The 72,089-nt window shown below is 43.9% G+C and overlaps 1 protein-coding gene across 2 annotated transcripts; it reads left to right on the forward strand.

Moving 5' to 3' along the window:
* Window positions 1-714: 714 nt before the first annotated feature.
* Window positions 715-28,703, forward strand: LOC147630217 (serine/threonine-protein kinase D6PK-like). 2 transcript variants are annotated; one of them, XM_086811855.1, is made up of 4 exons: window positions 715-1,133; window positions 1,512-1,864; window positions 2,125-3,042; window positions 27,414-28,703. In XM_086811855.1, the coding sequence occupies exons 3-4, from the start codon at window positions 2,306-2,308 to the stop codon at window positions 28,342-28,344; spliced, it is 1,668 nt and encodes a 555-aa protein (XP_086667981.1). In that variant the 5' UTR covers window positions 715-1,133; window positions 1,512-1,864; window positions 2,125-2,305; the 3' UTR covers window positions 28,345-28,703. The 2 variants fall into 2 exon arrangements, with proteins under 2 accessions (XP_086667981.1, XP_086667982.1); XM_086811856.1 differs by lacking the exon at window positions 1,512-1,864 and having other exon boundaries at window positions 717-1,133.
* The last annotated feature ends 43,386 nt before the right edge of the window (window positions 28,704-72,089 follow it).

Genomic DNA, 72,089 nt, shown 5'->3' on the forward strand with positions numbered 1-72,089 from the left:
CACTCCCAATGTGATGGTCATGAGTATTATTTGGGAATAGTAGGCTCAACACTCTTGCACATATGTTTTGAGGGCACTTTGAGTTTGTGGTGAGATATGTGCTGCCAATATAAGGTGTGGGTAGCTCTATCCCCACACATAAGGATGTAATTTGATGGCTGCTCTTGACTTAAGGTAGATTAAACCTTAACTTAAAGGTGTGGGTGGATGTAAATTTGATGGGTGCTCTTAACTTAAGGTGGATTATTCCTTTGGTTTGAGGGTCTAGGGACTAGGTTACATCGCAAGATAGGAAGTGCACTATGTGATGAGCCTAAGATTTTTGTAGTATTGAACAAGATAATGACCCAAACACTTGCTTGAGGTGCATTCCCCCACAAGCAAGGTGAAAAATGAATGATTTTGGTTGCCGGCCATGCTCTCTCACACCCTTGGTCTTCTTCCATATATTTATATGTAGGCTTACCAATTTCCAAGAATGAGCTGTGTAAGCAAAGTACTTACCCACACACACACACACTCTCTCTCTCTCTCTCTCTCTCTCTCTATATCTATATATATATATATTTACCATATATTTTATGTTAGGCTTACCAATTGCCAAGTATGAACAGTTACACGTGTGAGGTAAAAAAAAGTATATGTGAATATTTGTAGCCCATATATGGCAAGGTGTATGGATGATTATTTATATGGCACGGTGGATGGATGATTATATCCTTCTCCTTTGTCTCGTTGACACACGATCGAAAACTCAATTCTCCGTTCTTTCCCAATTGTTAAGCTAGCCAGAGCTGGAGTACAGTTCAGGAAATGATAGCTTGGAAACTGAGCTTTGACGTTCCATATCATCTCAATTCATGCAATTTCTGGCATTTGAGTCCCATACTTTCTCACGATTTACTACAACATTCTCCTTCTCCCATTTTTCGGTCCTTCGGGTCCCATAATTTTATCAAAATTTCTGCTATTTCTAATAACGCAATCATTCGTCCACAAGCAGAAAAGGAGAAATCAATGCTTATTTGATTTGCCATTGCCCTTACAACGCAGAAGGCAATTTTGTGAATAACAAACTGGACTTCCAAAGCAAGGCGAGCTCTTTTCCTGCAAGCTTGAGTGTAAAACAGCAGGTGGGCTCTTGAAATTCTGCTGCATTTCAATAGTAAAGTAGGGTCTGAAAGCTTTCTTCCCCGCTTCTGTATAAAAAATCGGGTGCGTTTTGTTAGTAGGGTTTTGAAAGCTTCCTATGTGAGTAAAAAGGTGGGCGCTTCAAAATTTTCTGCATTTGAGGGTTAGGGTTTCTTCCGGGCGCACTACAGAGAGAGCACTTTTTATCAGACCATGTCCTCCTTTTCTCAAATCAGACTCTGATCCTTTGCCATTTTCTTCACATTCTTCCTTGTGTGGGTTTTTACTACACCATGCAATCTCTTTGACAAGAGGGGGACGAAGAAGAAGGGTTGTTTGTAAAGGCAGAAGATATACAGTGCTTTGTTGTTTGATTTCAGGTCAATTGCCTGAGAGATCAAGAGAAGATTTTGGAGTTTCTTCAGGTGTCCCTTGCTTTTCCAGACATTGATCTACTTTTTTGCTCCTGGATCTACGACACCTTCTTGTACAGTTGGATTTCTGTCTCTTTTAGCAAAAGACAGCCATGCTTCAGGGGTGCCTAAAATACCTCATTATACCTAATTAAGATGATTTACCTCTCTTTTTCAAACGCACGCTCATACACCTTCTCCACCTCTTTGCAAAAAGCCCTTCAATCTGTAGGGGTTGTCCCAACACCATATTCCCTGTTACAGATTTTGAAGGACTTTCATGGTTCAGGATATTCATGTTGCATAAGTTTAATCATTAGGTAAGATTTTACCATAATCGACAACATTTTGAAAGCTTGAGAAGGCTATGAATCCCGCATCTCTACATTCTTACACATTAACTATGAGTATGTACAATCATAAGAAACAAGAGAGAAAGGTCCATGGTTGTGAATGCTCAGAGTTTGGTATATGTAGGAGTGCATGCTTTTGCTTTATCATTTCGATGGGCTTAGCATCTTCTTGCATGATACGAGCCAGTTAATGCTAATGTTGATGCTCTCGTTTCTGTTGCATGCAGCTAGCTTGCTGTTTTTACATGGGAAATGTATGTTAGCTCTTTAAGTTTATGCTGAGCTGCAGAAGACCAGCTTCTGTCTCGCTCTATCAAGTAGTTGCAGATGATCAACTGGCAAAAATGCTTTATTGAAGGGAGGCAGTCAGATTCGGATGGATTTTCAGGCATACAATAGAACATAACAATGGCAGCATTTGATTCTCCAGGGACTAGTGCTGACAGCTCAAGGACTGTTAGTGTGGATTCTGTACAAAAGGTGTCTGTTCATCTAAGCAACATTTTAACCTTGGAAAGGATTGTTGAGAAAGGCAGTACAAGTGGAGCACTTCCCAGCATCATCAGTCCAAAGAGTAGTGTTAACATCAATACTAATGATGCAAAAAACAGTGACACTTATGCAAGTGAAGCGAAGTGCAGTGGTAGGGATGACTCGGCTGTGGAAAGCGTGAAGAGTAGCGGTAGTCGGGTTAGTATCAGTAGTTCGGCAAGCGATGAAAGTGTCAGCAGTAGCATCTTTGGTGCCCCCAGTAAGCCCCACAAGGCCAACGATGCAAGGTGGGACGCTATTCAATTGGTGCGCACACGGGATGGCACTCTTGGGTTGAGCCATTTCAGGTTGCTCAAAAGGCTTGGATGTGGAGATATTGGCAGTGTGTATCTTTCAGAGCTGAGCAGCAGCAAATGCCATTTTGCTATGAAAGTGATGGATAAAGGGTCACTGGCTAGTCGCAAGAAGCTCTTACGGGCTCAGACAGAGAGGGAGATTTTGGCATCTTTAGATCACCCCTTCTTGCCGACTTTGTATGCACATTTTGAGACCGACAAATTCTCTTGCCTGGTGATGGAGTTCTGTCCTGGTGGAGATCTGCATACTCTCAGGCAGCAACAACCAGGAAAGCATTTCTCTGAGCTAGCTGCTCGGTATGTACTACCTTCCTGCACTGAAGGTTGAACCTTTTACTGTTTACACTTTCCTTTGATGGCGTTTAAGTGCATGTAAGTTTTTTTCTGCTTTGTCTTGTATTGCCTGTTCTTTTTTGTTGCCTAGAAGATCTGGACGTTATCCCTTCGTTGTCATAAAATAGGACTTTGCACATTTTGCACCTGCACTCTTCCTGCCGGTAGTCATTGATATGCCAGCTATGTGGACTCTGCACATTCTGCACCTTCAGTGTCCCTGCCGGAAGTCAATGATATGCCAGCCTTGTGGAGAGTGATAGTGTCTGAGCCAAGTGGAAGAGATGCATGACCTGCTAAAAAGTAAAACCCTGTAGACTCTAGAATAGGGTTGCGAAACAAGGCGTTAGTCATATTGACAGCAGAAATGGCCTGATCTAGCTGCTTATAGTAGCTAGAAAACTACTCATGTAATTCCTTGCAGCAGTCAGTCTACAAGTTTGATCATGCTGACACGTAGTCTTTTCATGGTAGTCTTGTTGTGTTCCCCCAGAGCTCTCTGCCTTTAAGTTTACCAGTATGTGCCTCTAACAATGTTGTGTGCGCCCTGTCCTGCTTCCCCCCGTTTCCCCTTCTGTAGTCGCAATTTGGTACCCACCAGGAGGTGGCTTGGTCTTCCCACCTGAAACGGCCACAATACCAAGAGGGCCTGCGGGGTTTGAACTTGGCACCTCCCTTCGCCAAGTCACAAGCCCACACGGCTAGGCTATGCGCCTGTTGGCTGTTCCTGTCCTGCCTGAGCAGGCCGGGCCCAAAACAATAAAATGCCTGGCCTTCAATAATAAACTTGCCCACCCTCATAATAATGATGTGTACACGTGTATAAAATACTGATAAATACCCGTAAATTCCGAAAATAGTAGACATCAACCACTTTTTTGCTTACTCTATGTCATTATCCTCAAGTGAAATCTCTATTTTTTCCCCCGAGAAATAGATCCTTCTATCAGTTAATGAAAAACAGCCACAATGGGCTAAATACAACCTCGCCTCATGTAAAGGACGGGGATCAAATAATCAAAAGGGGTGGAGAAAGATGCACTTCCCCTCCGGCTGGCCGCTCTATGTGGAGATGCCTATAATAATAAATTTGGAAGAAGAAGAAAATAAATAAGTGGAGCTAGAATGCTCCTGCACAAAAGACCAATTGGCCCCAAAGCGTGGTGTCCCCCGCAGGTATTTATTTATAACTCAAGGTCGGTGTAGCCCTTGTTCAGTTCCCGAGAAGATGCCTCCTTGATTCACGAGGAGGAGATCTCCTTCTAGCTTTCACCCAAGATGTGTTGCGGGATACAAGAGCCTTGGCCCCTTATTTATACAAGTTTGGGGGAAAAAGCTATGCTTTTCCCCCTTAGAAAAATCTATTACAAAGGCTTTTTCCCAAAAACTATCGAATAGCTTTTCTCTTCTCTTTTTTTTAAAAATAAAAAAAATACATGGCGCTTAAGCGTTTTCGAAAAAAAGAAATCCCACGCTGATTTTATTTTTCGCGTTTGGGCTGCCCGCCGCTTTTTCCCTCGCGTTTGCTTTCCTTCGTTGCTTGTGCACCTGTCCGCTTGCATGGCAGCCAGCCGCCATCACTTCAGCCAGCCGCCATCGCTTTAGCCATGCGCCACGCTGCAACCATGCGCTTGCTGCACGGCGCTTCTCTTTCTTTCTCTCTTGTGCTTGGGTGCAGTACGGCTGAAGCGCCTGCCATGTCAGCACCCAGTGGCAGCGCTTGCAGTCTTGCAGCCTGTCTATCCAGCAGCCAGCTGCCACGTGTCAGCGCCACACGTGCAGTCCAGCCTGTGCAGCCAGCCGTACCTACACGTGTCAGCTGCCACATCAGCTGTGCCATGTGTCGGCTGCTGATTGGGCTGAATCACAAGGTGCCTTAGCTGCTGTTTCCTGCAACAAGGTAAGAGAGAGACCAAAAACATGCACACATGTACACACACACCAAACATGTATCTGCATCCACACACGTGTACAAACTTACACATCCATATACAGGTAAACATGATTAGTGAATGCTAAACAGGTTTAAAACATAATTACAATGCTTAAGAAAAAGAGGTAAAATACTCAGTCCTGTAACATACCCCCCTCTTAAAACAAAGCAATCGTCCTCGATTGTTCATTCAAAGGATCTGCCAACTGAAACAGAACCTAAAAGAGCAACGAGAAAGCTATGTTCTGCCAACTAAAACAGAACATCTGAATAACATAAATCAAGGGCATCCACCTCGTGAATAGTCATGTCCCCCTGGATGCTTTACCTGCTCCGCTCATGGCCATCCCATAGGACCCACGATCAGGAATACATCATGAACATGAGTAAACACTGATGCATATCAAACGAAAAGTCTAGAATAGGCGTCCCCATTCTCTGAAGAGATTAGTATATCCATGAATCAAACCATGTGACTAGTACACATATATCATAGAAATAGCAGATATACTGCTGTCAGTTCAGTATCTCGGGTGTGCTGATAAGAACACCAAGCGACTTCCAGATCTCATCCAAGTGAACTCTGTGACAAAAGAGCGGAGTCACCCCCCTCTTGAGTAACAGGTAGTACTCCAGAATCCACAGCTGAACCTGTTGAAGCACTTTCTAAGGTAGGCTTGAAACCAAAAGCCTCGAGGTAAAGTTGTAGAATCTTGGTGAATTTGCCAAGTCACCCTCCTCCATCCACTTCGAATCCATAGGTGAATAGTTCACAAACTTCACCAGATATCGACGTGAAACTTTTCCTCTGACTTTTCTTGGACATCAAGTGTGAAAGGAACATATAATATTTTGTACTTCTATATTATATGGATGTGGCACACATGCAAGGGTTGACTTGCATTTTGTGGATACCACACTTTTGGCTCTCTCTCTCTCTCTCTCTCTCTCTCTCTCTCTCTCTCTCTCTCATTTCTTTGTGTGAGCTTCTCTACCCTGCACCTAACCCTAATGTGCAGGTTTGTGTGTGTGAGTGTGTGAGTCCAACACCCAACATTTGGTATCAGAGCTGGGAGCTGGGAGCTGGCCCTGATATTCTGCTACTGGAAAAATTCCTGCGAGATTCCGTCCACAGGCTGCCAAATTCCGTCGCCTGTGTTTTTCCGTCCGTCAGGTTCCGTCGCCGCTGTGTTGCCCAGCCTCGCGGGTGGCACCGCTCCTCCAGCTGGCGTCCCAACTGCACCTCTCGCCCGTCCGTCGGCGCTTGGGAGCTCCGTCACCCGTACTACGTCCCGGCCCGGCCTGGGCCGTCAACGATCCGCACGTGCTCCCGTCCGGCCTTAGTCGCCGCCGTCATCGTCGCTCAGACCTCGCCGTCACCATCGCCCTGCGCTCGCCGTTCCGATCGACCAGCGTCGTCCCCACCGTCGACGTTTCTGCTCCAGCCGCCGTCCGTCCTCCACCGTCGACTCCAAGCACCTGCGCGCTCGCCCGTCTCGCTAGTCCAAGGCCACCGTCTGTGCTCCGTCGGCGGTCTATGCTCCGACTCGACCGGCACCCGTTGACTCCGAGACCCGCGCTGGCAAGGCCGTCGGCGCACCCTGTCCGACTCCAGCGCCGGGAGCCTGTGTCTGAAGCGCCTACCCGACTGATGACTCGCCCGACACCTGTAGCTGGGCCCGATACCTTCAGTGCCGTGCTGCTTCCGCCGTGCTTCTCGCCCGACACCTGCACGCCTAGACGACTTCTGCACGTCTGCCTGCTGCTCGCCTACGACTGGCCCATCGGCTGCCCACAGCCATCTGCCGTCCAGCTGCCTCCGTGTGCCTAGCAGGCCACTCGACTGTGTGCTCCCAGCCTACACTCTGCAAGTATGAGGTATTTCTAATACACATTTTTTTTAATCGAACCCAAATACAAAATTTGCAGCCATTCCAGTACAGGCCATATGCAGATTTTGCAGACACTGCTGTGCAAGTCAGATCGAAAGGAAAATTGCAGATGAAATTTGGGGGTTTTTGAAATTGAGGTCAAAATCAGCAAATTGAACCTCTCTTATTTGCAGAAATTTGGGGGTTTTCAAAATTGAGGTGAAAATCGACAAATTGAGCCTCTTTCATTTGCAGAAATTTGGGGCTTTTGTGAAAATTGGCCAATTAGATGCACATTGACGCAATTGGAGTGCATACAAATTGGGGATTTTCTGATTGGAGCATGTAATTGGGCATTACAGCTGCGATTTGTCGCGTATGTATACACATTGGGTGTAATTGGACAATTCGGTGCAGGTTTACACTTGCTTTGGTTTGCAGGCATACATTTGCACAGGATGCAAAAGAGAAAAAGAAAGAAGCAGGCAATGCAGTAGCAGACTCTTCGGATGACAAAGCACAGCAATCAGCTAATGTAATCCAGGAAGAGTACACTTTTTTGGTCACATGCACTAGTGACACACCAGGTGCTTCAGACACTGATATGTCTTGCATTGCATCTGGCAGACAGAATGCATCATGGTATTTTGATAGTGGTGCTTCGAGCCACATCACTTCATGCAAAGATGTATTTCAGCACTTGGTTTATGCTTCAAAAGGTCGCACTGTATCATGTGCAGATCATACCACATATCCAGTAAAGGGAATTGGTAATGTCATACTTATTGCAGCCAATGGTGCCAATATATGTATGAAAAATGTATTATATGTTCCAGGGATAAAGAAAAATCTGCTCTCCTTCTCAGCCATAAACGACCAAGGTTTAAAGGTTGAATTTGAAGACGGGAAGTGTTTGGTAAACACGATACAAAGGCTTGTATAAGCTGGACAGCTATGACAAGCGCACTTATGATGCAAATACAGTGGCTGCCCACACTCCTGCTATGCATGATGCAGAGCTATGGCATGCTCATTTTGGGCATGTAAATTTTCAGAGTTTGATGCTTTTGCAGAAGCATCATATGGTTGATAATATGCCGCCTCTTGAGTCTCCGCCAAGACATGTATGTGAGGGGTGTATTTTGGGAAAGATGCAATGGAAACCATTCCCCAAAGATGGAGCTGTTAGAGCTGAAAGTAAATTACAGCTCATACATAGTGATGTACGTGGTCCAATGCGGACACCATCCATAGGGGCATCTTTACTTTGTCACATTCATTGATGACTACTCCAGGTTTGCTTGGGCTTACCCTTTGAAAGCAAAAGCAGATGTGTTTACATGCTTTCGACACTTTGTAGCAATGGTTGAAAATATGTGTGCATGTAAAGTCCAAACACTCCGCTCAGATAGAGGTGGAGAATACATGTCAAATGCATTCAAAGATTATATGCTTCCAAAGGGCATCAAACACCAATGTACTGTGCCTTATACACCGCAACAGAATGGTGTAGCTGAAAGGAAAAATAGATCTCTCATGGAAATGGCAAGATGCATGGTAAAAGCACAAAAGTTGCCTCACAAATTTTGGATGGAAGCTATAATGTGTGCAACTCATGTGTTGAATAGGTGTCCAACAAAAGCTTTGAAAACCATAACACCATTTGAGGCTTGGTATAGCCGAAAGCCAACAGTGGATTATATGCGTACATTTGGGTGTTTGGCATATGCACATGTGCCAGAACAACTCCGAACAAAGCTTGATGACAAAGCAATTAAATGCATTTTTGTGGGCTACAGCAATGAAAGCAAAGGATACCGTCTTTATAATCCAACTACACGAAGGATTTTTGTGAGTAGAGATGTGGTATTTGCTGAAAATTCAGAACAGCCCATGGTCAGCTTGTATAAAAGCAATGATACAGGCTTATAGGACATGTTTGATGGACTTTTACCCATTGCAATTAGGGGGGATTCAGATCAGCCAGCCCCTACACAAGAAAATCCACATGTAGAACATGTGGACCAGCCAGCCATTCAGCCCCCTTCTTTGGAAGAAGTGGAAGATTTTGTCAGGGAAGAGCAAACAGCCATAGACACAGCCAAGTCAGTGCCAAGATGGTTGCTGAAAACTTTGCAAGAAAGCAAACTTGCAGCTCCACTCACAGGTAGAACAAGGGCTAGTTCCAGCCATGCTTTGAATGTACATCGTGGGGAGTCTGCATTCCCAATGGGTGGTCTCTTTGATTCAGAAGAGCCTTGTTCTTATGAAGAAGCACATGAGAATGAGCATTGGTTGCAAGCTATGCAAGCTGAAATTTCTTCTATCATGAAGAACAATACATGGGATCTTGTGGAATTGCCTAAAGGCAAGCATGTAATTGGCACAAAGTGGGTGTACAAAGTCAAAAGAAAGTCTGATGGTACTATTGACAGGTACAAAGCAAGACTTGTGGCTAAAGGCTACTCCCAGAAAAAGGGAATAGATTATGAAGAGACTTTTGCTCCTAGTTTTTTTCTTGGCAGCTCATGCATATCTTGGTTGAGTAAAAAGCAACCCACTGTTGCTACATCTACTTGTGAGGCTGAGTACAGGGCAGTCTTTACAGCTACAGTAGATTGTGTATGGTTGAGGAGACTATTGGGTGATCTTCGTGAGTGTCAGCAGACACCCACCACCATTCTCACTGATAGCCAGAGTGCTATGGCCGTGGCACGAAATCCAGTATTTCATGCACGTACCAAGCACATAGAGATTCATTATCACTATGTCAGAGAGAGGCTACATGCAGGGGAGATCAGTTTATCTTATTGCCCTACACAGGATAATGTTGCAGATCTATTCACAAAGGCTTTACCTCGAGAAAAGTTTGAAGCTTTCCGCAAAGCTTTGGGCTTACTCTCATACAGAGAGTGATCTGCTACCTTGTACAGGTTCACACTTCCACTACAGGGGGGATTTGTAGGCATATGCTCACTTATGGTAGTGCTATGTGTGAACAGGGCTTAACCAAGGGCACTTTTTCCCATGTGGTTTTTCCCTTTGGACATCAAGTGTGAAAGGACACTCTAACATATAATATTTTGTACTTCTATATTATATGGATGTGGCACACATGCAAGGGTTGACTTGCATTTTGTGGATACCACACTTTTGGCTCTCTCTCTCTCTCTCTCTCTCATTTCTTTGTGTGAGCTTCTCTACCCTGCACCTAACCCTAATGTACAGGTTTGTGTGTGTGAGTGTGTGAGTCCAACACCCAACAAGAATCTCATCAAGTTCTTCCACCTCTGGTTGCGGCTCATCAACCTGATTTGTAGGCACCGCACCTCTGGAAGGTCTAAGAAGACTCACATGGAATGCATTATGAATCTTCCAATGATCCGGTAACTGAAGACGATAGGAAACATCACTCATCTTCTCAATCACCTGAAAAGGCCCATTGTACCGCATACTCAATTTAGGATATAAGCTCTGTTTACCCTTCATTTTCCTGAGTCTAGCCTTCTCAAATCTCAAAAGGACCCAATCACCCAAATCAAAAACCAATGATTGACGGTGAAGGTTTGCTGCTTTCCTCTGTTTCTCTTGAGTCCTTTGAAGAGCCACCTTGACCTTCTTGTAAGCCTCATCCATATTCTCCACAAAACGATCTGCCTCGAAGATCTTATCTTTTGTATGCAGGATCGGAGGTACTTTTTTCCCGCTTCCACAATCTTGAAAGGTGTCTTACCTGTTGTCGAAGTGTGAATGGTGTTGTTGTAAGCAAACTCCACCAAAGGAAGATACTTTTCCCACTGTTCCTTATGATCCGAAACATAACTCTTTAGAAGATCCAATACAACTGAGTTGGCAATTTCCGATTGCCCATCTGTTTGTGGATGAAAAGACGATGAGAACTTCAACGAAGTCTTCATGTTCTCGAACAATGCTCTCCAAAATAAACTCGTCATTCGAGGATCTCGGTCACTGAATAGATGTGGGCATCCCATGGTATTTGAAGATATTCGTCAAAATTATCCTCACCATTTGCTCTGCATTAATCTTCTTCCTGACTGAAATGAAATGAGCCTGCTTGCTGAAACGATCCACGATAGTCTAGATGCCATCATTCCCACTCTTTGTCCTAGGAAGATCAAAGATAAAATCCATAGCAATACTCTCCTATGTGGAATAGGCAAAGGATGAAGTAACCCAGATGTCTTTTGACGGTCATACTTCACCTTCTGACAAATGATACAATCACGAACAACATCCCTACGCATAGTAAGCCAATAAAAGAATACCTCCAAAGCTTTCAATGTAGCCTCAATACCACGATGTCCTGCATAAGGCGGAGCATGGCATTCTGTCAACACCTTCTGCCTCAATTGAGATGTGACACATAGTTTGTCATGCATTATCAAAAATCCTTCCTTGAGAGAATAATGATCAACTCGCTCCCCTTCAGTCAAACGATCAAAAATCTGCTCAAAATCTGAGTCACGAGCATACTGTTCTCGCATATCATCAAGTTCATGATGAAAGATAATGGAGACGGCAACCACATGTGGTCTCCTAGACAAGGCATCTGCTACCACATTCTTTTTACCATCCACATGAACAATCTGAAAGTGAAACATGGACAAAAAGTTTGCCCATCTCATATGCTTCTTTGAAAGCTTCGTTTGGGTAAGGAAATAGCGAAGAGTCTGGTGATCACTCTGAACAATGAAATCAGCCCCAAGAAGGTAATGCTTCCAAGTAGAAAGAGCATGAATAATCGCAAGAAGCTCCTTCTCATATACTTGTAGATTCCTTTCTGCTGGTGACAAAGTTCTACTCTAATAAGCAATAACATGTCCATCCTGCAGCATAAGAACAGCTCCAATGCTATTCCTGCATGTATCACACTGTACCACAAAAGGTTTATGAAGATCCGGTAAAGCCAAAACTGGACCAGTGGTTAGCTTTTCCTTAAGCTTGTTGAAAGCTTCCACTTCCTTTTCTATCCATCGGAATTTTATATCCTTTTTGGTCAGGTGATGTAAAGGTGAAGCAATTTTTGCAAAGAATCGGATAAACCTCCTTTAATATGAACAAAGTCCTAAGAAACTTCTCACATCATGAATAGTTTGTAAATCCGGCCAATTCTTTATTGCTTCAATTTTTGCTGGATCCATCTTGATGCCATCCTTAGACACTCTGTGCCCAAGAAAGTGAATCTCCTGCATGAAGAATCCACTCTTCTTTCCATTGACAACCAACCTATGCTTTCTGAGTTCCTCAAAGACTTTGGTCAAATGCTCCCGATCCTTCTTCTCTGAATGAGAAAATACAATCATATCATCAAAGAAGGTGCCGACAAGCACAGTGGGGTCGAAAAATCCGATCCATCATCCTGGAGCATTCGTAAGACCAAAAGGCATGACCAAAAACTCATAAAGTCCAAAAGTTGTCTTGAAAGGTGTCTTGTGCACATCTTCTGGCCTGATGCGAATTTGATGATATCCACTGTTCAGATCAATGCGACTGAAGTAAGCTGCTTCCTATAACCGATCCAAAATATCATCGATTCGAGGTATAGGGAATCTGTTCTTGATGGTAATCTTATTCAGTGCCCTGTAATCAATGCCCATCTGCCAAGAATTATCTTTCTTTTGTACCAAAAGCATTGGTGAACAATAGGGTGAAGAGCTTGGCTGAATCAACCCTTTGTCCAACAGATCACGCACTTGGCTCATAATCTCTTCTTGTTGAGCTGCACTCACCCTATAGGGTGGCTTATTCGGTGGTGAACTTCCAGGAATCAAATCAATCCCATGATCCTCAGGCCTAGCAGGTGGCAATTCCCCTGGCAAAGCCTATGAAAAACAATCTTGAAAACTTTTGAGAAAGTCCAATCTTTCCTTATCCAACTCAGGTAGGTTAGAATCTGTGGTATCTTGATTCTCTTTAACAAACACTAAGTAAACAGAAAGATGTTTCTATATTAAACGAGAAATGGCTGAGGTTGATACAACAGGAATAGATTCCCCTTTAAGCTTTACATCAAGAGTGTGTTCCTTATTCTTATTAGTGAGAGATTTTCCTGTTGAAAGTATCTACTACCGCTTTAACCTTATGGCACCAAGGCATACCCAACAAAACATCACAACCCTCCAAAGGCATTATGAAGAAATTATCCTCTCTGTCTGTGTAAGTCTGCACACTGAGACGCAGTTTCCCAATGATCGGTGTGTAACCTCAACCGAATGTCCAGGACAAGCCAAAGTAGCCTCATGCAACACACCCATCTCCTCTGGTTTGATGCCCAACTTTACGGCAAGCTCGAGTGAAACCGATCCCGTCAAGTGGGAATAGACTCCGTTGGACACCCACATGCGTAATAGCACAACTTAGTATCACAATTTGAAATGGACAACTTAATAACAACTGAAAAATTGAAATGAAATGAAATGTTGATAGATGGACACCAGCACTGGGGCCGGAACGGGCCAACCCCCCCCTCAATATATGATATATTATTGGGAGTATTTAACAAATACAATGCTCCATGGGTTCAATGAACCAGATGATGTCCATGTACAACTGAGATGAATACAGTACCAAACAAGAGGCTCGAAGTAGATGTTCGAAGGAGAGCGATCACTTGAGTGGTCCAGTCTCTACGGTCCTGTGCCTTCATTGGAATCCGCGGAGAGTGCCCCACTGGTGTTCCGGGACCACGCACAAACAGGTGCTCCCGTACTAACGCTTGGCTCTCCCGATCTCGGCACCTTCGGACCGTGGTTCTCCAAAAGCTTGGACTACCCGGTACCTAACGGGTGTTAGCGGTAGAGAGAATCCTTTATCAGATTTACAACAAAGTTCTTTACTTAAATCTGAATTCACTTACTTGTAGCTAGCAAATGGAAGACAGATACCCGAGGTGTCTGTGTGCAGCTACTAGGGCGTAGCAGCTTGTCGAGGAGGAGGAGGAGGAGCTGCCTGTGTAGAAGGTGTAGCCACCTAGGAGGAGGGAGACGCTGCCTAGGAGGCGGCGGCTTAGCCGCCTATGGAGAGGATGAGGAGGCGCAGCTTGCTGTGGGAGGCGCTGCCACCTAGAGAGTGCAGAAGTCGCCCGCTGCAGCCACTTGTAGGGTGGCGCAGCTGCCGGTATGGGCAAGAGACATCCAATTGCAGCCGCCCGTGGGGAGGAGGCACAACCGCCTGCACAGTAGACAGGCACAGCCACCTGTGGATGCGAGTGGGAGAGAGGCGCAATCGCCTGAAGGAGGTGCAGCCGCCTGATGGATAGGAGACGCCTGGCTGCAGCCTGCGCCACTTGAGTGTAGAGGGGAGCTTGCTGGAGAACAGGCGCAGCCACGTGCAGAAGGCGCAGCCGGTAGCAGAGGAGGTACAGCCGCCTGTATGGGAGGAGGGGCAGCCGCCGATGGAAAAGTGGTACAACCGCGTGCTGCCTGGAGAAAACAACCGCTTGCAAGGGAGGAGGAGCAGCCGCCGTTTGCTTGTGGAGGTGGAGGTGGCGTAGCTTGAGAAGGAGGCGGCGCACAATCATCTGGGCGGAGAGCATAAGGGTGGTCGCCTCTTTGTAGGTGTTGGAGAGGAGTTAAATGACCACAACTGGCCGGCTCCCCACGTTTGCATGGGGGCGGCCAGCTTCATGGTGTGGTGTGGGTAGGTGGCCATGCACCCACCCCCACACACTTAAAGGGTTAAGCGTGGCTCCCCACCATGTCCCATATGTGGGGTGCCCACTTTTAAGTGAATGTAAACTTACAACCTTATAAAATGAAAGGTTAGAATTAAAACTATTACACCAACAAGTGCAATACACTTACCACCTGTTCACACGCAACAAAACTCGTCACAGAAGACAGAGCAAACTTCATGACTCACTGGCAGGCGTCCCCGCTCAGTAAGTGGCACGTCAAGCAGGCAAACACAAGAATACAAGTCATGCGAAAACAGTTTTAAACATGCAAAACATGAGTGCATGTGCAAATAGTATCATGGACATATCTCTCGTTCATGGAACAAGTACAAAACATCTGTCAAAATGGCACGACAGAAAACATAAATCCTGGTCTTCCTATGGAGTGACAGTCCCATAGGTAAAACACAGTTCCAGGCATGAGCCTCCCTATGGAGTGACACTCCCATAGGTAAGACATGGCACAAATACTGGCTCTTCCATGGCGTGACAATCCCATGGATAGAACACAGTCCATGTCATACACGGGTGGCACCAGTCTGGCTCTCGTCCATACGACACCATCCTGCTAACACACGGGTGGCACCAGTCTGGCTCCCGTCCATGTTAAGCAAAAATACTGGCCCCTTCACATGAGACATCAGCCTGGCCTCAAGTGAACGAGACACAAAATTGGAGATGGACCAAATGGTCGGCCAATTGGTGACATCCCCCCGGGCATCTAAAGAGTTGTCCTCAACTGAAAAGCCTCAAGATATGCCTGCAACAACTGTGGGTAGTCAACAAAATAATCCTCATTTACCCACTTTGCATCAATAGGCAAATAATTTTTGAACTTCACAAGGTATCTCCTGGAAAGCTTTCCTGCGCTCCTTGTGAAAGACAATCTGTTCTGGCTGGAGAATCTCCTCAAGCTTATCAATCTCTGGCGGATCTTCTGTGACAGGTTCGTCAGGATCTGGCTCCACATATTTCCGAAAAAGACTCACATGAAATGCATTGTGAATCTTCCAACGACTAGGTAAAGCAAGCCTGTATGACACTTCATTGATCTTTTGAATCACCTTGAAGGGTCCATAATAGCGAGGAGAAAGCTTAGGATATGATCCTTCTCGTCCTGGCCTCTTCCGAAGCCTAGCCTTCTCAAATTTCAGCAAAACCCAATCACCTTCTTTCACTTGCATGTCCCTTCTATGCTTGTAAGCAGCCATTTTATGCTTATCTTGTGACCTTGCAACGGCTGTCCGTACTTGGGCAAAGGCCACATCCAAGTCACGAACATATTCATCAGCTGCAAAAATCTCATCCTTTGTACGAAGGATGGGTGGCAATACCACTCTGCCATAAATAATCTCAAACGGAGCCTTTCCCGTGGAGGTATGGATCGTATTGTTGTAGGCAAACTCAACAAGTGGAAGATACTTCTCCCATGCAGTCTTTTGATCTGCCACATAACACTTCAACAAATCCAACACGGCTGAATTAGCAGCTTCACTTTGGCCATCCGTTTGGGGATGATAAGCTGACGAAAACTCAAGTTTAGTACCCATGTTATCAAATAAAGCTCTCCAAAAGAGGCTGGTAGTCCTTGGATCTCTATCCCCAACAATGGATTTAGGCATGCCATGATGCTTGAAAATATTAGCAAGAAAAAGCTTTACCATATGATCAACTTTAATAGTTTTCTTGACGAGCAAGAAATGAGCTTGCTTGCTAAACCTGTACACAATGGTCCAAATAGCATCATTCCCATGCTGGGATCTAGGCAAGTCCATAATGAAATCCATAGTAATACTTTCCCAAGGTTGCGAGGGAATAGGCAATGGCTGAAGCAAACCTGGAGGTTTTTGCCTGTCAAATTTCACCTTTTGGCAAGTAATACATGCACGTACATAAGTCTCAATGTCTTTACGCATGCTTGGCCAAAAGAAATCTCTCTCAATCATGCGTGTAGTGGGCATGATACCTCTATGACCAGCATAAGGTGGAGCGTGACATTCCTCCATAACCTTTGGACGCAAATCCTTCACGGCACATAGGCAGTTATCCTTCATAAGATAACCCTCATTGATAATATAAGAGGCATGTGAATGACCAGCCATCAAATCAGTCCATATATGGCAAAAATCAGCATCCAAATGATACAAATCTCGCATAGTAGATAAGTCCCCATGAGAGGCCACTGAGACTGCAGCCACAAAAGGCCTCCTGGATAATGTATCTGCCACCACATTTTTCTTTCCCGGAGTATGCACAATCTGAAAATGAAACATGGAAAGAAAGTTTGCCATTCTCATCTGCTTCTCCGAAAGCTTTGTTTGAGATAGAAAGTATCTCAAGCTTTGATGATCTGTCTTGACTACAAATTCAGCCCCAAGAAGATAATGTTTCCATATCTTTAAGGCATGAATTACAGCCAAGAGCTCCTTCTCATAGATATCCATATGAAGCTCAGCATCATGCAAACGACGGCTCTCGTATGCAACTGCATGCCCTTCTTGATTTAGGACAGTCCCTATACAATCGCCACAAGCATCACATTCTACTACGAATGATCTTTGCAAGTCAGGAACAATCAATACGGGTCCACATATGATAGCATGCTTGAGCCACAAGAAAGCATCCTGTTCTTTTGAAGTCCATTTGAAAGTGGTTTTCTTCTTTGTGAGATCATGTAGAGGGGTGGCTATCATAGCAAAATGCCTTATGAAACGCCTATAATATGAACATAATCCCAGAAAACTCGTACTTGATGTACATTTTGCAATTCTAGCCAATTCCGAATGGTCTCTATCTTTGCACGATCCATTGTTACTCCATCCTTGGATACAATGTGACCCAGATAATGTATCTCTGAAAGGAAGAACTCACTTTTCTTGGCATTAATGAAAAGTCTATGCTTCCGCAACTCTTCGAACACTGTGGCCAAATGAGTTTTATGTTCCTGCTCATTCTTGGAGAAAACCAAGATATCATCAAAGAATACTCCTGTGAATTTGCGATGGGATCGGAATATTCTATCCATCATACGATTAAACGTAGCAGGAGCATTGGTGAGATCAAAGGGCATCACCAAAATTCATATAATCCAAAGGCTATCCTGAATGCAGTTTTATGGACATCTTGTGGCACCACTCGTATTTGGTGATAACCGCTCTTCAAATCAAAGTTGGCTGAAACAAGCCGAACCATCAAGCTTATCCAAAATGTCATCAATACGCGGAATTGGGAATCTGTTCTTGATGGTAAGCTTGTTTAAAGCTCTATAGTCCACACACATGCGGAATGACCCGTCTTTCTTTTGGACAAGAAGTACAGGAGAGCAATAAGGTGAGGAACTAGGCTGAACCAAACCTTTCTCTAAAAGCTCATTTACGTGCTTCATGATCTCTTCTTGTTGTGCGGCACTCACACGGTATGCGGGTTTGTTAGGTGGGAAACTACCTGGCACAAGATCTATGCGATGATCCTCGGGCCTTTGGGGAGGTAATTCACCTGGCAGTGCATCAGCAAAACAGTCGTTGAATGCATGAAGAAAATTCAGCCTATCATAAGTCATAGCATCCACATTTTGATGACTTGGTATAATGCTATCATGAACAAAAACCAAGTACGCAGAAAGACTCTTTTTCATTGCTTTATTAATTTGGATGTGAGATACAAGTGGGATGGAATCCCCTTCTTTGCCAGCATCAATGAAATGCATGCGGCCTTTATGCATAAAAGAAATCATGTTGGTCTTGTACTCTTTGCGGGGCTCAAGCCTATGATGCCATGGCTTGCCCAACAATACATCACATCCATTTAGTGGTGCAACTAAGAAATGTTCATTATCAAGGTAGCCCTGGATATATATGTGCAACTTTCCTATCAATGGGGTAACGTGCACCTCTTTACCAACAAAGGCCGCTTCGGCTTCAATCTGAGGTCCCATGTTCTCAACCTCAACACCCAAGGCAGCTGCTGTTTGTATAGAGATGAAGTTATCGGTTGCACAGTCATCAAACATGAATAAGGCGGGCTGATCCTTGATTTGACCCCAAGCCTTGCATACCATCCGCTCTTTTGCATCATGTTTTGTGTTTCCCTGCACATCGGGAACTGCATGTACATTAGCCTTGGTCTGCTTGTCCTCGTGCTTAGGTTTGCGGTCAGGGCATTGTCGAAACATGTGCTTTTTGCTGCCACAAGAAAAACATTTTCCCTCCTTGGCATATTGCTCTCTTTGCTCCGGGTCAAGCCAAATTTGTTCTTCTTTGGGCCCTGATCTTTAGATGAGGTATTTTCAGCTTTACCTCCCTTGTGGGTCTCCCGGAAGTTCTTTTTAGGTGGCTGTCCACCATTTTGCAGATTTGGGACAGCCTTGTCTTTCCCCTTTGAACCGCCTTGATCTTGCTTAATTTTGAGCACCAATTGTTCCGTAGTAAGAGCAGAGGCTGTGAGCTGTTGCAAAGTACGTTTCGGGTTTAATTCAATGCCCGAATGATAAGCTGGTTGCAATCCGGAGCGAAACTTCCTCTTTCTTTCATTCTCAGTGATTTGCATAAAAGGAGTTACCTCAAGCAACACTTTCCAAAACTTGTTGACATACTGTTGCACATTTTCATTATCTCTTTGCTCAAGTCTATCCCACTTTTGGGTGAGAGTTTGCTCCGCATTTGGTGGCAAAAACTGAGCATAGGATCTGTCCTTAAAACTCCTTCCAGGTGCAAATGGGGTCCTTGGTGATCTTTTCAGTGATCCACCAATGAGCAGCGGTCCCTTTCAAAAACATGCTAGCATGGCGTACTTTAGACACAGTGAAGTCCTCATCGCTAAAAGCAATGTCATTGGTGGCAAAAACTGAGCATAGGATCTGTCCTTAAAACTCCTTCCAGGTGCAAATGGGGTCCTTGGTGATCTTTTCAGTGATCCACCAATGAGCAGCGGTCCCTTTCAAAAACATGCTAGCATGGCGTACTTTAGACTTCTCAGTGAAGTCCTCATCGCTAAAAGCAATGTCAAACTGTGCCATAAATGCTAACACTTTGGAAGCATCATGCTCTCCATGAAAAACATCAAACTTAACAGACTTGTCACCTGCTTTAAATTCCTTGAGCTTTCTGGCATGAGGCTCATGGTCCTCTCTTTTTTTTTTCCCTTTATTCAACGGGGCAGCCCTATCTGCATGGGCTTCATGGGCCATCTTGGAAGTTTCATGAAGCACAGTGGCATGTGCTCCACGAACTTGAGAATCAGATGCATGTGACTTTTCTGCTTAAGGCAATGTCTCTCCCTGAGACAACTCAGAAGGCAAAGCTCTTCTAGTGGTAGACCTGTCACCCCTACCATGGGATACATGTCTTGAATGCATGTGACCATCATGCCCTCCATGAGCACTAGCATACATATATCTGTCAGGCTTTGTGCTTTGTGGAGAAGATGCATGACGAGAGGTGACTGTCACCTCTTCCTTTTGCATAAATGACCTCAACCTTTGAGATGCCGGATCTCCATGCTTCAAGCGAGGTGGATTTCTGAATTTCAGCTCTCCATCTTCCCCCTCTTTGATGTCACCTTTGCGGAGGAGATAGGAAAGTGCCAACTCCCTTGGCTTCTTGCCCACTTCCCGTGCCATGGACTCAAAAGTCACATCTACCATTGCATCGGCTTTCCTTGCTTCAATGGCACTTTGCACATGGGGATCTTCATGCAAAAATTTCAGCTCTTGCTCTTGTGCCTGCAAAAGTTTCTCATATGCTCCGATTCAGCCCTCATTGCATCTGGCTCTTCTTCTTGCATGACTGTCTTTCCTCGAGACAGTTGTCTCTTTGAATCACTATCATTTACCCTCTCAAGGGGCTTGTGCCTTCCTTGTAGAGCATCAGAACCACGTGAGGCACTTGATGGGCCCCTCGAATTAGGCACTTCCAAAGGGTTGCCTTGGCTGTCCGTTGTGTTAAGTGTGCTAGAAGCGGGGTGTCCAATACACAGGACTCCGTTGGACACCCACACGCGTAATAGCACAACTTAGTATCACAATTTGAAATGGACAACTTAATAACAACTGAAAAATTGAAATGAAATGACATGTTGATAGATGGACACCAGCACTGGGGCCGGAATGGGCCGACCCCCCTCTCAATATATGATATATTATTGGGAGTATTTAACAAATACAATGCTCCATGGGTTCAATGAACCAGATGATGTCCATGTACAACTGAGATGAATACAGTACCAAACAAGAGGCTCGAAGTAGATGTTCGAAGGAGAGTGATCACTTGAGTGGTCCAGTCTCTACGGTCCTGTGCCTTCATTGGAATCCGTGGAGAGTGCCCCACTGGTGTTCCAGGACCACGCACAAACAGGCGCTCCCGTACTAACGCCTGGCTCTCCCGATCTCGTCACCTTCGGACCGTGGTTCTCCAAAAGCTTGGACTACCCAGCACTGAACGGGTGTTAGCGGTAGAGAGAATCCTTTGTCAGATTTACAACAAAGTTCTTTACTTAAATCTGAATTCACTTACTTGTAGCTCGCAAATGGAAGACAGATACCCGAGGTGTCTGTGTGCAGCTACTAGAGGTGGACACTAGGGCGCAGTATCCAGGAGGAGGAGATGCCTGTGTAGAAGGTGTAGCCACCTAGGAGGAGGGAGATGCCGCCTATGGAAGGTAGGCGCAACCGCCTGCAAAGGAGCACAGCCGCCTGCTGGGCGGGACACAGCTCCCTGCTGTGGAGGAGGCGGCGGCGTAGCTGCCTATGGAGAGGATGAGGAGGCGTAGCTTGCTATGGGAGGCGCTGCCACCTAGAGAGTGCAGAAGTCGCCTGTAGGGTGGCGCAGCTGGCGGTATGGGCAAGAGACATCCGACTGCAGCCGCCCGTGGGGAGGAGGCACAACCGCCTGCAGTAGACAGGCGCAGCCGCCTGAGGATGCGAGTGGGAGAGAGGCGCAGTCGCCTGAAGGAGGTGCAGCCGCCTGATGGATAGGAGATGCCTGGCTGCAGCCTGCGCCACCTGCAGTGTAGAGGGCAGCTTGCTGGAGAATAGGCGCAGCCACCTGCAGAAGGCACAGCCGCCAGCAGAGGAGGTACAGCCGCCTGTATGGGAGGAGGGGCAGCCGCCGATGGAAAAGTGGTACAGCCGCCTGTTGGAGAAAACAGCCGCTTGCAAGGGAGGAGCAGCAGCCGCCGTTTGCTTGTGGAGGTGGAGGTGGCGTAGCTTGAGGAGGAGGAGGCGCACAATCATCTGGGCGGAGAGCAAAAGGGTGGTCGTCTCTTTGTAGGTATTGGAGAGGAGTTAAACGACCACAGCTGGCCGGCTCCCCACGTTTGCATGGGGGCGGCCAGCTTCATGGTGTGGTGTGGGTAGGTGGCCATGCACCCACCCCCACACACTTAAAGGGTTAAGTGTGGCTCCCCACCATGGCCCATATGTGGGTGCCCACTTTTAAGTGAATGTGAACTTACAACCTTATAAAATGAAAGGTTAGAATTAAAACTATTACACCAACAAGTGCCACTCTTTAGCAGTAAGAGAAGCGGGCATTACACCCCTTTCTTTGATAGGCTTTTGCTGCTTCTTCTGGAGCAACACATTATAGCACTGGGTTTGCCAAATATCATAGTTATGTGAGCCTTCAAGCTTCTTGATGTGAAGCAATGAAGAGCTCTCACCTGTGGTTGCCATAGCAATATGCAACCTGTCAATGCCTGACTCCCTGCAAAATGTGCAAACACTGCACCAAAAGCACACAAAGTGCTCACAGTTGTTCTCCCAAGCTTTATCTCCCACTGCGGAAGCACAAATGCAACTCTACTCCCACTGTATGTGATGAAATCAGCAAAATCTGGTTGCTGCAGATTTAGGACAGCACCTTAAATGTGCTCTGTTCCCCTTCCAAAGTACTGTACAGCAGTACTAAGTGCTCACCAATGATGTACCAAACCTGTACCGACAAGTACAGCAGCTGAAAATGAACCTTTTCCTCACTCAAATCAGTGTACAGCCATGCCAAAACTTGCACAAAGCTGTGCCAAATCTGTACCAGCAGCTACAGTAGCAATAAATGCTCTCCTGGCTGTCCAAATGAGTGAAAATCAGACTTTTACAGTCTCGAACACTGCATACAACAGTTCCGAACAGAAATTGGGCAAAAGTCCCTTGACTGCAAGCTGATTTCTGAGGATTCAAGGCATAAATGTCTTGCCTGCTGCTTTGCCAAGCTCAACAAGCATAAAATCTTGAAAAGCCCCTTGATTTAAGATCAATTGCTGATCATACATGGTACATTGACGCACATGAAGGCATCCAAAGTCTTCACGGTGCTTCCCCCTGGCCACATATACATCAAATACATGAAAGCCCCTTGATTTACAGGCACATTGAGTGCTTGTAAGGCATCAACACATTGCCCAAAGCATCAACTGCGAGTGCCTGCATGCAAATCAACTTAATCGGCACAAAAGCCCCTTGATTTGCACTGCAATTTGCTGCAATTTTGCCCGAATGTGCGATTTCTCACATCATACAGCATGTATGAATGCCCAATTGCACAAATACATCAAAAGCCCCAAATTTTGACAACCAATTTCCTGCAAATTGATCCTGATTGTGACCAATGTCACCCAATTTTGCCAATTTTGCTCAGAAATTGAGCAATTCGGCACCTGTACGTGCTCAATTGATTGAATTGATAAGAAATTCCCAAAATTGAAATCAAATACCTCTTAATTTTTTGAATTTCTCTGATCTGCAGGCTAAATTTCAGTTGTTGCAGGAGAAAGGGCGGGGGCACGTCTGATGCTGCTGAATGCTGTTGAGCTGGGCGCTTGTCTGGCTGTGAGCTGTGCGCTGGCTGGACAGCGCTGTGCTGCTAGTTGGACGGATGGCTGGGCAGCCCTCTGCGCTGCCTGGTTGGGCAGCGTGGCTGCTGCTGGGCAGCCCTCGTCTCCTCCTCGCCTAGTCACGCGGACCACCACCCGGCGCCTCAACGCGCTCGAATTTGTTGTAAAGGAGAAGGTGACGTGGAGCGTAGCGTACGAAGCGTACGTGAAAAAAAAATTCGAATACTAACGAGTCGGCGACGCACGGCGCCCGACTCCTCCGGTTGTACGCGAAAGCTCCAGCACGGCGCCCGATTCAACGCCCGCCACCTTCTTCTTCGCTCGCCTGCCTAGTGGCTTTACGCCTTTTGGATTGTCACACTGCCTACGACAGGGTTACAGGGCAGCTTCACATGTGCTTTAGCACCTACAAGAGTTTCTGCCCACGCAGCACACACAGGCGACCAGTTCTGATGCAGCACGCAAGTCCGTACAGTACATGCAGGCTCTGATACCAGTTGAATGGGAGATCTAATTAGGGTTAGAGATTCATGTGGGAGACATGCACAGAGAAGCAAGGGAGAGAGAGAGAGAGTTGTGGGGATAAGTCAACTCATCAAGATGTGAGTGTGTGACTCCCCTATCACACATGTATATTGCACTAGTACACATAGTGCACTAGTACACATAGTGCACTTAGTACATTAAAAGTACTAAGTGTACTATGTCCTATAACTTATGGGCTTGTACACACTATAAGGGTGGGCATAATGCCTTTACCCCAACACCAATATGGACCAAAATAACTATCAGGCCTGCAAAGCCCTCTCAATGACTGAAATAAGCCAGTGGAAATCTCGGTGAACGACAAAGCATGTGTCCTTTTTCTTTGTAGATGAAACAACGTCTCTCCTTGAGCTTCAAAGCCTTAAGGAGACGGTTTTTCTTCGTTGGAGTCGAGTTAGAATTCTTCGAAGGTTGGTCCGAAGACTTTCCTTCTTGTACTAGTCATCGGCGCGGAGAACTTGCTTTTGTGCTTGTTCCCTTGCTCGGTTACGGGCTTGGTTTTGGAAGAGACCATCGTATCATCATAAATACGCGTAGAGTGAATGGTTTTGTCCAAAGTTTTGCACTTGTTATTCTTGACCTATAAATGGTACGAGTCGGGTAAGCCTACTACGAAGAAACCCAAAAGAGTAGTAGAATCCATCTTCGTAGCTTTCATCTGCAAGTCTCTAAATTTCTGGAGGTAGACCTCATAAGTGAGTGAGAATCTGCGAGGTCATTGTCAAACTGGCAAACTGAGCAACTATGTCGTAGTCATCCTCCTTGAGGAACTCTTTCTTGAAGACTTCTTCAAACTGCGCCCAGGTTGTTGGTTTAGGTTTGAGTTCTTTCCACCAGAGCAAAGCCTTGCCCAAGAGGAAACTTGCTGCCAACTGAATCTTTTTGTCATCGCATAGGGATGAAACTAGAAGTGAACGTGTCACTTATGTAAGCCACGTGTCCACAATCTCCGTGGTACGTTGCTTTTGCTCGCCTCCAAACTGCTCCGGAGTAATGTTGGGGCCTAAAGCAGACACCAAGGTATCCATACCCGAGAGAGTGGACAGGGTAGTGGTCAATAAAGAGATGGAATTTTGCAAAGTCTGCATGTGCGCGTCAACCTGTGCTTGATGCTCCATAAAAGAAGCCTCGAAAGTAACTGTAAACTCCCGAAAATCAGATTTAGTCACGAAATCTTCGAAAAGATGGCCATCGGCGTCTTAGGCAAGTGAGAGAAAAGCCTGTCTACAAGCAAGAGATAGTGCAAGAGAACTCCAGGAGATGTGCTGCTAGAAGCTCACACTAGGCGTTTTTTATAAGCCCCCAAAGCTTTTTTGTTTTTGTTTTGTGGCTTTTTGTAAAAAAAAAAAAAAACCTCACGGAATGGCTTTTGTAAAAGCCACACATAAACTGTGAAAAGCCACACTAAAAAAAACCACCCTAGTCGTGTTTGAAAAAAAAAACACTACCTTCGTTTTTTAAAACCCACGCTGCATGCTTTTTTGTTTTTTTGCTACATTGTTTTTCAAAAAACGTAAGGTTCTTAGAAAAAATGGAAAGCAAACGCAGAGGGCTAAAAAAAAAACGTGGGCTGAAAAAAAAACGGTGTACTAGCCACTTGTTGATTGCAGCGAATGTCTTCGCCATCACCTGCGAACAACAGCGGCCGCCCAACTGCATGCCGTTCGCCGACATACTTGGCCACCTGTTTCTCACGCACAGTTGACAGTCGACAAGCTCTCTCTCTCTACCTTGCTGATTCACACAGCCGACAAGCTCTGTCTTGCTGATTCACATAGCCGACGATCTCTCTTCTTCACAAGCTGTCCAAGTCGACCCCTTTCATGTCCACCACCCAACTCGGGTTCTGGGGATGCAAATTAAATAAATAATTAAAAAAACACACTGAAATCTGGAAAAAAAAACAGCAATCATCTCGAACTCAGACCTCTTTCTTCTCTACCTACTAACTTGCACGCTCTTCGAGGCATGCTCTGATACCACTGTCAAAACCCCATGGGTCTCCTCGTAGAGCAATCCTGAAACGAGACTTGAAACCTGCAAAACAAAGCCATAAAACGTGAAGGGGATGCAGGCCTGACTCACCACCCAACCATAACAGCCGTGGGCAAAACCCACAAGACTTGGCTGTCCCCACTGAGCCACAAGCTGAGCTAACTAGCAAGATGCATTGACCAATCTCTACTCCATGACGTCCCATACTGCCATGGAGCTACCCTCGTGGGCCTCGAGACTGCTGCCGTCCTCAGCTGCATGAAGCAGGTGCACGTCTGCACTAGATCCAAGCTCCTGACCGCAGAGCTCTCCCAAACACTCGCGAGACTCTGACTAACTGACTAACCTTGGCCACCCTTTTATAGGCTCTTGGCTGGTCACCGGGCGTCCACACTTGGATGCCCGTCTGTTAGGGCGTCACCACTTGGGCGCCCGCCCGTCAGTCCATCCCTAGGCCACAGCTTGCCAATTAGCCTGCCTAGCTCCAAGCTACCCCAAGCCTCGAAGCTAGTCTTGTGTGCGTGTTGCACACGCTAGATACACTCTGTGCACATGACAGTCAATTACATTAGATGCCCAAGAAGGTTTTTCACCAAAGATGAAGCTGACCAACCTTGAAGCTTGAGCTCCAAGTCCGGCAGGGCTGCCAGACGAGGTCTTGGATGACCTGTTTCTGCCATGCCTGCCCATGCAGCAGTTGTGTACTTTGCCTGGAGCAGCTCATATGTAAAATAGGTAGTGGGCTGCTAGCAGTATGCAATCATGCCCAGGGATTTCAACAGGTCTGGCAGCCTCTGGCTGAGGTTTGGGAACCCTGCTTTCATCCTGTGTTACTGCATTCTGATTTGAGCAAGGATACTGTCTGGACACACTTTGGCAGGAGATCTGTGCCACAGATGGGAGTATAAGCAAGACCATAGCTTGAGCTAGAAATCAAACATTTCTGTGGTCTTGCTGCAAACAATGGTCTGCCTCAAAGAAACATTCGTGCTGCAAAGGAGGGCTGGTACAGGTTTACACAAGGCTGGAAACTTCTCTGACTTGTGCTAACCAGGCAGCGGTCAGATTAGGGCAAACGAGGGCCAAGAGTGGTGGTACTCTCTGGACGAGTTCAGGTGGGCAGGCTGTGGATGACGGGTGCACTGGCTGGTCAGGCTGGAGTAGCAGGCTGACTGCTGGCAGATCAGCTGCAGCCGACCAGCTAGCAAGGGGGGCAGCCCTTTAGATAATGGGGTGTCCTCCCCCTTTCCAAATAAGAGCAGCAGTTGTAGCATTGAAGCAGCCTTCTAGAAAAGCAGGCTTGCAAAAGATTCATGTTTTTTTTTGTATTTGCATCTTCGAACCGAATTTTGACACTGAGAGCTGCCTTTGTGTTCCTCTCAAGGACTCTCTTTTATGTAATTTTCATGGATAAAACAATAGTGCTGTTGATGTCAGATGATGCTTAGTTCTTTTTGTTTTTTTGCAGATTTTATGCAGCCGAGGTCCTGATGGGTTTGGAGTATCTTCACATGCTGGGAATTGTGTATAGAGATTTGAAGCCAGAGAATGTGCTTGTGAGAGACGATGGGCACATCATGCTTTCAGACTTCGACCTGTCGTTAAGGTGTGTGGTTAGCCCGACTCTGGTCAAGTGGTCATCATCTGACTTTGATCCATCAAAGAGAATATCAGCATATTGTATACAACCTTCTTGCGTGGAGCCCTCTTGTGTACAACCGGTCTGTGTACAGCCTTCGTGCATTGTGCCAAAATTCTTTGGGTCCAAGTCTAAGTCAAAAAAGAACAGGAAACCAAAGAATGAAGTGGGGAATCAGGTCACACCATTGCCGGAGCTCATAGCTGAGCCGACCGGTGCCAAGTCCATGTCTTTTGTTGGTACTCATGAGTACCTTGCCCCGGAAATAATCAAAGGAGAAGGGCATGGGAGTGCTGTTGACTGGTGGACCTTTGGCATTTTTCTGTATGAGCTCCTATTTGGAAAGACTCCCTTTAAAGGACCAGGAAATCGGGCCACTTTGTTTAATGTGGTTGGACAACCACTCAGATTCCCGGAGGTGCCCACGGTGAACTTTGGGGCTAGGGATTTGATCCGTGGCCTGCTCGTGAAGGAACCCCACCATAGGCTAGGTTTCAAGAGAGGTGCCACAGAGATCAAGCAACATCCCTTTTTTGAAGGCGTCAACTGGGCGCTAATACGCTGCACAACTCCTCCAGAGATCCCGAAGCCCTTTGAGATAGAATCATTACTGAAAGCAACCCCTAGTGGTACCTCAGGCATGCTTGGAGAAAAAGCTACTCTTGAAGATAAGAAAGCAGAGGGTGCAGGCACAGGCACAGGCACAGGCACAGGCATGCCTTCTAATAATGGGCACTACTTGGATTTTGAGTTCTTCTGATGGGTTTTGAGTTCTTCTGATGGGTGTGGGCAGAATCACGACACTTGAATGAGTTGTCTATGGCACCTCCTTTTACACTCGAATGTGCTCATGCAATTCTTATATGGGAAGTCTGTTTTGGTTAAAGCCTATGACTCTTAAAATGGCCAAACACGTCAAATTCAATACTGTTTTGGTTTCAAGTAAACCATAATTTGTATCATAGTGTCTGAAGTGCACAAGCAACATAGTGATTTTATACTATTTTCGCTGGCAGTTCAAGCTTTTATGTACTCATTTGACTGCTGACAGTTATTGCCTTATCTTAAAACGGGATTGCTATGCAATAGAAGACTCTCACGACGAGCACTTTTCGATGTTTTGGTATCTTGCAAGTCTCCCCTTTCTCAGGCTCTCGAAAGTTTCCAATCCAAGAGACTTTTGCAATCCAAGAGGCTGGATGCAAGTAAGAAGGGTGTGCTGTTACACCCATAGTTGCCACACGTTTTTTGAAACGCGTTTTTGAAACGTGTTTGAAACGTTTCAAAAACGTTTCAAACAAATTTCCAAAAGTTTTTTAAAAGTTTTTTTCAAATTTTTTTTCAGGTGTTTTTTCCAGGTTTTTTTTAGGGGGGTGTCCATAAATTTATGTTTGGTACAGTTTAATGCTAAAATCTACATTCAACTTTCATATACATGAATCATGATACATCATGAATGATGAATCCATGATTCAAATTTCATACTGAATCCTGATTCTTAATACATCATACATGATTACAATTTACATCATACAATGATCATACATGTAACATGAATCATGAATCATGATACATCATACATGATACATGGCAGTCTTCAGGAATCAGGAATTAGATCATAGATGGCAAAAACCCATATAATTATTAATAGCATAACCAGTTTGAAGTTACAAGTTACAACTTACAACATACTAAGCAACATACTAAGCACTAGTGAATAGTGTCAAATGATAAATCTGAAATCTGAAATACAGATGTCTGTACCGAAAGACCAAATACAAAAACTCTGAAAAAACAAATGGTCTCCAATGTCTGGAGTCTGGACTCTCAACTCTAGACTCAAGTGTCAAGAGTCAAGAGTCACTAGTAGTAACTAGTAACTACTCAGCATCATCCTCCTCTGAGGAATGTGAGTCTGTGTCGTAAGAAGATGAAGCCTCAGCCTCAGCCTCAGCACTCGTAGATGCATGATCTGCTGATGTCGGTGCCCGTGATCGTGTCATAGTAGCTGGTGCCATCATCTCCTCGTATAGCATGGCATAGATGTCGCGCTCCTCAGCAGGGATCTCTGGTACGTCCTTCACTTTCTCTATGTCGATCTTGTCGACATTCACTTGGCGCGGCTCAATGGGATTGCCTTGCTGCTCAATTAAACGGAGGTTGCAATGACAATACACCAACCGTTCTAATTGAGCAGTGGACAATTTGTTCCTCTTCTTTGTATGGAAGAGGGCCCATGTGCTCCAGTTTCTCTCACATGGACCAGAGCTGCAATCCTGTGAGAGGACTCGTAATGCAAGGCGTTTCTGTCAAAAGATAACAGAAAACTTTATAAATAATAAGAAGAAACAACTTATATAAGTTGTAAGTACTAAGTTGTTACTTCAAAGTGCAAACTTATTACATGTAAGTTGTAACTTGTCAGTGGGCACTTACCAGAACTGGAGTACCGATGCCATATTTCTCCCACCAAGAGACTGGCTGAAGCTGAGTCTCTCTCAAAACTGCAGTGGCTCTCCCAAAGGCATGACTCCCATTCCGAAATACTAGGAGCTCATCCTCTAACTTCCTGAGGAGCTGAACATCACCTCCAGTCCAGGTCTGGATGTAAGACTCCTTACAACAGGACACCAAAATGTTATATACATTTCTCTTTCTCATGTCTGTCCAGCCATCACAAAGCAATGTGCATCCATATTTCTGCCAGGTTGCCTTCAAAGGCTCCATCTCAAGCTCCACTGCCTTCTTCTCCTTCCTTAAGTGGGTTTTGCGAAGGGACTCATAAGATGGACCCTCCCACTCATACCCAATGCGGCTGATAGCTTTAATGGCCTTCTTCCAACGAGGAGTACGCACGACGTGAAATGACAAAGCGCATTGTATAAACAACTTTGTCAATTCACGTGTGGCCTCCTTGACAGCTTGCTTTTGTATGCCTGCTTTAATGCCTGCCCTCTTTAGAGAAGGCACGGTGGGCAATGAAGATCTGTGGGCTACAGGAATGGAGCTAGACCCACCTGCTTGACTCTGCAAATCATCCTCTGTCCTAGCTCTTTTGGACACATCACCTACAGAATCTGTATCCTGTACATCATCATCAATAGGCTGAATTCCCTTTGCTGCTTCATGTTCTCTCTTCCATTGCTGAAGAGACGCTACAACCTCTCTTGGTACTTGACTGCAAGGGCCAATGCCTTCCCCTCTTACTCCTGTAAAATGGGCCTTTACCCTAATAATAGACCCACCTGACACTTTGGCACAAAAATTGCATTTCCACCTTTCTGTGCCTGAACCCCCATATCTGCTCACAGGAGTTACGTGGTTCCACATGGCATCCTTAGCCCGAGGCATGATGAATGAATGAAGAAATTTGGGCAACCTGGCAAGAAATGCCCAAATTTCAAATCTGAAATTTGGTCCAAAATCAGAAAAAATCAGCATTTAGGGTTATTAAAAACCTGAGAAGCAGGGTGCGTAGGGGCCGGAGGAGTAGGCTTGGTGCGTAGGCAAGGTGTGCATGCACCAATGTAGGCAACCTGGCAAAAAATGCCCAAATTTCAAATCTGAAATTTGGTCCAAAATCAGAAAAAATCAGGATTTAGGGTTAGTACAAACCTGTTACCTACGGTGCGTAGGGGCCGGGGGAGAAGGACTGGTGCGTAGGTAGGGGTGCAAGCAAACCTGGAAGACTTCAAAGACTGGAAACGTCTCTTTCAAGCGTCACTTTCAAAACTGAAATGCCAGGAGATACTGCATCGTACGTTTTCTATCATAAAAAAAAACTGGCCCAGCAAAAAAACGCGTTTCAAACGTTTGAAACGTTTGCACGTTTCAAACGAGTAGCCTAAAGTTTGAAACGCGTTTTTTTGCAACTATGGTTACACCCTTCCTTGCAAGCCAAACATGAAGCAGAAAGGTCATCATTAACAAAAAAGGAAAAGCGAGAGCATTCTACAAGCTTGATGATGCAATGATGCAATTTGATTAACCTATATTGCTATGGGGGTATTCCTGCAAATGTCCCTAGGCTAACATAACGTAAAATAAAGTGGGTAATGGGTATAAAGCTACCACATTCTTTGTACGTTTCACTCTTTTTCATCACAATATCGAAGTTTGTACACAAAAAACTGTAGTCTTGTTACTTGTTCTCTATTGTAGTTTGTTTGCAAATGTTATTAAGGATTCTTGGTATGTGTAGTTTGTAGCATAGTCAAAACTGTATTTAAAGTTGGGGCCTTAAGCGGGGCTTACATGATGTGTGTGTGTGTGTGTGTGTGTGTGTGTGAGTGAGTGAGTGAGAGAGAGAGAGAGAGAGAGAGAGAGCAAAAAATAACATCCTTGCTCACTCGTATCTTATGCATAGTGGGTTTATAACATTTATAACCTTGTTGCTTTCTATTGCAATAAATTCTTGTTGAGTTCTTCTCACCTCATCTAGTATATGTATGCCACTTTAAAGTGCCAAATTTGGTTTTCTATCACAATAAATTTTTGTTGAGTCGTTAGGCAATGAATTGTTACTATAGTAGGGACTATATTCATAATATAAACTAGACTTGCTACCCCTTCAACCCAAAAATAATGAGGCATTTCTTTCTCATTCATCAACACATATTACCATGAGCAATATATTTATGAAAAATATCAATGTCTGCAAAATCACACATGTACCGTGTGCAAACATTGTAGCCTTCACTTTAGGCATGTTTACATATGATGTAAACATTCTTTTAATTGCATTTCCCATTGCAACAACCATAAGACATTGGTCATTAAAATCTTTTACATAACATCTATGAAGATTAAACCTCACTTGTAGGCCTTGCTTAATCATTTATCTAACAAAAAACAAGTTCTTTGTAATGTTTGGAAACCAAGTGTTTTGGGCTCGCATATTTTTTTAATGCGGTTGAATATTGACATGATCAATTGCAGTCTTCATTTTAGCCATGCTTACATCTCCAATGTAAATATTCTTCCAATTCCATTCCCCATTACAACCACACGACATTGGTTATTAAAATCTTCTACATAGCATCCATGAGGATTAAACCTCACTTATTGTAGACCTTTCTCAACACTTTGTCCAATAGAAACCAAGTTCTTTGTAATGTTTGGAACATGAAGTAAATTCCATTCTCCATTATAACCACACGACATTGGTTATTAAAATCTTCTATATAGCATCCATGAGAATTAAACCTCACTTCTTGTAGACCTTTCTCAACACTTTGTCTAATAGAAACCAAGTTCTTTGTAATGTTTGGAACATGAAGTAAATTAACCATATACTTTTTGTCATTCTTCATAGATACAATGGCATCTTACCAACATGTGCAATAGGATGCACAATATCATCACTTGTTTCCACATACCTTGGCTTTTCCATTTTTTATATCTCTAAACCATTTACTATGACTAGTCATGGTGGATAGAAGTACTTGAATCAACATTCCCATGTATCTTATACATATGTAGTCATGGAAATAAGCATTTGTTGCATCATAAAAAGCTACTTCTATCTTTGGCTTGCTTGCTTAAAGATTCATAGCTTCCTTCTTGCTTAAAGATTCATAGCTCCCTTCTTGCTACAACTTCCTACTTTTGATATCATTATGATTTTATAATAATTCTTTGCTATATGACTGGTTTTCTACAATAATAGCACTTCATGCTATTGTCACTTCAATTTATTTGCCATCCACCTTGACCTCTCCAACTCCCCATGCCTCTAGAATGGCCTCCTTCAACTTTTTTGTGTATTAGATTCATGTTGTTGATGCCCATGATTTCTGTTTTTACCATTGTCTACACCTCAACCTCCATATGAAGATCTGTCTCTACCTCTACCTATGTTTATGTAGAAGGCCCAAAGGCTATAGGATCTTCAAAGTTTGGGAACTTATCTCAAGTTTGGATAGATGTCTAAAATTGATCATATTTTTTTCCAAGCCCATTCAATGTAACCAAGACCAAGTCGACATCATCGTCAATTGGAGCTTCAATAGAGGCGAGGAAAAATGTAATTCCTTTCACTTTGTGTTGAGTAATGAGTGATAATCATATTATTCCTATGCACATTATGTAGCTCTTGTTGCATCTTTAGAGGTGAGGGAATCTGTAAGCCCTTTCACTTTTAGTGAGTAATTACTGATAATTATATTATTCCTCTACACATCATGTAGCTCTTGCTTTAACTACATCTTACAACTTAACAAAGGTATCTTATACATTCTTAAGTGTCGTTGCATCCTGTATATGGCTGATCATAACATTCGACATGCTAACAGATAACCATTACATCACTTTGATGGGTTTATCATGCCAAGTCTTAAAGGCATGTGCATGTTAAGTAACATTTTCTTCCAAAGGCTTTGGCTCCTTCTTGTCACACACGTGAAATAAATTCCTAGTATCCTTTCTCCATCATAAAGTTTCTCACTTTGACGGGTTTCTCATGCCAAGTCTATTGTGGGTTTATTTCATGAAGTGAAAAGCGAGATGTTTGCTCACTTTCGGAGATTAAAAGCCTTGGTTGAGAAGAAAAAAGGTATGTATATTAAATGCCTAGATTGGATGGTGATGGGAGAGAGTATTTTTCCAATGAATTTGATGATTTCTTGAGAAAGTAAGGAATCAAGAGATAGTTTACATGTAGGTACACCCTCTACAACAATAGAATGGTGTTCTAAAAAGGAAAAATAGGCACATTGTAGAAGGGAGATGTGTCTTGATGTTTGAAAAGAGTATGCTAGATTATTTTTTGGACAGAAGCAGTAGGCGTTCATGGTATGATGAAGTTTAAAAGCATAAAACCAGATATGTCTCACTTGAAAGTGTTTGGATGTATTGTTCTTGATGAAGTGAGAACAAAGTTGGATCCAAAGGTAGATAAATGCATCTTAATTGGTTATGCTTTGGAGCAAAAATGTTATAATGTTCTAACCCTACCACTTATGTCATGAGATGTGAGTAAGCAAAGATGTCTTTGATGAGGTGGAGTAGTAGATATACACTAGTGAAGGCAACAAAAGATACAGATGTAAGAAGTAACGATGCTACCCCACATGATGTAGAGCAGTAGCATAGGTGCTTAATGTACCCGGAGAGTTCTAGTAGAGGATCCAATGTGAGTCCATGGTTAGGTAGGTTAAGGACAAATGCAGGTACACATATATCACACAAAGGGAAGGAAAAGATAGTTCAACCTTTCGTGCCTGATCTGTTAGTAGGTCACTTATATGTGGATAGTGACTCTAGTGGCTCTAAGTAGAGCCTTGATGAGGAGCTTGGCATTCCGTCAGTGGGTTACTCCTGGTGCAAGGAGAACCAGGGCTAATTTGAGGACACTTGGTAGTAATCCTGGTGTACATAGGTCTATGAGGGTTAGATACTCTATTTGACAGGTTGAGATATGATGGATATATATAGCCCATCATTAACATATATTGTTAAAGGAATACATGAGTTAAAGCCCACTTGTTTTGACCAGGCACTTAGAAATAAATAATGGGAAGATACCATGGATGAGGAGATGGCATCATTGGATATACAAACGCAACATGGAAGTCAATGCATTTGCCTAAGGAAAATAAGGAAATTGGATGTAAGTGGGTGTATAAGGTTAAACATAACTCAGATAGATCAGCGACGAGTAGGTACAAGGCAATATTGGTTTCCAAGGGTTACGCACAGACCTATGGCATTACTGGACTATAAGATTGGGATTTGGTGCCATTACCTAAAGGCAAGAAATCTATTGGCTGTAAGTGGGTGTATAAGGTGAAACATAATAGTGATGGTAGCATAAGTAGGTACAAGGTGAAACATAACAGTGATGGCAAGCTCCATGAGCATGGCATGACAAGATTGTTGAGTATCTTGTCACTATTGGTTTTCATATGGCAGATGCAGATCACTCTTTGTATGTGCACAAGAGTGATAAGGGTGTTGTGATCATCACCATATATGTAGATGATCTTATTGTTGGGGGTGACAACTTGGATGAGATTGAGCATGTGAAAAGTCTTCTCAAAAGAAAGTTTGAGATGAAGGATTTAGGAGATCTGCACTAATTTTTGTTAAGTGAGGTCATTCACACACCTGAGGGTATTTGGTTGTCATAGAGAAATTATGTATTGGACATGTTGTCCAAGTATGGGATGGCTGATTGTAAGCCAATCCTGGTGCCATTAGATCAAAATGGCAAGCTTAGTGTGGATGTAGGTTATGGGTTGGAGGATCCCACTATGTACAAGAAGATTATGGTAGGGAGTTTGATCTATGTCACGATCAACATGCCATATTTGAGTTACACTGTTGGCGTAGAGCGCTAGTTTATGCAGGTTCTGCACAAACCACATCTTGAAAGTGTGTGACGAACACTTCGATATTTGAGGGCTACTATTGATTATGCATTGTTTTATGCAGTAGGTGTACCATTGGAACTATATGGGTACACAGATGCAGATTGGGTAGGTAGCATCTCAAATATGGGTACACAGATGCAGTAGGTGTACCATTGGAACTATATGGGTACCATTGGAACTATATGGGTACACAGATGCAGATTGGGTAGGTAGCATCTCAAATAGGAGATCTGCCAGTGGATTTATGTTTTCATTGGAAAGTGCTGCTGTGACATGGAGCAGCAAGAAGCAGCCCACAATTGCCTTGTCGAGTACAGAGGCAGAGTACATAGGAGTTGTGGTGGTAGCGTGTGAGGTAGCTTGGTTATGTAAACTTGGCTGATTTGGGTTACATGTGGATAGAAAGGTTGTCATATATTGTGACAATCTTAGTAGTATACAGTTGGCTAGGAACCCAGTCTTCCATGCGCGAACAAAACACATTGAGGTACATTACCACTTCATCAGGGAGGAGAGAGTCAGGCGACATCGACTTGGCCTACGTCAACACACAGGATCGGGTCGCTGACATCTTCACAAAGGCCTTGGAAGCTGAGAAGCTCCACAGATTTCGAGATATGCTTGGAGTTCATGAGATGGAGTTGAGCTTGAGGGGGTTGAGATGTCAAGCTCAACATGAGCTGACACTCACAAGGCGCCTACATGATCGTTCTTGACATTTACATCACTAGAGGGTTTGGTAGATGGCACCGACATATCTTCGCCAGAGATTCTATAGCTGGACTACACTGACTAGTCCACACCTACCCACTCCACTTACCGTGTTCACATATGGACCATTTGTATATACTCTATTATGTGTGTTAGTCACTTTATCTTCTTTGTAGACCTCTTTTGTTCTGTGAAGAAGAAGAAGAATTTTCAGCCTCTCACATTGTGTGTTCTCTTCTAGGGTTTGTGTGAGTGTGTGTGTGCTTGCAAGAGCTCAAGCTCCCTTCCCCCCTACATCTTTTCAGTTGTGATATGGTTTGGTGTGTTATGTATAGGTAGAATCACACCAACATATAGTGTGCACATCTAAGAGACACTTTTTCAAGGCCAAGGTCCCTTAAAAGTAACCCCTACCGGGAGAGGGGCTCATTGACTGCTGTGACATTAAACGTGAGGCCTAAGGTATATCTGAACAACTTCATGCGATTGTGTGGGTCTTCATAAGAGGTTTGGGAGCGTTAAGGCTACATGTTTTAAAGCAGCATCCCTCTCCACATGATTGGCCGAAGTGCAAGGGGTTGAAGGCTCTTTGGCTTGCATTTGTGCATCTTTTAGCAATTATAACTCCTCCAAGGTCTTTACTTGATCATCCTTGACCTTTACCTGTTGCTCTGTAGCATACCTTTGGTATTCTTCTTAAGGGCTCTTTGTATCTTGTCGGCTTTAACTTGCATTTCATCAGCCTTGGAGCGTGCGTCTGATAGATCTACAATGCATTTGTTGATTATTTGATTTTTTTGCTATACCATTTTGTTGGACCTGGACATGTGGTCTTCTAGTAGGGCTATCTTTTGTGTGAACTTAGAAGGCACCTTCTCGTTTATTTCTACCTCTGCCTTAGCTTTTTCATTTGGTCTTCGAGCATGATCCATTTCACATTTTCACATGTAGAGACTTAGCCTCTTGTGCATGCCTTTGCTTTCTACTTTGTGCTATGCTTTGTGCATCTCTCAATGTAGTTTCATACATCTGTACCTTCACTGCATGTGATTGTAAATAGCTACAGTGTATTGTACACTATTGACTTGGCACTACTATATGATCAACAATATCACCTACATCCAGCAAATTGTGCTATCTACTTTGTCATTTTCAGAAAGCTAAGAGAATTGCCCGACTGCCTGCATTTGTATGAACACTGCGAAGGTGGTGGATTGTTATTCGTGGTGATGGTTGTGTTATAGGCTATGGGATTGGCTGTAGTTTTGAAGTACCTTGGTGTTCCTCGTCAACCTTAGCCCCTCAGGCCCCTTGCCCTCTTCTACCTTTTCTTTACCTTTCTCTTTCTCCTTCTGGGCTTCTTTATTTGCTTTGATATAAGTCTCAAGCTTTGACCTAGACTCAACCATGATGTTCCCAGGCTTCTCATTGGTGCAAATTTCTACTTTTTGGGAGGTGGTTACTCCCCAGGTCTCTTGTCCTTGGTTAGTTGGGAGCTATTCCTCACTTTGTTGTTAGTGATGTGGTGGAATCTTATTGAGGGAGTCGATGGTGGCTTGATAAATTACTCTTATGAGCAAGGGAGCTATTCCAAGGTAGGGTTCCTTTGGGGTCTTCAGTGCTACACACGCTCGCTTAATCTCTACATAGATAAGCTCAGCCTAGTTTTCTTTTGCCTAAATAGTACTTGGGAATAAGTGCAATGAAGGAAACTTAAGGGTTGCACTTAGTACACACATGTCCCACTCATCATAGGGAGTAGCACCTACTGCACTCAATAATGGAGTACACATATAGCTTCTCAAAAGGGAGAAGTCCACCATGGAAGCTGAGAGCTCCAAAGAGTAAGAGTACTCATGAAAGTATAATGATCAAAAGGGTACAATGTCCATGAGCCCTATGCCTCATATAGGGTCCCCTAAAAGTACACATATAAATCTCCCTAAGCCCAAGTGCCTAGGCCTCATTTCCCATGTGCATGTGCATCCAAACCTACTTCATTACAAACCATCTCCTCCTACAATGATTTCATCCTCGAAATCGAAGGGTGGTCATGCCCAAAGAAAAGACATATACAAGTGGCTATGTACAAAAGCCAAAAATCACATCCCTAACTGAATGTAGTGAAGACCCGTGCATGAATCATAAGACCCCCTAGGTCAAATGGAAAGGATAGAGGGCTCCCGTGTTGATGATGAGGCTATTTATACGAGGCATGCCAAATCCAAGGAAATGGCCCCATGATAATCTAGTGCAAGTGGAGTAGATAAGGAACCACTGTCGATGATGAATCTAGTCGAGTATCCTCCAGGATCAAAGGGATATGTATGGTATACACCCCGAACTGTCGAAGCTAGAATTGTAGTAGCTCCTGGATCAAAAGGAAGGCTCGACTCCAAAGACATAGTAGCTCCAGGGTCAAAAGGAAAACTTATAAGCCCATCCTCATGACCACACTGTGAATCTGGTATGAAAGGTATCCGCCAAAGAAGTTCGAAACTCCTGGCCAGAATGTCAAGTGGTCCTAGTACAAAAGAATCATCGTGTATGCTAAGGCTGGAATATGTCATAGATGCACCTGAATGTCAATCCACATATCCACTTAAATGACAAAGAATACATCCAAAGAAAAATGTCCTGACTCTAAAGAACACAGGATCGTGTCGACATCCGTAGGAGCCAAACGAACATAGCTCAAGGTCGGCCTCATGTAGAGTCAAATGTGAACTCATGCCTCAGTCACATGTAGCACCACTCAAGAAGTCGAAAGCATGATCCACCATATCTATGTATGTATGAGTATGATCCGACCCATGCACAATATCTCCATTTGTATGACACTCTATATGTGTGTGTCCAAGGTCATCCCCAAAGGTATAGACCAACTCCATCACGGGTGTCCTTATATGACCTAAATCCCATGATAGATCAATCTCCAACAATAGCACTAGATCTAAGGAAATACCTAGATCAAATGTATAGCTCTCGAAGTCACCGTCATATGATATACTAAAAATATGATCGATATGCATACTCCTACGATGTCTCACTTCTACAAACTCATCACTACTCTCATGCACTATCCCTGACTGCTCAATCACAATAACTCGACCCACTCGAATACTGCCAAGAATGCACGATCCACCATATCTATGTATGTATGAGTATGATCCGACCTATGCACAATATCTCCATGTGTATGCCACTCTATATGTGTGTGTCCCTCTAGAATAGAAACTGGATCATCATAGAGATCATCATCACTAAGCACTGACCAAGTGTCTACACAAGAGATATAAGTGGTATCAATCAATACACTATCAATGGAATCTCCAAGGCCCACTAAGGTCATCCCCAAAGGTATAGACCAACTCCATCACTGGTGTCCCTATATGACCTAAATCCCATTATAGATCAATCTCCAATAGCACTAGATCTAAGGAAATACCTAGATCAAATGTAAAGCTCTTGAAGTCAACGTCATAGGATATGACAAAAATATGATCGATATGCATACTCCTACGATGTCTCACTTCTACGAACTCATCAGTACTCTCATGCACTATCCCTGACTGCTTAATCATCACAACAACTCGACCCACTCGAATGCTGCCAAGAATGCTATGAAAACTAGGAGTAGACGATACCCATAATCATGTATATAGTCATCTTTGCTCACAAATGTAGGGCACTCAATCAAATCCCCACATACATCATCCCATGCAAGCAATGCCGAATCATCCATATAAAGATAACCACATAGATCCTCAACAAAATCACCATGTGTAGAACGTCTAGACCATCTAGCACAAACATCCTCCTCATCAAATAAGCGTCTAAACTGGCTAGGTAATAACATCTAAAGCTCAAACATCCATATGTGACATGAATATGATGTGTCATTATAGCATGATGTCGGTGAGAAGGATCTAGAGGTCGAAGCCGTGATGTGCCAAATGTATATATGAACTTGGCAAATATATTTAACTCCTCACCTGAAATGACAATCAAGATGACGACCATAAAGCCAAAGTAATAGGGTATGAGCAAATGCCGCACGATCAGCGTCTGGGGGATGGAGACATAGTGATGTCGACAACGATGATGGTGGGTAGCATGACTATCATAGGTAGGGTAGAAGTAGTAATCGATACCCGTGTCGTCCCGCCAAAGCTCGAAAGTGTGACCTCTAAATGTGCTCAAGAATCACACATCGCGTTTGGAAAAGGCAACAATATGCTCAAATGGTCACTTGAACGTGAGCAAAAGCCAAAACAATGACTAAAATACCCCTAACTCAATGCATACTTATCATGCGTGGGAACCACCACTAGCACAAGTAAGGGTCAAGGTGTGGATGGCCAAGCAATAAATGGGAGATGTAAAAGTGAGTGGGAACAAGCTTCAAAATGGGCAAGATGGGCTAATGTGAAAAACAAATGAAGGGAAAGTAGATGGAGGGTGGAGATATGAGTGAGAATAGGGTTAAAGTCAAGAAGATGATAGAAGGGATTAAAAAAACTACACGTTCTTCTTTCTCCCTCTCAACGTTTTAATCCTCTCCTACTGTGACGCGTCCGTCAGTTTTCGACCGTTTTGGTCGTTTTCCGTGACGCGTCGTGGGATTTCTATCCGGAGGGACATGGTGCCCGAGGGGGAGACTAGACCGCCCTGAATATAATGCATCTATATGGGGAGGAAGTGCTTGGAGGGGCAAAGCATGGACTCATGGTAGGCACCTAGACGCACTCACGCACCGGGTAGGCACGTTAGGCCTCCCGCGTTGCGAGAGTGGGGTTGCTAGGGAGCCGAGTGCCCGGGGGATGCCCTCCCAACCTTGATGGAGTCGGGACCGAAAACGCCGACGGGACCGCAAACGGTGGAAAAACGGCCACCCGCTGAGGCCGACGCGCCGGGCCGTGCCGATGGGCCGTGATGGACCCTAGGCCAGCAAGCGTGGATGGAAGGCAAGACTCGAGCCGAGGCCGAGGGAGCCGGAGCCGGGCATGAAGGGCAAGTGAACGGTGAGACCTGCAAGGCATACGCGCGAGACGCACTCGATGGGCCGATGGAGCCGTCATGAGCCATGAAGAGGCCGCGTGCGGCGAAGACGCGGTGTGTTCGTGCCGGACATCCGCTCCTACAGGGCTCGCGTCCGTACGGCCATCACACTTGGTATCAGAGCTTGAACGGCAACAAAACGTCAAAAACGGCAGAAACGTCGAAAACGGCAAAAAGGCCGAAAAACAGCGAAACGGCAAGTCGCTCGAGCCCATGTGACGGCCACGAGCCGAAAAACGGCACAAAACTGCCAACTGAGATTTGAGCTTCAAGACGGCGGAATTTGCCCTTCGTGACCTTTACCGACCTCGAGGAGCGGGGTGCAAGGCACAGGATGGCATGGTCGGCCGGACTCGTCGGGACCCCGAGCTGACGGCGCCGGGGGGTCGACCGCGCAGCTCCTGTCGAGTGCCAAGACGAAGGAATTTGGGGACATGTTATATATGAAAAATGATCAGTTTTCCGAGGGGATCGCAACCGCGTGGTCCTTTCGAAGAAATTCCGGAGTTGGCCGACATGTTTTGGGGCCATGTGGACAGTTGGGTTCCAAGCAAGGTGTGGTCCCGGGTGAAGACCAACATGCGACGTTGGCAAAGAGCTGAACGAAGGAAGCATCTAACTTGATCCTTGTGGGGGCCATCAGCACTTCCAGCAAAGGGAGATCAGCGAGCTTCGGGGTCTTTCAAAGTTACCACTAAGGGCGGTGATGCTTTGAAGAAAACGGCGAGGCTGGCAAGACATGGGTGGCGCATGGACCGACAGCACCTCAGATGAGGACCGCGAGCTGGGAGTCACTTCAAGGTCAAAGAAAAGAAGACAAAGGAGCCACGCATGCGGAGGCAGCGTCGGGAATGGGACTAGGTCCGCTTATGCTAAGAAACTTGAGGCGACGGAATGGGATGTCGTCTCGGTGTGGTGCCCCCATGAAGAGCAGAAAGATGCCGCCGAGCCAACTTTTGGGATAAAGCAAGCGGCAAAGGTGCCCGCTGAGGCCATGACGCGCCTCGTGGCAAAGGAGCCATTTAACCTCACCAACGAAAAAACGGGCTAGGCAGGAGAAGCCGACGCCCTTCCAGATCAAAAAGGATTGCACCTGGGGTGGATGCAGCAAAGCTGAAGCCCCTCTTCTCCATGTGCAAAGAGAGCATCGAGGTCTAGGCCGGAAGGAGCCGAAGCCTCTTCAGATCAACCCAGGATCATCAAGGGCAAAGCAGCAAAGCCGAGCCGGCACTCCTTCGCAGTGCAAAAGCAGGGTGAGACCAGAAGGCGTCAATACCCCTTTCAAGCTATGAAGAGCCATACACTGTACCTTCGTGTTCCGCCCGGGTGAGGGTAAGCCCTATGGAGAGGCACCAAGAGCCCTGGGTTTTCTTCTCCTTCTCCTCGTCTCCGACATTCTGCCTGGGTGAGGGTAAGTCCTAAGAAGAGGCACCAAGAGCCCTGGGCTTTCTCCTTCTTGTGGCCGTGCCGCCCGCCAAGGCCAGCACGCACGCATCACCTTCTCCTCCGATGTACCTTGCCGGGTGAGGGTAAGTCCTATGAAGAGGCACCAAGACCCCGTGGCATTCTTGTGGCCGTGTAGCCCGCCGTGGTGCACGCGTCACCTTCTCCTTCGACTTCTCGCCTGGGTGAGGGTAAGTCCGTGCGACGGCGCCAAGAGCCCTGGGCAACCCGTCAAAGTCCAAAGGATCCATCGTGCCGAGGGCACACACCGGTCCGAACTGGAGCAATCCGGGGAGGGCCATGCTGTGGGAACGTGCCATATCAAGCCAGCAAGGGCTGTAGGGGCACAAGAGCTATATGGTTCGGGAAAGCAGGTTTGAAGAAGGGGACTACTTGGGAGCTCTGGATGGCAGCCTAAGGACCGTGGTGCCGGGTAGATAGCACTCTGTTTGAAGGAGCAAACGGGTATAGCCGGACTCACTCTCGTGGACTCGAGTTGTACGGGTCAAGAGTTGAAGGGCTTTGGAAAGCAAGTTTAAGGAAGGGGACTACTTGTGATCGCTAGAGTTCAGGACATGGAACCATAGTGCTGGGCACATAGCACTTTGGGTGAGGGCGTGATCTTGTACAACTGGAGTTGGGCAAGTGGACCGGAGTCGTTTGGCTCTCCAAGGTCACACCTGAAGATGGAAACAACTGGATGTGCAAGTGGCAGTGTGCGTGCAGTTGGGTGGGTCAAAGTGGCAGTTGGCTCACTGAAGTTCGAAGGCGAGTTCTTGGACCAAGTTACCAGAAGATGGAAACAGCTGGGTGTGCAGGTGGCAATGTGCATGCAGTTGGGTGGGTCAAGGTGGCAGCTGGCTCACTGAAGTTTAATGGCAGCTTGGATGTGGAAAGCACTCATATCTAGCCAAAGGGCGAAGAGGGTGCAGAAAAGAAGATCTGGCCCGAGGCGAAGTTCAAGCAAGCAAAACTTGGCTCCTAGCCGTCCAAGCAGAGCTTGTTGGGATGACGTCAAAGAAGACTGGCGCTTCGCAGTGCGGCATGACACATTCAGAACATAAAGGTTCAAGGTGATGGTGCAGAGTCAAGAAACGGAGCCGTGTGAGGGTCATCATGGTGTCATGGGGACCTAAGCAAGACGAAGTGGAGGGACTTTGCGCCTTGGTGAACAGGAACAGGCATATCCTGGCGTAAAGGTCAAGACCGCCTGAATAGGTTTGGGGGCAGTTTGGCTAGAGCATGGCGAAGCAGGTCTTGGTGTCAAGGCAAGCTAGAGCACTCAAGTCAGGTGAACCGAAGAAGTGCAGAGATTTGAATGCCAAAGGTTCGCGGTGGTTTTCACTTGGTGTCAGGTGGGGCCAAAGGCACTTTGTCACAGAGAATCAATGCACTTATGTGCCAAACAGGTTGAAGCAGGGCATAAAGGTCCAAGACAACAAAGTGCAGAGTTTGAAGTGGCACAAGAAGGGGCAAACCAAGCTGGCGTCAGTGAGGTGGGCAACTCTTGTCCAATGAAGATTCGGCACAAAGAGCTCACGGGGCATTGGAGAGCATCAAGGCTCAAGACAAAGCTCCAACGAAAAGGAATGTGAAGTCAGAAGTGAAGTAAAGATCTTGCAAACCAAGTTGGCGTCAACTCGGCGAACAAATCTCGACTTCCATGAACTCTTACTTTCCCGGCAAAACTGCATTGCTGAAGGTAATCACTCGGCGAGACCACGCAGTCACCTCGCCATTTTTGTGGGGATTGGGGGGACTCAAGCGGGGGCTTGAAGTCCCGGCTTTTAGATGAAAAAAGATAAAAAAATTTAAAAAATGACAAAAATACAAAAATATGCACAGTTCTTTCTTTTGTAAACGGGTTAGACACTGACCTTGCTCATGGCTATAAAGCAGGGTAAAGACCTCCCGTCCTTCAGTATATATTCTTTGCACCGATGCGTTATAATTAGGTCATGCATCCAACCTTTGGTTTCAAAAGTAATTGACGAGGGCGTCAATTCTATACTCGAGATTCTATATAGGGGGGTGTATGTGACGCGTCCGTCAGTTTTCGATCGTTTTGGCCGTTTTCCGTGACGCATCACGGGATTTCTATCCGGAGGGACATGGTGCTCGAGGGGGAGACTAGACCGCCCCGAATATAATGCATCTATATGGGGAGAAGTGCTTGGAGGGGCAAAGCATGGACCCATGGTAGGCACCTAGACGCACTCACGCACCGGGTAGGCACGTTAGGCCTCCCGCGTTGCGAGTGGGGTTGCTAGGGAGCCGAGTGCCCGGGGGATGCCCTCCCAACCTTGACGGAGTCGGAACCGAAAACGCCGACGGGACCGCAAACGGTGGAAAAACGGCCGCCCGCCGAGGCCGGCGCGCCGGGCCATGCTGACGGGCTGCGATGGACCCTAGGCCGGCAAGCATGGATGGAAGGCAAGACCCGAGCCGAGGCCGAGGGAGCCGGAGCCGGAGCCGGAGCCGGGCATGAAGGGCAAGTGAACGGTGAGAACCGCAAGGCATACGCGCGAGACGCGCTCGATGGGCCGGTGGAGCGGTTATGAGCCATGAAGAGGCTGCGTGCGGTGAAGACGTGGTGTGTTCGTGCCGACGTCCGTTCGTACAGGGCTCGCGTCCGTACGGCCATCACACCTACCCTTTTTTTCACACATGAAGGCTTCCTCCTTCTGTGCTTGGTCTGAGAGCTCTACAAGCTCAATGAGGCTTCCAAGAAACCCACAGAGTGTTCAGCGTTGGTGCCTGGCTGACGAGCTGATTTGAGTTGGTGTAGTTTAGACCCTGCATAAAGGTTGTGAGCTTGATGACTGGTTTCATGTGTGTCATAAGCTCAATGGATCTGGTTAAAGCGACGTAGCAAGTTTGATGATGTGTGCTGTGTACTATATAAACTGCTTGTTGACCTGAATAGCTGTGTTTGAATCACTGCGCCTGTATGATGCGTGCTGTGCTTGTTGGACCTGTAGCTTCAACTGTGCCTTCTTTTGCTTACGCTCAAAGCACTGTGCTTCGAGATTTTCTTCTGTTTACGCTCAGTCGCGAGCACTGTGCTTCGAGATCTTCTTCTGTTTACGCTCAGTCGCGCCGATCTGCAGCACACGCCCGTCTTTCGCCTGCACCTTCATGTCCTCCTTGGCCAGATCAGGTAGGTTGGCCTTGAAGATGTGGGAGTTCGAGGTCTCCTTCCAGTCCACCTACGTATTGGCCACAACAGCCACGTCCCAAGCGAAGATGGGGTGCTCCGGGAAGCTGGCGCCCGCGCAGAGAGGAAGAGAAAGACGGGATGGCGAGAGAATCGAAGAGGAGGGAGTCGAATGGGGTCCTCGCCTAATCTATTGTACTCTACTGTACTGGTAGCTTCTGTGAGGGCGAAATAAGAAGTAGGTTTTTTAAAATCTATGATTAGCATATATTCGAAAATGACTATCACTAATCCACTCAAGACAACATTTTAAAAAAGTACTAATCTAAAAATGGATTAAGTATTAATCATTTTAAAAAAGTCAAAACTGTATAAAAGTACTAATCTAAAAATGATTACTCATTTTTGGATTATTCTTAATCTAATTTTTAAAATGCATTTTCTTGATCATGATTAGTGATAATCATTTTCGAAATACTGTTAATTTAGCTTTTTAAAATGTATTTTCTTTATCATGATTATTATTAATCATTCTCGGATAAAAGATTTCCATAGCTTTCAAAATTCATTTTCTTGATTATCTTGCATTTCTGGATGTTCTTGCAAATCTTCTTGATTTACTTGAATTTTGTAGAAATTTTGCATGAATTAGAGTCTCTTTTTATTAAATCTTTATACAAACTCTAGCTTCCTACTATCATTTGCAAGATTCTTTAAGTTCTTTGCATTCTTGGAAAGATTGTTGGTTGCTCTGGAGTTTTTGGTGAAGGATTTATCAAGAAAGGTGTTGATTATCACAGAAATTTGAGATAGATTACGAATATTATAGATTTTGGTGTAGTTTTCAATAACAATCAACATATTAAAGATCTAATGTAGAGTTATTGCAGTTTTCTTGCAGATTTGAGTGCACAATTCAAGACCAGTATTCAAGACCAGTGTAGAATGAAAGATTCACGTACAAAGAGCAAGATTGGTACAAAGATTCACAGTTGTGAGCGATATTTGTCAAAGCTTACACATTCTTTGCATCTCTTTGCTATTTGTTACAGTTCTTGTTGAATTCTTGTAAGAAATAGTTCAAATACCAAGAAACATATAAAAATACTAAGAAATGTTTGCAAAGAAAGATTAAACTACAATGGTATGTGATGATTATACTTAGATTAGGTTGTTTACAACTTAATCAAGTGGACTAGCATTAATCTTTAAAGATTAGTGTTAATCTTACGAAAGTTTAAGCAAACCAGATCACATAAGTATTGTCTTGATAAAGGAAGTATAGTTTTGGTAAAGATTGAGTATAGATTGTAGCTTCATGCAGAAAACAATGTAAATTTTTGTGTATTTAATGCAAATACAGAGTATATAGAGTATGGCCTTACTGGGAATGGAACCCTGTCCCCACTAGTGTGAGTTAGTATGCCCCATACACCACAGGGTTCTCCTAACTTGTATACAAGTTTTCTTGAGTATGAAGATCTTTTGCAGATTATTACAAATCTTCAATCTACAAAACTTGATGTGCAAGCAATAGTGCAAAGATTGGTTGAGAAGGCAAACAATTGTCAACTTGGATCTTGGCATCATAGATGCCTTGAGTTTTTAGCTTCACAAAACATCATCTTGCACAAGACAATTGAGCAGTCTACTCAACATCAATATAAGAAAAATATATTTAAAGCTTGACAAGGACAATAAATGTAACAACAATCTACAAGTTAGCAATAAAAGGAAGTTCAAGAAGACTTGCAACTTATGCCTTACAAAATCAATAGGGATGGTGACCCTTACATCCAAGTCAAGAAGATCAAAATGAAGGAAACAATCACAGATACAGTGGTCACTGATTCATCTTTTTTTAATGATATCCAAAGGCAACCCACCAAAGATGTGTATGATAACATACAATCTATCCTAGGATGTGTGCATCTTTGCTAAGATCTGAAGTGGAGGCATAAATCAATTATTTGGTATCAATTGAAAGCTATAAAAGATCATGGCTATAGACATGATCTAAATGGCTACAGTGATTTCCAGTGCCATTTAGACCCCAAATAGAAACTTATAGAAGGATTTGCAGCTAAAGTATCAGTATAAGGCGTATTGAAATGAGTTTGTTTACTCACCTCGGGCTTTATTAGTGGTTGTTCACATGCAACCATGGATTGTTCCTATTACTTTTATCTTTCATTTGATCGTCATGGTATAGATTCACATCATCATTGACATCATTTTGATAGTATTTCTGATTGTCATGGTAGGAGAGCCGCTCATGCACTATCGTCATGACTCTACGATTGCTATTGTGATTTCCCTTCTCGTGCCATGTGTTGCATATCTTTTGCCGCATTCACACATGTCTTTGGCATTTCGAGGCTTCGACCTCTACATCTTCACTCATTGACTTCTTGCTATCATGAGCTAGCATATTCATAACAATATTGAATGTTCGAGCTTCACAGTTTGATGTTTAGTCATTTTTGGCATTTGTTCGATGAGGAGGAGATATGTGTTAGATGGTCTACACACGATGATTTCATCACTTCATTGCTTGGTTACCATCGGCACGGGTGTTCCAGTCTTGTTTATGTGGGATGATTCTTCTTTTGGTGACTTGATTGAGTTTCCCACACTCTCGCTTCATCGTGATAATGTTTCTGATGAGGACGAGGAATATACCAACATGGATACTTCTGAGGATGATGATTATGTTTGTGATGTGGCCATAGATGATTATATGGGTGATGATGATCATGGTGATCATTCATGGGATACATTTGGTGAGTTATGGCATGATAGGATTGGATCCTTGGAGGATGTGTATCGAGCATGCTTACACTTTCGTAGCTATCACAGTGGTGATCGCATGGGCCTTGATAGCTTCTACAACTCACCCATGACATCGAATAGCCATCATCTCATTGATTCTCATTTACTTAGACCGACTCATTTATTATATTATGATGGGGATGATGAGGACAATGAGGATGATGTTGTATTGTATACACACACACACATGATGACATTGATGTATCATACACACATGCACATGAGCATAGTTAGATACGTGCACATGATGCCACTATGATGATGGTGTATGTGATAGCGATGTGTGTGAGTCAGATCATCTGGGCATGATCTCGAGGATTTTATGGTTGGAAAGTGGAAAAGTTAGAAATTGGACCTTGGAAATGGAATACTGAGGATTATGATGGAAACACTGTGGTTTTATTGCAATGCTATTTTGGAAGTAGTTGAATCTAAGAAAAGACAATTTCATATTAGGTGCGTAAGTGGTGTGTCTATTTAATTTTTACATGAGTGTTGGCTAGGGGGCTTGGGAACTCTTTTCCCTGGTACTCGGGACAAAACATAACCAAATTTTTATAATGGATCCCATCAATACAATGGTTGGGTGGTTGGCTAATCCATGGGATTGGATGGGGTTAGGCTGGATTGGTGGATTCCTACACTAAAGTTCAATTCTGTTTAAGTTACGATAGTTGAAGTAAGTCATGATATAATTCTTGTTTTATGGAAAAGAATCAACGGGTTGTGCCTCTTTGACGGGGAAAAAAGCATTGGTCTCTATGAACCAAGTGCAAGTTCCTCCTTTGATCCGGCCATGTGACCCACGGGTTTGGTCGGAATACAAAGAATAGTTAAGGCTCTTGACTACATTAGAAGATTTTTCCTGGTGGAGGAATCGCCTATGCTTTCTGGGGGCGAGGAAAGTTTTTTCAGGTCGATTTTGGAAGAGCCACCGGACTAGTCCCTTGCTGCCCGGACATTTGTGGGCGAGGCCCCGAGTGGGAAGCTCTGCCCTGCGTAAGACGTTGCTACTTCTGCTATTGCTAGCTATCCCTGACCAGGTGGTGAGCATTCTGGTTGCCGATGATGCCATAGGTACGCTGAGGAAGGGATGAAAGGAATTGGATTTTATGGTTGGAAAGTGAAAAAGTTAGGAATTGGACCCTGGAAATGGAATACTGAGGATTATGATGGAAACACTGTGGTTTTATTGCAATGTTATTGTTGGGGTAAAGGCATTATGCCCACCCTTGTAGTGTGTACAAGCCCATAAGTTTTATAGTACATAGTACACTTAGTACTTTTAATGTACTAAGTGCACTATGTGTACTATAGCAAATATACATGTGATAGGGGAGTCACACACTCATACTTGAGTTGACTTATCCCCACACGTCTCTCTCTCTCTCTCTCTCTCCCTTCTTCTCTATGTGTATCTCCCACATGAAACCCTAACTCTCTCCCTTCAACTGGTATCAGAGCCTATTATATTTCTAGGGTTTTGTCCCTGCAGAGAGGTTGCGTGTGTGTAAGGCGCAGTCTATGTGTGCAGTTGGCAGTGACTGTGTATCCCTGCGTTGAAACCAGTGTGTGTCCCTGCGTTGGGCAGCGAGACGACTGGGTGTCCCTGCATTGAACCAGTCGTCGCGCAGGCAGGTGGGTGGATATGCCCATGTAGGCAGGCGAGTATGCACACTCAGGCGGACACGACACTTCACAATCAGTCGTCGCTACCTGGCTTTAGCACCCTTCACCTTTTCTTTGGTTTCTCTTTGCACGGAGGCGACAAGCGGCATGAGCGTTAGTATCAAGCGGAAGGCATATAGGCACGCAGAGCAGAGGCATGGACGGATCCAAGCGAGCCAAGTCAGGCATCATAGGCGCTGCCTTCAACCTCGTTACACGAAGAAACTCGGCCTACGTCTCCTTCATCATCCTCCTGGATGCCCTTGTCGGCGAGCGATAGAGAAACCGGTGGTGAGCGATGTCTGCCTTCTTCGCCTCGCCAAGAGACGTGGGTTCCCTTATTGGCTCGCATCAACTTTGCTGTCTCGTTCTCCTCCGTCGGCTTCCACTTCCCGATGTCCAACGATACAAGGCATCTCGCTTCTTACAGCACTGCGACACCTGAGTGCTAACACTCGGCTACACAAGTCAGCAAATACGACGCCCCCTCCTTCAACAAAAATCAGAAATTTCAGAGGTATTTGCTTCAATTTTGGAATTTGCATGTCCATTATTATCAATTGAGCAGGTACAGGTCCAAATGGCTCAGATTTTGAGCAAAATTGGCAACATTGGGTGACATTGGTCACATTCCAGGTCAATTTGCAGGAAATTGGGTGTCAACATTTGGGGTTTTTGATGTAATTGTGCCATTGGGCATTCATACATGCTGTATGATGTGAGCAATCTCACATTCGGGCCAAAATTGCAAGAAATTGTAGTGCAAATCAAAGGGCTTTTGTGTCAATTGGATTGATTTGCATGCAGGCACTGGCATTTGATGTTTTGGGCAATGTGTTGATGCCTGTCAAGCACTCAATGTGCCAGTAAATCAAGGGGCTTTTATGTATTGGATGTATATGTGGCCAGGGGGAAGTATTGTGAAGACTCTGGATGCTTTCATGTGCATTAATGTACCACTCATGATCAGAAATTGATCTTGAATCAAGGAACTTTTCAAGATTTTGTGCTTATTGAGCTTGGCAAAGCAGCAGGGAAGACTTTTATGCCTTGAACCCTCAGTAATCCACTTGCAGTCAAGGGGCTTTTGCCCAATTTTTGTCCGGGATTGTTGTATGCAATGGTAGGGACTGTCAAGGTCTGATTTTCACTCATTTGGACAGCCAGCAGAGCATTTATTGCTGCTGTACTTGTTGGTACAAATTTGGTACAACTTTGTACAAGTTTTGGCATGGCTGTACATTGATTTGAGTGAGGAAAAGGCTCATTTTTAGTTGCTGTACTTGCCGGTACAAATTTGGTACATCATTGGTGAGCACTTAATACTGCTGTACAGTATTTTGGAAGGGAAACAGAGCACATCTAAGGTGCTGTCATAAATCTGCAGCAACCAGATTTTGGTGATTTTATCACATTCAGTGGGAGGAGAGTTGCATTCGTGCTTCTGCAGTGGGAGATATAAACTTTGGGAGAACAACTGTGAGCATTTTGTGTGCTTTTGGTGCAGTGTTTGCACATCTTGCAGGGAGTCAGGCATTGACTGTGTCAAAGGTTGCATATTGCTATGGCAACCACAGGTGAGAGCTCTTCATTGCTTCACATCAAGAAGCTTGAAGGCTCACATAATTATGACATTTGGCAAACCCAGTGCTATAATGTGTTGCTCCAGAAGAAGCAGCACAAGCCCATCAAAGAAAGGGGTGTAATGCCTGCTTCTCTTACTACTGAAGAATGGGAAGATATGGATGAGCTAGCAAGATCCACTATATGTTGTCTGTGTCAGACACTTTACTTTTCAGCATACGTGAAGAGAAGAGAGCTTGGGGAATGTGGCAAAGATTGCAGGACTTGTATGCCCAGCAAAGTGCCTCAAGCGAAGTGTATTGGTTGAAGAAACTCATAGGTCTTCAAATGAAGGAAGGGGCGTCTATGACAGCACATCTAAGTGAGTTTAATGGTGTTGTCAGCCAGGTCATTAATCAAAAGTTGGCAATGGACGATGAGTTCAAAGCCACCTTTCTCTTATGCACTTTGCCAGAGAGTTGGGACACATTCAGGATAGCCACTATCATTTCAAATGCTATGCTGTCATATGCAGATGTTGAGGGTGCTCTCCTTCAAGAGGAGATGAATAGGAAGAACAACTCTGTTGGAAAGTCCAATGCAATGAATGCACGTGGGAGATCCCAGCAAAGGGGTAAAAGCCAAGAACGGGGAAGGAGCAAGTCCCGCTCCAAAAAGGACTTGGAATGCCATTATTGTGGCAAGAAGGGACATTTCAAAAAGCAATGCTACAAATGGAAGAATGATCAAAAGGAAAAGGGCAAAGGAAAAGACAAAGACAAAGATGAAGCCAAAGATGCAAAGCCAAAGGGCAAAAGTGGAGTCAAGATTGAAGAAGTCAATGTGTCACATGCAGGTGACAGTGAGGATGACGTCCTATTCACGTCTTCACTTGATGCCCATTCACTCCTTGTAGGAGATGGTCATGGTATGCACTCATGGATCATTGATTCAGGTGCCTCCTTTCATGTCACAGGTTGCAGAGACTTGTTTGTCAGGTATACTGCTGGCAATGAAGGAGTAGTTTATTTGGGTGACAACCATGCATGCCAGATTCTTGGCAGAGGTGATGTGGGGCTTATGTTTTCAGATGGCTCACAGCTTATGCTCCATGATGTCATGCATGTGCCTGAGATCAAGAAGAACCTGCTTTCTACTAGACAGCTTGATGATGCTGATTATGTTACCACATTTGGTCGTGGAAAGTGGAAGATTAGTAAGGGCTCACCGGTTGTTGCCAGAGGCTCTAAGGTGGACACTCTTTACTTCATGCATGCTGGTGTTTGTCACCATGTTAATGTAAATGCAACCGAGCTGCCGGAAATCTCTATGTGGCATAGCCGATTGGGACACATGAGTGTCAAAAGAATGGAGCAATTGTCTCGTTTTGGTTACTTGCCTTCTCTAAAGTTCTCAAGTTTTCAGTTTTGTGAGCATTGTATATATGGCAGGCAACTCCAGTGCCCCCACAAGAAAGTGGACAGAAAGATGGTCAGTTAGAGCTTGTGCATACAGATGTATGTGAGATGCCTCAGCTTTCTTTGGGAGGGGCAAAATATTTTGTGTCCTTTATTGATGATGCCACACGTAAGGTGTGGGTTTATCCTCTTCGTTTGAAGAGTGATACATTCTCAGTGTTTGAGAAGTTTGTTGCTCATGTTGAGAATCAAACTGGCAAAACACTGAAGGCTTTGCGTTCCGATAATGGTGGAAAGTATATATCCAAATAGTTTCAAGACTTTTGTGATGCTAAAGGCATCAAGAGGGAGCTCTGATGATCATTGGGTGTACGGAGGTCCACAAGACACTCCAGACCCCCTGACAAGTTTGTTCCAAGGGTTGACTACTTGATGCTCACTGACTGTGGGGAGCCCTCTTGCTATAAGGAGGCTTTACAGAGGGCAGAAAAGGCTCTTTGGGAGCGTGCTATGAAGTGATAGATGGATTCTCTGCACAAAAATGGAACATGGAAGTTGGTGCATTTGCCTATAAGCAAGAAAGTTTTGCCATGCAAATGGGTTTACAGGCTCAAAGTTGCACCTGATGCAAAGCCAAGATACAAAGCCAGGTTAGTGGCTAAGGGCTTCAAGCAGGAATATGGTGTGGACTTTGATGAGATCTTCTCTCCAGTGGTCAAAATGACCACACCATGAAATCCCAGGATTTCAGGAGGAGTGACATAGATCACTGCTTATACACCAAGGATGGCAGTCTATTGATCCTCATCTTGTATGTTGATGATATGTTGATTGTCGGGAAATCTCGTAAGGAGATGGATGCCTTGAAGAAGAGGCTGCATCAGACCTTTGATATGAAGGATTTGGGTGATGCAAATCACATTTTGGGTATGCGGATACTTCGGGATAGAAATCAGCATGTGTTGTATTTGTCTCAGAAGGAATACATTGGAAAAGTTTTGCAGAGGTTCAATATGGAAGGGGGGAAGAAGACTAGTACTCCTTTGCCTCCATATGTGAAACTCAGTGCTATGGACAGCCCATAGTCGGATAGTGACAGGGCTGATATGGCTAAGATTCCGTATGCTTCAGCTTGTGGCAGTCTCATGTATGCCATGGTTGCTACTAGGCCGGACATTGCATTTGCAGTGGGAGTGGTTACTAGATACATGGCCAAACCTGGCAAGAAGCATTGGGAAGCAGTGAAAGGTATCATGAGATACGTGAAGGGCACACAGGATATGTGCATCTGCTTTGGCAAACAGGATGCATTAGTGCATGGTTACACAGATTCAAATTATGCCGGTCATCCAGATAACCGGAAGTCTACTATCGGTTATGTGTTTACATTCACAGGAGGTGCTGTGTCATGGATATCCAGGATGCAGAAGTGCACTGCCTTATCTCCTACAGAGGCCGAGTATATTGCAGCCACAGAGGCTTGCAAGGAGGCATTATGGCTATCTCGGTTAGTGGTTGATTTGGGTTATACAGGGGATATTCCATTGTTCCATTGTGACAGTCAGAGTGCCATCCAGTTGGCAAAGAACCCTGTCTTTCATGCAAAGACGAACCATGTGGATGTGAAGTATCACTTCATCAGAGAGGTGATAGAGAACAAGCAAATTTAGCTTGTTAAGATTCATACGGATGACAACCCGACTGATCTGTTGACAAAGAGTTTGCCTCCAGAGCGGTTTGCTCATTGCAGACACTTGATGGGCATTGGATGAGGCTAGTTTCAGCCTTGATATGGCCTTGTATATTATCAGGGTACATGTTGATTTTTCTTTTCCTTCATTTAAGGGCACTTTGCCTTTAAGTGGGAGGTTGTTGGGGTAAAGGCATTATGCCCACCCTTGGAGTGTGTACAAGCCCATAAGTTTTATAGTACATAGTACACTTAGTACTTTTAATGTACTAAGTGCACTATGTGTACTAGAGCAAATATACATGTGTGATAGGGGAGTCTCACACTCATACTTGAGTTGACTTATCCCCACATGTCTCTCTCTCTCTCTCTCTCTCTCTCTCTCTCTCTCCCTTCTTTTCTGTGTGTATATCCCACATGAAACCCTAACTCTCTCCCTTCAGTTATTTTGAAAATAGTTGAATCTAAGAAAAGGCAATTTCATATTGGGTGCGTAAGTGGTGTGTCTATTTAATTTTTGCATGAGTGTCGGCTAGGGTGCCTAGGAACTCTTTTCCTTGGTACCCGGGACAAAACATAACCAAATTTTTTTAATGGATCCCATCAATACAGTGGTTAGGCGGTTGGCTAACCCATGGATAGGCTAGATCGGTGGATTCCTACACTAAAGTTCAATTCTGTTTAAGTTACGATAGTTAAAGGAACTCACGATATATCTATAGAAAAGAATCAACGATTGTGCCTCTTTGACGTGGAAAAAAGCGTTGGTCTCTATGAACCAAGTGCAAGTTCCTCCTTTGATCCGGCCATGTGACCCGCGGGTTCGGTCGGAATACAAAGGATAGCTAAGGCTCTTGACTACGTTAGAAGATTTTTCTTGGAGGATTCGCCTATGCTTTCTGGGCGAGGAAAGTTTTTTCACATTCGGTTTTGGAAGAGCCACCGAACTAGTCCCTTGCCCGAACATTCGTGGGTGAGACCCCGAGTGGAAAGCTCGGCCCTGCACAAGAGGTTGCTACTTCTGCTGCTAGCTATCCCGAATTTGATGTGCAGAGAGGGCAGGGATGTCACAAGTAATATGTGATCGTGTATGCATGACACAATTAAAGCTTTAGCCTAGTTTACTACGCAGACCTAGTTTATCCCTAGTTTACTACACAGACCTAGTTTATCCCTAGTTTACTACACAGACCTAGTTTGTAAAAGGTTTTGAATGTGTGTGTGTGTGTGTGTGTGAGAGAGAGAGAGAGAGAGAGAGAGAGAGATGTTTGCATCTTTGTTTTTCTTCCTTGGAAACCCTTTGCTTATTGCATGCAAGCCTTATTGCCATGTTGGGGTTCACTTATTGCCATGCTTAATGCCTTATTGCCATGCAAGTATTTTAGTAATATGTGATCGTGTATGCATGACACACTTAAAGCTTTAGCCTAGTTTACTGCACAGACCTAGTTTATCCCTAGTTACTACATAGAGCTAGTTTGAAAAAGGTTTTGATTTACTACATTTTCCTAGCTAAACCCTTGTGCACTAGATATGCATAGTTTATCCAGACCCTAGCTTACACATTGTTTACTAATGTATCCATGGTTCATTTTACTTCAATGAAAGAAAGTCACAATAATCTAGTCCTTGTAGTCTTTCTTTTTGCTAAAAGTATGTGCTGCACCAATTTGTGTACGTTACTTCTTTATATTGATGGTTCTTTGTTGGTACTCATTGCTATTAGATGGCACGTGTAAACTCTCCTTATGAGGAGATTATTCTTCCTTCTAGGAAACTTGCTCGACAATATCGAGTCTCAGATACGTGTCCTAGATGAAACACAAACTATTGTAAGAGAGTTCACATAATTCACCACTTAAAAGCAGACCATGGCTTAGAGGTGGATATCCCACTTCAAAAGATAGGATGCCCCTTGGGTGGTGGAATCCAAGGAGCTTCAAAGGGTGTTGCAAAGCAATCACAGACAAGGTTTCTAGATGCACAACGTAAATTTCAAATCAACATGAAAAACAATGAAAGAAATCAAAGACTTTTGGCTAAAGATGCTTGAGGAAAGAAAGCTCCATCCAACTTGTCCAAGAGAGCCTATAACATGCAAAAGGAAGCATTTAAGGGTTTGTTGCCAAGGGCATGGATCAATACATGGTGAACAAGGAGAAACGCATTCAAGGGATTGAATGGCGTATTAAAGAGGGATATTCCACACGTGAGATTTTCTCTTGTCCTATTAACCTTAATCATGAAATATATATATATGATGAATATTCTTAAGCTTTGATTTTGCATTGTGTAGCGATGCAATATAGAAATAAAAGAAAATGATGATTGTGACAATGATGATGGTGAAGCGGCTTCTCAACGGATGGAAAATCTTAATGAGGACGCATTGACAAGCGACAAGGATGAAAATGGAAAAGATTCTCTTCCTTTGGTATGCAAGAAATGAATTTTTGATATTTTCATCTTGTTTGTTGTTTGTTGTTTGTTGATTGTTTTCTTTGCTTTCATAACATGCACCCAATCCATTTTCCTCCCTCTAGAAGGAAATCATTAATGAGGCGAACCATGAGCATGTGGCTCCATCTCAAGTAAAGAAGAGGTGAAAGTGTGTTGTTTTTTCTCCTTTGAAGGTAAGAGATGGATGTGCTAGTTGGTGAGAGGGCTTCTTTGTAAACATGGTACTAAACTTAAATTGTATTTTCCATTAAACTTTATAATCTTCCAATTCAAAAGACTCGATCAAAGAAAAATGTTCAAAGCCATGATAGTGAAGGCTCCTCACATGGAAACAAAAATATCGATGAGGAAGCATCGATAAGAAATGCGGATTTCAAGGGGAAAGGCTCCCTTACAATGGTATGAAAATACTACTATTTAAGTACTATTTTATTTCTTGTTTTCCTTACACTAATATACATAAATATGCATTGTTTCTTGTTTCGTCGCTTTTTAGGAGAAAATTGTCAATGAGGAGGCTCATGTGGTGCTCTCTAAAAAAAGTAAGAAACGAAAGAAGGTAAGAGGTGGAAGATGTCTCTTTGTACACAATTTAAGAGTAGGCTTTATTTTACATACCTTGGCTCCTTATGTTAATTATTGTTTGTTTGAACTTGAAGGGAATGGCTTGCAACGTAAATGCGTCTCATGTTGATATTATCTCTCCGAGTGAGAGTAAGCCTTCAAATGTAAGACACACAACGTCTTGGGCATGGTAAAAGATCTAAGTGCGGTCTACAAAAGGTATACTTTCTTTAACTCTATGGCTTGAATCTTGAATTGTCATATGCATGGTTTCAATCTTGATATGTTTGTTTATTACATTTGATTTTTGGTTCTGTAGACTTCAACAGAGAGAAACTATTCACTTACACTCTACACGATGGGGATTCATCATTGAGTGGATGCGTAACTAGCCATACTCTTATTGTTTTATTGTTTTCCTAAGGCCTTGTTGTAGTGTACCCCTTATGAAAGCTCAATACATATGGACCATGCCATGAAATATTGCAATCTCTTAGTGGTAGAAAATTCTCAATCCAAGCTTTCTTAGCATGGAACCAACACAAGATGGCATGGCATGTAACTTGTTGGTGAGTTCCTTGCTCTTGTTAAACCCAACAATGGGGATCTTTGTCAACTACCTTAAGTAATGGTTCTAGTTCTTGTGGACACTTGTCAATGACTAGAGTTGTATGACGAATATCTCCCATTCTTGAAAAAACCATTTTCATAGTAATCTCCAAGGCAATGCTCTCTTGATGAGAGCCTGGGTCATTAGTTCACATCATACACCACACTGGAATTCCAACTCCAAGTTGGTTTCGTAATAAAACTACATATAATGGTAGACCAAATTTATTTGTCTTGAAAGTACTATCAATAGCCCATAAGATATGTAAGGAGAATCGAAGTGCCATTTGTAACATCCACGTATCTTGAATAATAAGAATGAATAGTTTGTCCTTGTCTTCCTTTACTTGAGGATTGTAGGGCTGACAATATAGCACCTATATCCACAAAACATGCAATTAAGAATGTATGGTAAGAAATAAAGGAACTCCAATGATGTCAAGGAAAACCACCAAACTTACCTTGTTTTGTGTCTTTAGTTTCAAGCAGACCATGTACATCAATGCCCAATCATCTTTTGTAGCTTTGTCTGCAATAGCATCAATGTCAAGAATATCTATTTGCATAGAAAGAGAGAGAGAGAGAGAGAGAGAGCAAATTACCTTCAATGATTGTACCACCAATGAAAACTTCAGCACCATAGTAGGTAGTTCTATATCAAAACGAAGATCTCCCTCTACCTGGAGTTGTATTTGAGAGTGGTGATTGCAAACTTCCTTGAGTCAAAGAGAAGTTGGAAGCAAGCATTTTTCAATCACAAAAATATAAAAATACTCAATATAGTCAATAGCAAGCTTCTTTAAGTGAAAGAGGTGGTGGAAGCAACATATGAGAAGGTGGAAGCGGGCATTTTGAATGACAATGAGAAAATGAAAGCAAGCATATTTCTTTTGCAGGTCCTAGTTTACTTTCTTTCCTAGTTTACCTTGGGAAGACACTAAAACCTCATTAATTGATCCATTACATGCAACCAATAGATTTCTTAAAAGAAGAATGTGTTGAGAAAAGGTTAAGATCCAAAAATATGCCAACCCAACCCTAATGATTACCACACGAGCTCTCAAATCCATAATCCACGTCCTTTTCCCAGTCGTCGTCGTTCCTAGTTTAGTTTTTATCCCTAGTTTACTATTTTTGAGGCCAAATTATTTCGATTTGCCTTTTCACGCACGTCTGCTGCTGCATAGATCCCACTTGAACTACCTCTTAAATGCACTGTGCCATATAGACACGAGGATCTTCCAACAAGCCATTTTTTCCCATTGCCAAGTAAGCCCTGTGTAGAATATTTCTTGCTCCTCTCACCCTTAGGGTAGAGTTTCCTTGGCTGCTCTCCTCCCCCCGTGTGAATAGACTTAAGGGAGGACTCCCCCTCCTCTCCCTCTAGCTACATCCTTCTCCCTGTAAATCCAGTTTAAGGACACCTCCCTCCCCCCCTCCCCCCCCTCCCCCCATTAGCGGCGGGTGACTTTAGTAAGGGCTTTTAGCCTCTTAGAGGTGATTCACACCTAGGGGTTTTTTGCTAATAACTTGAGCAAATGAGTTCCGAATTGTGATCTTACTGAAGCGTTGGATTTGTGACATCGTGGGCTACAAGAAGGCATGTAGAATTTCTCCTTCGAGAGTGCCAAAATATTACCTCGAGAGACATGCACATCAATGAGTCTAGAGAGGTTGCTCCTCTAGATGCCGCCCCATCTCTCCCCTTGGGAGATCCACAAAGAAATAATGACCAGGTTAGCTTGGTCATCGTTTAAAAGGAGATTTTTTTTAAATCTTTAACATTAACTTTAAAGAAATTAAGAAAGAAGATGCCACTTTTCTTTATACCAAATTTTTTATGAAATTGTTGTTTTCTCAAGAAAAGTGATGAAATCTATCATATTCTAGAGTTTAGTTTGTAAATTGTTATCTTGATTGTTGAGTTAAGAAGTACAGGTATATCTTCTCTCTGCCTTGATGCTAACCCCATTTCCATGCTTGTGTATCTTGGCAGCAGCGACGTTAGCGAGGCTTGGAGTCGACCCAAGATATCCCTGATACCATTGGGAGAATAAGATTTTCGCAACGGAGGTAAATATTATGATGCTACCTAGTTTTGTGGGCCCAGGCTAGTGCAGTGAATAAGCCCTCCTCCCTAGCGCATAGACATCCCTTTTTGAGGGGCGAGAGGATCAAGCGCGATGGAGCCTGAGAGGGAGACATGCCAGCTTGAGTCCTTGCCAGCTGCTCTGCCGAACGATGAGGTGTATGGTCCTGTAGGGATTGCCCAGTCTATAGAGGCTGGAAGGCCAAGTTCTAGATCATCGGGCAGAATAAAGTAAAGAGCTTGGATTTGGTTATGAATAATTTTGAACATTGTATCTATTTTTCTTAATCCTTTGTTTGTAAACATTGTGTATCATTGATAAAGACTATTGTTAATCCCATTTTGGATTAACAAGCATGCTCCTCCAATTGAGGACAATAATAAGTGTCATGAAACGACACTATAAAAGTTGTACATTATGAGATATTGGCCACCCAAGGCCTAGTTAAGTAAGCTTTGAGCGCCCAAGTGTGAATAAGGACCAAATGTATATAAGGCATTTTCTCATAATGAAAAGATACAATCCCCTTTTATGCTATAGAGAGCTCTTCTTTGTGTCTTGAGAGAGATTGAGAGAGAGAGCATTCTAGCATTGTGCCTCTTCTATGCTTGTATGATTCATGCTTATGTGGGAGAGTGATTACCCTATATGCGATGGTATGAGCGACTCTATGGTGACAATGTAGAGGTGGAGCTTGGAGGTTTGGAGCTTAACAAGTGAGCTTGGAGACCTCAAGGGACTCAAGTTCCAAGCATTGGTAAGTGCCCTATGACGGTTGTGATCTATTGGTCATCCTTTAGGTGAATGCATTGAGTTCCCTCTTGGAGGTGTGGTAGCCCATAATATTTTTGGTGCCGCTATCAGGGAAACACCTTTGTTTCTTCCTTCCTCTTGGAGTTTCAGCTCCCATTGCATAAGATTCATAATTGTCTTTGCATTCTGGTAGTGCATTATGCAGGAAATGAATGGATAAGAATTGTGTAGAAGTAAAAAATCATGTGAAATTGGTTGTGTTTGTTGTGTATATGTGTGGTGGAGTGGTCTTAGAATAGAGCTTCACTATTTTTTTTGGTTCATTTTGATATTTGCATCATTGGAAGTAGCAACGTTAGTGAGCAAGTTGGTGTTCTATTTTTCTTCTTTTTCAAAAATCCACAAAAATCTAAAAAATAAGAAGCCATTGATTGTGCCTTGAACTTGTATTCCACTCCTTAGATGTGGCACAATCATTTTGGGAACCGTTAGTGGATAAGTATTTTGCACCCAAAATCATAATAGTCGACGTAGGAAGTTTCCATGTGAAACTGCAAAAAAATGTTCACACTTGCCACCGTAAACCGTTTTCTGCAACTTCACGAGTGAATCACTACCAACATTAGCACCGTGATTAATGTTACAGATCACAAAATTACCTTGCAAAAAATAAATAACCTTATCTTGACACCTCTGATGCTATGAGATCTGACAAAATCATGAATCGTGAAGGTGCAGAAATCTGTTCACGATGTGAACTTTTTTAGAACTCCTCACAGCATGAACCATTTTTTGTTTATCACGACGTGAACAATTTTAGAAGACTTTCACAATGTGTACCCATTATTTTTCACGACGTGAACATTTTTCTGCAAACTCACGGTTTCGTCCAATCCAACGCACTAGTTTGGTATAGTAAGGCTAAGACTATGAAGGTCTGGAAAGAAGTGACACCTATAACAAGGACGAGGAATTCTGAACCTAAGAGAAAACATTTTGGACATGTGAAAGAGCAAAAAAACGTTCACGACGTGAACTGTTTTCTGACACTTCACGCCGTGAACTGTTCTTTGCAATCTCACGGCCTCAAGAATAGAGTGACAAAAATTGATCAAAACTAAATTAGGTCATCAAAGTAGTTTATCAAATCATACATACATGCACTTAAGATCTAAAAAGCTCATCGAAGATAATCTTACACCTGACGATAGTGCATCGAATCACCCACGATCTTCCTATAAAAAAAGTGTGGGTTCAGGTCACTTAGTAAGCACTCACTGGAGTGTCCTAGGAACCTGACCACCATTGAAACTAGTAGTGAAAAGTCGATGGAAGAAGGGCTACGGTACTTTGGGTTTGGGGAAGAGGAGAAACCACCCTTCCCCAACTAGATCCAGTGGTATCATTGATATCGCTCGAGGATTTTTTGGTCTCCAAACTAGTCATGACAAAGAAGCACAATCTGCGGGCATTCGTTCGTCAACAACCCGTGCTGGACAAGTGGTCCAAGACAAGAAGTGCCCATCCAAACTTCAAATTCAAGGCTGTCGAACACTGGCACCCCTCGAATGAGACGAGACATTGAAAGTGCGGCCAAGACAGGTCAAGACTTCTTTCCCACCTCAGAGGAAGTAGAGTTAGATCTAAGAAGGATTGAGGTGGAATGACAGCTATGAGAGTGAGCTTAAGGAAACAAGAGCTCAACACTCGAAGGACAAGAGATAAACTAAAGGAGATGGGAGGTTTAAACTTACTCCAATCATGGGGTAAGGAACCGAAATTAGTCATGGGGGAGAAATTCCAAACTTAGAACCCATAAATGAAGAGCCCAGAGTTGAGGAAGGGTTTGTAACCCTAGAAGAAGAGGATAATCTAGTAAGAACAGCGGTTGAAGTGGAGGACCGTCTGTACACCAAAAAAGATATTGAGCAGACGATCAATCATCCTACGTTCCTACAGGACATGGAACTTTTAACTCTGCAAAGGCGCATAGAGGCAACTAATGAGATGAACCATTCTAAGGTGCAGTGGCAGGGCCATCCCATGGACCAGAGATACTTAGAAGAGCCAACACAGGAAGAGGACAAGGACTAGGAAGGGGGGGAGCAATTCCTCAAAGACCAAGGGTGAATCCAACCATTGACCTTAATGCAACCACAAGGATAGATCTGTTGAATATGGTTGCAGAGATGGACCGAGGAATGGTCAGGGAACTAGGCACTGCTCTAGAATCCCGACCCTCCCAGATGAAGCCACACATAATTTCCAAACTCATCCAGAAATTCTCTGGGGAGACGGAGACCCTATCCAACATGTAGGGATTTTTGAATCCACACATGCAAAACCTATGGACTTGTCAATGATGTGACAATGATTTATGCTTTCTCACCGACCTTGGAAGGAAAAGCGCATCAGTGGTTCCGAACCCTCAAACCCAAGGATAAGGTTAACTTCACATGACTCAAGAATGTGTTTGTACCTAGCTTTGCCAGAAGTGGTGACCGATGGAGCCCGGTGGCACAGTGCACAATATCAAACAAAAGGAAATGGAGTCAATAAGAGACCGTGTCTCGACTTAAGCACTTAAATTCAGGTGTAAACTACGAGAGAGGTTAACTGACGATTAGTTATTGCCTTTCTTTTGAAGAGGGGTAGAGACCACAAGATGCATGATTATCTAGTATTAGCCCGACCAACCACTCTAGATGCATGTTGCAAACGGGGAATTGAATATGAAGATAATATGCAAGAATTGTCGCAACTCAAAGATGTCAGAATATATTCAACTATGACTTCTCTTATCTCAAGTCACCAAGAAATTGGAACTTAGAGCAAGCAAGTTAGAAACATGACTATGGACAAGCTCAGTAATACAATATTAAAGAAATTTAAGATAAAGGAGGGAGGAGAAACATCTAGGCATGGGCATACCATCTTTACCCCTGCAGGGAATTGGTGTGGTGCTCTATGTGCAGATTGAATCACACTACCACACCGAATGTCAACAATTAAGAGCAAGGCCATTACTTTATTGTGCACACTATGTAAAATTAGGGAATCATGACACTTCAATGTGCAGATATCCAAGATTTCTAAATGTTGCACATAGGAGACAGCCACCCTTCAAGAGCCAGAAACACCTAAGCTTACAAAAGTTGGGCATCGAAAATGCAATAAAGCTTTGGCATAAGCTGATCATGAGGTTAGAAAAGTCATGGCTAAAACAAAAAGTGAGAATGAGGATAAACTAGACCTGCTCTGAGTGCCAGACCACTTCAAAACCTACACTGTTGTGAGACGAACAAAAAGTGGTCCCCCCGACTGATGGCAACAACGGTTAAAGAGGATGGGCTATCCACATCATACGATGACTCGGCAAAAGTCAAGGAAGTTGACATTGCGGGACCAGGGGAGGAAGCCAGCCTCATATACATTGCTAAGGACTTGGTTTTGGCTAAAGAAGATGAGCTCGTTGCCCTCCTTAAGGAATTTAAGGATTGTTTTGCCTGAAATTACAAGGAGATGAAGGAGGTACCACCTAAGGTAGTGCAACATACGATTCTAATCATGGAAGGATCAAGACCAACAAGGTAGAAACCATACCAGATGAATCCTAAGCATGCGGCAATTGTAAAGGAGAGGAAATAGACAAGCTCATTCAATGGGCTACGGATTTCATCTATGAGATATAACACACGAATTGGTTGTCACCAATCGTAATAGTGCCAAAAAAGAATGGAAAATTTAGGGTACATGCCGATCTTAAAAAGGTCAACACAGCTACTAGGAAGGACCATTATCCATTACTCTAACGGAACATGTTTTGGAGACAATGACTGGTGAAGAAGCTTATAGCTTCTTGGATGGATTCTCCGGCTATAATTAGGTGTCCATAGCACCAGAAGACCAGTATAAGACAACTTTCAATACAATGTGGGGGACATTTATATACAAGGTTATGCCCTTCAGTCTCACCAATGCCCCAAAAACATTATTCTAATGATTGATGTGCATAGCCTTCAAAGACTACTTGCAGAAGTGGTTGGAGGAATTCATTGATGATCTGTGTGCACAGTCTCGATGGGCGGACCATTTGGCTTGCTTAAGGAAGTTGTTCGAGCGATGCCGATTATATCGTATATCCCTGAACCCTTTAAAGTGTCAATTTTGGATCAAACATGGTGTGATATTAGGACACATTGTCTCAAAGAATGGTATATCCATGGATGATAGCAAGGTCAAGTTAATATTGGAGCTACCACCTCCAACTAATTACAAAGGTGTGTAAAGATTTATGGGCCACGTAGGGTATTAGCACCGCTTCATAATTTTCTATGCTGAAATTGCCAGACCATTGTATAAGATACTCATTGTCTTTGAATGGACTGAGAAATGCCAGGAAGCATATGATCGACTGAAGAAAACATTGGCTAGCACGCCAATTTTACAACCCCCAATTGGGACCTCATATTTCATGTGCATATTGATGCATCAAACTTTGCTATTGGATGCGTACTAGCCCCAACCTGGTGAGTTCAAATTGGACTATCCCGTCTGCTTCACTAGTCAAATTAAATGACGTCTAGGTGAACTACACCACCACACAGAGAGAGAAGAATTGACCATGGATTATGTTGTCAAGAGGTATCGATATTACCTATTGGCCAACAAATTCGTATTCTTCGTGGACCATCAAGCCTTATTGTACTTCGTGAATAAGCCTTATACCATGGGAAGAATCACACGATAGTTGCTATTATTGTTGGAATTCGACTTTACAGTCACGATAAGAAAAGGGACACAACATGTGTTAGTGTCAAAAATTCCAAATGGAAAACCAGCAAACTGGTGTCAAAGATGATCTCCCTAATGCTTGTTTGTGAGTGAGGAGATATCAGATTATCTAGCTCATGGTTTTCTGCAAGAAATACCCTCGAACAAAGATAAAATGTGGCAGCTTATCAAGCTTGCTGCACCTTATTAACTGACTGCGGGAGAACTATATAAGCTAGGTAAAGATAATGTGCTAAGAAGATGTGTGAGAGAAGATGAGCTCGTCACAATATTGGATGAAGCTCATTCAGGGATAGCAGGCGGGCATTTTGCAGGAGAGATGAAGGCTATGGACTCATGGTCGAGAAACTACGCAGGAAGCATTGGTTCAACAAAAATTTGAAACAAAAAGAATTGGAAATGGGGGACCTTGTCCTCAGGTATGGGGTAGGAAGCACCAGGAAAAAGAAACTCAAATACAGAGGCCTAGGATCCTTCCGGGTGTTTGAGATCACACCTCAGGGGTCGGTTAGAATTAAGACAATTGACGGCATACAGATGGAGGGCTATGTCAATGGAAGCAAACTCAAAAATATTATGGACCATTGACCCAAGAGATGCTCTCGCAAGAACATCTATTAAAATAACAAAAATAGCTTGCAAAGGAAAAAATCCAATAAGCTCAAGAAGAGGCTAAGGCAAGGGAGGCTAGAGCTAAACAATTACTCCAAAAGAGGATGTTACATGTCAACATGGCTTCCTTGACTCTCTCAGACACACGAAGAGGAACTGAACATTGAGCTAGCACGACTCAGAGTGGAACTCTCTACAACTCTAAAGACCATGCAACAAGCATTGCACTAATAGATACGGAATCAAGTCATAATTTGATCTCATATGAGACATGGGAAGCCTTAGATAGACCACACCTTGAACCCACCAATGCATAAGTAGCAGCATACACTTGATAACTACGAAAGCTAAAGGGTTTTTAAATATTAACATTTCCATAAAAAATAATTCCTCGGTTGGAAAAGTGTTTGTCATGCTTATAGGTTCCATGGAAGAGGAAATGATTCTAGGACGATCCTGGATCTACGCCAGTAAATGCAATATCCAATAGGAGAAGAGGACAACGTTGTTGAACGAGGACGACAAGGTCATGTCCATACCCTTATGGGGCCTGACAAACAGAGGGAAATAGATCATGATTGACAAAAAAACGACACCGAACACAGTAACATCAACTCATAAAACAGAACAAGCATCAGTCCCATAAAGCCTACACAAATAATACCCAAAGTCGGCAGGGTACATAGAAGTGGGTGCCAAAGGTTTAACTCAAAAACCAACCCCACAAGAAGGAGAAGAAGAATAATATGGGGACATTAAGAAAAATCCACAAAGGAATCAAAAGTCATACCTGGATTACACAAATAGATTGGCAGGACTCCAGGCATACCAATAGCCCACAAGGCTTTCATAATAAGCAATGGGTCCGAAAAGACTTACTATGAGCACAAGGATACTACCAAGGCAATATGGCAATATGGGTACCCAAACCCCACTTAGTGACCACCATCATAAGGAGTTCCAATAACAAAGAAAAGAGTAGTAAAAGCATACAACATCAACTCCCAACCAATGCTGGAACTATGCTAACCTTGGTGTGGAGGCAAAAGACAACTCAACAAAATGGGTTGGGAATTGCCAAAGCAATGTCAGCAAACCACTTCGATCATAGAACTGAACAGGGACCCTAAAGGTAGAAACAAAGAAGTTCGGTGAAGGGACACGGATAAAAGCCCCCAACCACAGGACCCAGTAATAACATTGTTCAGTTGGGTGGAAGGAAGAATCAAAAAACTCCCACATGAAGCTAAAACGCTTACCGCAACATTTACCCTAGAAGTGCCAAGGTGTCACCTTGGTTTTCATGGCAATAATATATATATATATATATATATATATATATATATATATATATATATATATAATGAAGGTATCCATTTGTTGCATAATGGGTACAAGGTAAACTGGGTATCATTCACTCATTTCGTCCATGTTTGAATGACTGAGCATGAAGGAAAAAAATAGAAGGTATCAATCTTGCACATTCATAATCTAAAAAAGTTCACACCGTGAATTGATCCGAAAATGGTCACGCCATGAATTGGTTCAAAATGGTTCACGCCATGAGACAACCCTAAAAAATTCACGTCGTGAATTGGTTCAAAAAGGTTCATGCCGTAAAACGGTCATTTCTCACAGGCCAATCGAAAGATGCCGTGTGGCTTTCTTCATTAAGGCAACTGCCCTATCCGATGGTTGCGTTATAAAATCAAAATTTCTTTCCTTTCTCGTCATTTTGCATTGTGTGTCCATCGCTACTCACTTGAGCTCCCGCTTTTCCAATCATTATGCATCGTCCTTCTTGGATTTTCTAGCTATAATCGATTGTCATCTATTAAGGTGGGAGCTTCGTCCATTTCTCATTCCTTTTTGTATTCTTTTTCCTTTTTTATTTTCATTTTCATATTTATGTTTAATCCATATCTACTTGATAACAATCTTGAACATAAGTATCACCCGATTTGGTGGTTATTCTCACTAGTTCCTTTGCAGTATCATCACTTGCAATGCATCACATTCTTTAATAACAAAAAATTTAAAAAATGATATAACAACAAAAATCAGCACCTTCACGCTTAATTGAAGTTCACGGGACTACCATACCTGCACTTTTTCACACGAAACCATTGTAGTCTCACGGAACTTAGAGTTCACAAAATTGCATCTCACGAAACCTGCTCTCACGTAATCACTTTTCATGAAACCACTGTAGTCTCACAGAACCTGAGTTCTTGAAATTCCATCTCACGAAACCTAATCTCAGGTAACCACATCTCTCACGGGATTTCGGAACTCCCTTTCACGAAACCGCTTTTTACGAAACCACTGTAGTCTCACGAAAACTGAGTTCACGAAACCACATCTCACGAGATTCCATTTCACGGAACTCCCTTTCACGGAACCTCATCTCACGAAACCACCTTTCACGGGATAACTTCTCATGACCTGCATGTTCACGGAACTACTAAGACCCTGCACTTTCACGCCATAACATTCACCTATCAATTAGCGCACCTTGTGATTACTCCTACACTAAGACACTTCTCATTTCAACTAACCGGTTAACCATTAACCAAATTTATTTTTAAAAAAAAAGAAAAAGAGAAAAGAGAAATAGTACCTACTCCACCAATTGGGAGATTGATGTACTTTTCATGTACAGATGTCGGCCTTGGAAACAGAAGCTGTAGAGACCCCAGCTGTCTGCCACTCAAGCCAGCGCTATAGGCTTCCCAACAAGTCAGAAGAAGAAACCAGTATAGGTACCCAAACTGAATTTTTTAGGCCCATATGCCCAAGCCTTCCATGGGGCCATCATCAACAAAGAAGCCCTTACGGCCCATGGAAAGGTCGCACTGCATTACCTCAACCTAGAGTGCCTCCAAATTTTGGAAGAGGCAGAGGTCAAGGAGAAGCTAGAGAAAGTGGGCTTGGGGAGAATGGTGCAAATACTCCCAAGGAGCATCGACACGGAGTTCTGCGCTGGGTATATCAAGACCTATGACAAAGGCACCAAACGTGGCACTATCACAAAGGTTGACGGCACCACAGAGAAGCTCCTGATCACAGAAGAACTCATACGTGATGCTCTGCAGCTCCCACCAGCAGTCAAAGTCCACGCCCATGCATTCGACAAAATGCCTCTGGAGGCAATTTTAAAGAAGAGTTCTTATAACTCTAATGGGGAAGAGTACGAGAATATCCGAGATGAGGCTATAGAGAAAGCCTGCAGGGCCATGTCACTGATAATGCAGGTCAAGCCGGTGGATAGATACAACAGGGTTCCTTTGAACAAGGTTTTAAAGATAGCTGATTCTGTGAAAAAGGCAATTTCATATTGGGTGTGTAAGTGGTGTGACTAACTTTAAGTTTGCATGAATACCCATCCAAAATCTGCAACCCGTACCTGCTAACCCAAGTCCTTAATTCATGTGGCAAAAAGGCCTCTCCCAGAGCCCGAACTAGTAGAGAAACTACAACTGGCATTGCTGCTAGAGGAACCACCACTAACAGCTGAAGAAATACAAGAGGCTCAAGCTGTCCTAGTGGAGACCCATGCCATTATGAAGGAGATAAGGAAAGGGAGAAAGAAGAAGACAGAGAAGAAAATGTGGGGCATCATCCCAGATAGCTGTAAAATCAAAACGACTGGAGGCTGAGGTGGCACTGGAAATCAAAAAGTACCAGAAAGCATTGATAGAGCAAGAAGCCACAATTAGCCAAGCCCCTCAAGAGCAACAACAGCAAGTTACTCCCCCAACAAGCCCGGCACAGTTAATTTTCACCAACCTGTCTCCACTTAAGAATTCAGCTTTGACACACACCGGTTGAGATGATGGAGCCCGAACAAGTAGCATCAATTCCAGTACATGCTAAGGAAACACAAGGCATTGAGGTGGCAACGGCTCAAGAGCCTGAACAAGCAACCCATACTGATACTCGCAAAAGACCACGAAGTGCAGAACCATCAAGCCCCAGCAAAAGAAGGTGTTTGAAAGATGAGGAAAGAATACCACAGCTAGCCTCCCTCTCCAAAACATCATCGGACTATCAACAATTTATGCAAGAAACAATGGAGGGTCTAGATGAATTGTTAAACCTGCCACACACAGGACTAGAAGAAGAAAGCGCAAGCACAAGTGCACCATGGGAGCAGGAGCAGAAGGTCTGGCGTTGCCACCTCCTCACAACACACATGCTCCATGATCGTAACACTGCCCTTTGGAAGCCAGTTAACGAGTCGAACACACAAGTGTGGACCTTAAAGGACCACTTGGTGGTAATCAAGGCCACACATTGGGATGTCATAATGAAAAGCTTGAAGGCCACGGAGGAGTAAGAGACCAAATACAAAGCACTGGAGAGAAATAATGTGGTCCTTAGCCAAACCATTGTACAAAGGATCAAAGAAAATACAGACCTCAAGGCAAAGTTAGAACAAGCTAAAGAGCAACTCCAGAAGGAGGTCACCCACACCCATGAGCTCACAGCACTTCATGCCCAACAAGTACAAGAGCTCCAACACAATTCTAGGGCCAAAGAAGAGGAGCTACAATGAGAGATCCAACAGCTATCCTCCAATCTGAAAGCAGCAGAGGACAAAGCCACTCACTTAAAGCCACTCACTTAAAGCAACAGAGAGAACAATCAAACAAGGCACATGCAGAGAAAATAAGAACACTTAATGGCACCATAAGTTCCAATCAAG

Source organism: Cibotium barometz, chromosome 17 (genome assembly GCF_041138505.1).
Source record: "Cibotium barometz isolate CiBa-2024 chromosome 17, ASM4113850v1, whole genome shotgun sequence".
Taxonomy (NCBI): domain Eukaryota; kingdom Viridiplantae; phylum Streptophyta; class Polypodiopsida; order Cyatheales; family Cibotiaceae; genus Cibotium; species Cibotium barometz.

Coding starts and splice junctions, on each gene's coding strand:
- LOC147630217 (XM_086811855.1), top strand. CDS start 2,306: ATGGCAGCATTTGATTCTCCAGGGACTAGTGCTGACAGCTCAAGGACT. Junction 3,043..27,413: donor TTCTCTGAGCTAGCTGCTCG/GTATGTACTACC, acceptor GTTTTTTTGCAG/ATTTTATGCAGCCGAGGTCC.